The sequence below is a fragment of the Pelobates fuscus genome, chromosome 3 (genome assembly GCF_036172605.1).
Source record: "Pelobates fuscus isolate aPelFus1 chromosome 3, aPelFus1.pri, whole genome shotgun sequence".
In the NCBI taxonomy this organism is placed as follows: Eukaryota; Metazoa; Chordata; class Amphibia; order Anura; family Pelobatidae; genus Pelobates; species Pelobates fuscus.
Window position 1 is genome coordinate 272112224 of NC_086319.1, and position 72089 is coordinate 272184312.

The 72089-nt window shown below is 43.2% G+C and overlaps 1 protein-coding gene across 1 annotated transcript; it reads left to right on the forward strand.

Annotated features, from left to right (window-relative positions):
- Positions 1 to 4017: 4017 nt before the first annotated feature.
- LOC134601114 (peptidyl-prolyl cis-trans isomerase-like) lies at positions 4018 to 35694 on the forward strand. Its single transcript, XM_063445547.1, has 5 exons — positions 4018 to 4262; positions 29573 to 29603; positions 31675 to 31763; positions 33609 to 33781; positions 34205 to 35694. The coding sequence occupies exons 1-5, from the start codon at positions 4194 to 4196 to the stop codon at positions 34353 to 34355; spliced, it is 513 nt and encodes a 170-aa protein (XP_063301617.1). The 5' UTR covers positions 4018 to 4193; the 3' UTR covers positions 34356 to 35694.
- Positions 35695 to 72089: the final 36395 nt, after the last annotated feature.

The window sequence follows — 72089 nt, forward strand, 5'->3', positions numbered from 1 at the left end:
CCTCGGCTAGTATTTCGACTATTCTCTTATATGTTAAGTACGGCCATTCTAAGGTCCGTTTAGACGTTGTCATGATTCCTCAATTTGATAGTTATACTGCTTGTTGTATCAATTGTAATCCTGACAAGACCATTGGCTTCTTTCTAAGAATTATCCATTTTGCTATAACTCCAGTTCACTGACCCTGGCTCTTACTGTTTACGGCTTCTACATACTGCCTCTTTGGACTGATAATTAGTTACCCACCTTTGCTATTGGAAAAATTATTCTCACTCAGATACTCACTCATACATTACAGTAAGTTTTTTTAAGTAATATACACATTTACAATTCACCATAACAAATTACTTAAAGTTTTTAAGTGGTCTCATTTAAAATGGTTTAGTGTACCACAATACACATCTCCCATCCACTCTCTCCCTGCCCTCCTCTCAATTAAATGCCACCCACTTCATTCCTGTATACATGAGCAGTTCTAGAACTTAAAATTTGGGGGAATAGCAAAGGTTGTCAAAAAGTTGAATGGTGGTTGACGCTACTGTGTTAGTCTTACTTATGCTTCTTTACCTCAACTTCATTTTTAGTTTTGAAATAAAGTATTCAGTATTAATTTGTGTTGTCTATTTGTATGTATTATGGTAGTAGGCGTGCATGCAGTGTGGTATTTGTATGGGGTGTGTGGGTATAAATGCATTTTACAACCCCTCCTTATCTCTACACCCTTTGTTTTATCTCACTCCCCTTCCTTTTTACATATCTGCCTTCATCCCTCCCCCTCCCCCCCCCTCTTTCCCATCTCCTTCCCATCAATCCCAGCATGGCAGAGTTTAGCTCATTGGCAAAAAGCTAAGTTCCTATCAGGACCTTCAGGCTCTAACTATCGGCTAAGAGGAGGTAGGGAGCAACTCCTGGAATTCAGTAAGAAGTCAAACCTTTTGTTGCAAAATGGATGGACTAATAACATTGGGAGATCGCCAAGGCACTCCTATCATCACAACAGTTACAGCAGTTAGTGTTTATGGTGCTTGGACTATTCCTTTTAATATAAATAATACTTAGAATTTATTAATGTGTCAATATGTATCATAGTACATCAGCGGGTAGTCCCCACAAACCTGACTTAACACATTTTGTGCCTCAAGAGTGCTTATTCATAAGCATTTGGCTGATATTTTGCAGGATCCTTCCTATGTAAGCTGTGTACTGGGTGATACATTATTAAAACAACCCCACAACGTGCCATGAAAGTGTAAATGCCCACTTTAAAAATATATAACTATGTTAAAATCTTGCAGCTTTTTCAAGTACTGGAAAATAGTTTGATTCTCAAAAATTGGTAAAAGGCACATTAAATCCATAACTTCTGATCTGGAATTGTTCAACTTGTCATTTACAAATGTGACTATTCCAAATAATGCTGAATCATCATGTTCAAAATGTGAACTCAATTTTTGCCCATATCCTACTATCAGCAAAATTGGTGAAAGTACGTAGATTATGCTACAAACACCCCATTATAAGAAGAAGTGCTATTGATTTTGGCCCAGACAAAATCAATAGAACACATGGCCTACTCACTGCATGACTCTATACAAATATTTGAAAAGATGTGGCAATGTTCTCCTGCTCAACTATTGAATGTTATTGAGTACATTTTCTCCTTGACTTCCTCATGCTATTCTTTTCTTTTCAACACAATAATGTATCTTGTTGAGTTTTACATACGCACACTGCTGTTTGTTGAATTAAATATATATATTCTATGTTCTTATGCAGTTTCACCCATGCATTTAATGTTAATATGTAATTTGAGTACACTTGAGTAACTGTGTATCATTATATTTTATCCTGTCACATTATTTTGAATGCCATATAATGACAAAAGTAGAACAACGTGATGTCTTTTACATAATGGAAAAGCAAAGGAATGTGCAGCAAGATTCTCACATTCAAGTTCATCAAGTACTTTGTAGTGTACAGAGTTTTCAATTCAATTTTTACAAGTCCCTTACTTAAATGGGCAATTTAGGGACTATCACAACTTCATCTAAATTAAATTTTTATGATGCCGAGAGGCCCCAGGGCACACTCTTACCTCAAGTGGTTAAACTGTTCTTGAAGTTGGCTCCAGCGCTGATCTCAGCTCCCCCAGGGTGGTACCCAACTTTTTAAATTTCAGTTTCAGGAAGTGTGGTGTGCCGCCGGGTAGGGACGCTGCCGATTGGCTGAGAGCAGTCAGTTGACTACTTCAGCTAATCAGTGACTACCCATTCACAAAACTTGTGGCTTGGATAGAAGCATACCTTTTGCAAGCCAGTTTTGTAATTGGGGGGGCCACAGATTGGCTGAGTTTGTCAGCTGACTGCTCTCAGTCAATCAGCGGTGCCCCTGCCGGGTGGCACTCCTCACTTCCTCAAACAAAAATTTCAGAAGCCAGATGCTGCTTGTGGGGAGCTAAGATCAATGCTATAGGCAACTTTGGGGTTAAGCAGTTCACAAACGGTTAAACCCCCTGAGGTAAAAGTGCGCCCGAAGGCTTTCTGGCACAATGACAACTTAATTTTGATAACGTTGTTATGGTGCCTGGTATGTTCTTTTAAAGTGAACCTGTTGGGAAATGAACGTATCCTTAATCGCTCCCATATACATTGAATACACCTTATATCACAATGTTACATGGTGTATTCAATGGAATATATAAATATTTACTCACTTCATTTTCATGCTTTGTGGGTGTTACTCTTCGTGTAACACCCACCTCTGGTCCTTCTCTGCTCTGCCTCTGTTCTTTGTTTATTTGCACTGCTTGGCACACATCTCCAAGTAGGACAAATCTTGTCAGTGACATTGGCATGCTGGCTTCAGAATGGCATGCTGGCTTCAGAATGGAGTCATTTCACATCACTTCGTTCCTACTCTCCCTAGCCGGTGCTAGCAGCGCCTGCTCGGGAACACTGCAGTTGCTATGGGAGGAGAGCGCAGGGACTTCCTGGGGGAGGTCTTTCCTGCTCTCCTTTGACAGTCAGTGCCTCGGCTAGCACAATGTACTGAAAAATCTTATGCTCAATCTAATGAGCATAAATTGTAGAACAGGTGCTCCTTTCAATTGTCTAAATCTCATTTTAGGAAATAACACCGCTGAACAGGAACACTACAAGCATCATTACTATTACAGAGCAATGCCGCACCCGCTCCCCCTAGGGCCAAGAGCTCTCAGTCTGAGCTAGGCCCTGCGCTGCATGGAGTGCATTCTCTCTTTACTTTATTCCACTAGTTCATTCTCGATGAACTTGTTTTTTTATTCCACGAACATTACTTTTTTTTTTAACAAACAAACAACAAACAAGCAAACAAACCATTTTCTTGAAAGTAGTTCAAAAGTTCATAATATCAAAATAAACAATACATGCTGTCAAAAGTCACACAATTCACATTTGCTTGCTGAAAATGTAAATAAATAGGACTAATTACAAAACTTGTATAAAGGAAGGGGGATCCTGTTCACAGTTTTTGCCTGTGTATAAAATGCAAGATGCTGTGGGAGCATCGAATGCTCAGCACCCACCATGTTGCACCAGGCTAAAACATACTGTAGCCTGTATTGTGCATATGATATTTGCACAAAGTGAATAACATGTTCCTCTAATTTAGACTGCAATAGTGATTCTTGTTAAGTTTCACTATGGATTGTTACATAAGGGTTCACTATATGAATGTAAAGCATGAGATTTCAGTAGGTTCTGAGACAAGATAGCATGATATTTAACTCCAGCCCTGTTTGCATCCAAAAATTACAAAATGATTTGTTTGGACATGTCTGTCAGGAACATGGGCTGTTTAACAACACAAAGTACAGAACAATAGCCTTTGCTGCTCATTCACTGTGACTGAAATAGCATTGTGTTCATTATACAATGCTCCCCCGGCCCTAATCACACAGCATTTGGTGCTACCCACAGCATATCCAGGATTAGAGAAAGAATAATACTCTGAGCTAGTATCAAATATTCCTGGGCCCTTTGCTCTGAAAGGGGAATCTGAGTTCTCTGGAGTATCTAGTCTCCTCCACATTCTAATGAGCTATCCTGCATGATTGGCAGGACAGGCCAGGGTATGCCTATGTATATAAAGCAGAGTGATCAACGGACTCCTATCCAGCATCCCTCTGGCTATAGCAGGTCACTATCTTTACCATGGAAAATAAACGCGTCTTCTTTAACATTACAGCTGATGAAATCCCTCTCGGCCAGGTGGTTATGGAGGTAAGAAGTTTCTGCATTAAATTCCCCATTGGCTGGGATGTAAATAAACATGGTCAACTTTTTAATAAGGGACGCTTATAAAAATAATCAATTCGGGCTGCACTGCATAAAATAAGAAAAGCTTATTGCTATCTACATTTCACCTTTAACAGCCCCGGTGCATGCATTTTTATGTACAAATCTTATTATTATTACACAGAGTTTACATACTAAACATATTGTTTAATATGTAAACTCTGTGTAATAATAATAATGGAACGTGATTTTTTTTTTTTTTTTTTTTTATTCTTTATTTTTGTAGTGCAGTATTATGCAAACAGCTTCATGTAGACATTGTTAAGGGTAAAACAAGATAAAGCATTGGTGGAACATACAATATCAGGAAAAAATGCACTGTTTTTATATTAATACATGACATGGTGGATCAGCATGTGTCAAACGATTTTCAGATGAGCTAGTTACGAGTTAGTTAAGTCTAGTGACAACATTATAACAATTAATGATATGATATGGTGTCCAACAGCATTATTAATCTTAAGATTTGGTCAGGATAAGTAACTGTTGAAGTGTAAAAGTTAAGTAGAACAAGAAGAATGCATGCTGAGTAGGTCAGGATATAGTTACATGCTAGTGTTGTGCGTTGCTAACACAAAGAGCATCAGGCATGGCATTACCGGAGAACATTATAAGAGAACAATAAAATGGTGCTTGCTAGCCAGCATAACTACACCCATTTATTGTTTTGTAAGTAAAGCATTCAAGATTATAACCGTAGGGTAATAATAGAGTGGGAATAGAAACCCTAGAAGACCCAATGATAGGCAGACTGTGCAACCCCCATTTAGAATAAAGAAGTATGCTCCCCACATCATACGACAACAATGGGTGCAGTACTGTGACACCCTGCAGGATACTGCAAGTCCAAGGTTCTGTCCCAAGATCAGCCTACGCCCCGCTGTGGTATCCCAGTGTCCAGCCACAAGTGTCTCAAGATTGGGCCAGGTGTCTCATGTAGGTGAAGGCATACCGGCTTGGGAGAATCATATGGCAGGCTTAGTGTTGTCTGTTCGGTGCTCCCAGGTGGCGTCAGTGGTTTGGGATGCAGGCACTGCTGAAGCTTCAGAGCAGGTCGTGGCTGGTAGCAGGGATTTAGGTGTGTGGCTATTCGGCTGTGTTGATTCCCAACTGCATCGGGATACTGGCATGTAGCTTTGCGACCCGGAAAGTGCGGTCGTCTCCGCCGCCGTCTTTGTCGAGCTCCCTTAACCCTGAGAACCACGTGTTTGCGACGGGAGCGTGGTTGGGCTTGTGGCTCCTGGAGGGTAGCAGCTTGCTGGCGCTCACGAATCTTGCGCTCCAGCCGTCTCCAGAAAGCCGTGAAGATTGCATCCAGCTTGTCCTCCAGCTCATGATGGGTGTCTCTGGGGTCCGGGGGCCACGCGTTCGCCGCCATTTTAGGTGAGTCACAGGAGGGTCTAGTAGCTCTAGTGGCTTGTGCTCTCCCAGTTGCCTCCGAGGCTTGGACCGGGATAACCCCCGCCGGTCCAAGGGGGGGGTGACGGGGCTCTTGTGTGGGAACGGCTGCTTTGGTGCGCTGCTGGGTCGGGAGATCGGCCGCCTCTCCCGTCCCAAGCTTGCTAGGCCGCCACCGTAGGCCGCAGCCTGTCACCTGGAGTTCTCGCTTGCGGGGAACACTCGAGTCCGGTATCGGATGATTCACCAGGGCGCCCCCAGTAAGGGTAGCGCACCCCGGCATTAATTCAGGCAGGAGATCTGCTGGTATTTCCCGATAAACAGCCTGTGTGGTGGGAGCTCATCCACCATGCGACTGCTCTGCTTGCAGGTCAGGCCCCGCCCCCGGAACGTGATTTTTTAATAGCCACATTTAAAAATTGTCAAACTGAGGAATGTTTCACGCTCGAGTACTTCAGCTTAAAATTAGCAATTCACTTGTTGATTCTCCTCAATTCCATGTTAGTATGAGCTCATCCTTGGTGAAAATGTCCCAAAAAAGTATTCTAGTAGTTGACTTCCATGTCACTCCACATGTTAAAAGTCTATTTGAGATTGTTTCTCCTTATTTTTTCTTTAGAATTTTTTTTATTTTGTCTACTTTTTCCAACTATCTTCTGCCATTTCTGTGAAGTAGCATTTTAGCATTTATCACATTACCCTTCAGTCTTCCACCCTCCGATTTCAAATCATGCCCTCTTTTTTCTAGAATTTTTAGTGGAAATTCTTAAACTTTTTTTTTCCGAATCTATTTAATGTACATAATTTTTTATGTGCTAAGCATGGAATAGTTAACCCCTCTAGTGATATATATTCATTTAAAAGCCATAGCCTTGGTTACTTTCTAATTTAACGTACTGCTGGTGGAACAATTGTTGAGTAGCTGGAGTATGAGGATACAATTGTGTAAGGTGTGGAGGTAAAGGGGTCAAATGGTAAGTTTAGCTAGTGTACAGGTTGATGCTAAACAAAAATGTATTTTGTATACTTTATTAATATATCTATATATATATGTGTGTGTGTGTGTAGGAGGATCCACGCCTTGGAACTGGTATCTTTAAACAAGATTTTGAAATTAATGCAATTTCATTTGTATTAGATCGCAATGAGAAAGTAATAATTAGTAGAAATTACTTTGTACTAAAACTGAAATATACACGTTTAAATATGTATGTCAAAGTAATTAAACTTTTTCAAATTTCATTGATTCGCGAAGGTCTGCATTTTATAGAATCTGCAGGGAGAGAGGAAAAATTATTACCAGTTTTAAAGAATATCTGTAGCGTGATGGCTGCTTACTTCTTTTTTTTGTATAATTCTATATTTTCATGAATTTTCAAATTACCGGTACAATAAGTACAGTATGTACAGTAACTGTAAAAATAACAGCATATACACACACAGACAAGAATATTAGAATTTACACTTTCCGGGATAGATACTACTGTTAGCTATACAATCAAGGTAAGACCATGTGCTAGAATAATATTAGCACAAATTGTATATTGAAAAATCATTCTTTCATGTAATACAGAGTGAGGTTGAGAAAGATAATAGAGGATGCAGTCTGTAACATACACAAGTATTAAGCCTAAATGTAAAGTTAGAGAATGGCAAATATTGTTGGGAGAGGTAAAGGCACACCCCCAACTATCCTAGACTAGCCAGAACTGTCCCATTATGGTCTACTGTACTACTTCTAAGTCCATGCAAGAATGTTCCTGGAGCATTGTGCATACTGGCAGGATAGATTACAAAACCTAGGACATTCGCCTATTAGTCTACTTTGCTAAAGAGGATAGGTCTGTCTACCCCACTCACTTTATTAAAGGGGCATTACAAGCACCATAACCACTGCAGCTCATTGTAGTGGTTACAGTGCTATATGTCTATTGGCTCTATCCCCCATTTTTTTGTCAACTTGTCCTGGAGTCGTTTGACAAAAACTGAGGCTCTTCCCGGCACCCATAGCCTGTCCCCTTATTAGCCACTCTGATAATGAGGGAACTACACGTTTGCATTATCTAGTGAGTTTCTCTCTGATCTCAAGAGCACCCAGTTACAACGCCCTCAGTACAGTGGTAAACCCCAAATACAGGGTTTAATTTGGATATTATTTTAAAATTTATGCTTTTAAACATTTAGTTCTATGAGTTTTTTTTTTTTTTTTAATTCTTTATTTTGGTTGTGCATAGAATATACAGGTATGCTTGCATTGCCACAACAGTTGGTGCAGGCTTTACAGTAGACATAGGGAAACATTCATATGGCTTAGGCTTACTAACATTGCACATTTTTATGAGTTAATATAGAATTATAGAAACTAGCTATGATGAATAATGCAAAACCACTTTATTTATGTTATGGCAGTGTGAAGCAAAAACCACTGGGTGAGAAAATTAATAGTAAAACATATATAGCTTGCATCACAGTGACTGATAAGTTGCGGTGTTTTAACTGATCGTTCAGCCTACACCTGACAAATAATGTCCCATTATCCAAGACAAGTGTTCACAAGTGGCCCACTTAACTGCTCCCCACCAGCCTTGTGCCGGAGCACAGTCCCACCTAGCCGCCTCACACATCTCTCGTCAAGCCGCATACAGGACCTGATTCTGGAGTCTGCAATTAGGCGTCTTCATGTCACGCTGGGTAAGTGCCATCTGCGATTGTGAGTGGAGTATATGAGGACATCTCATGCTGGTCCGTGGCCCAGACAGATAGCAGCTCACAGGAGTACCAGCCCTTCGGCGGCAATGCTTTTTTTGAGGCACCCGACTCCGCGCTCCCACAGTCGGCACCTCATTAGAGTCTCGTCCAACATGTCTTGGCTGAATTGTGCCCTGCTGCGGGTAAATGTGGAGCGGTGCTGTGGCAACAGACCCCTGCATTCTGTTGTGGGTTCGGTCGCGTGAGGCAGGGGTCCAGAAATCTCTGCACACCTTGTCGAATCTGGCCTCGAAGCACTGCCTCCAGTCTAGGCTCTCCAGGCCGGCTTGTTGTAGTGAGGGCCTCGGTTCAGTGCCCATCTTAGGTCTGCCACGTGGTCTTAGGCCCAGCAGACTAAAGGCTATTCAGTTTGGTGGTGTGTCCAGTGGGGACCGGGATTACCCCCACCGATCCAAAGGGGTGGGGGAGGGGGGTAACGGGGCTTCTGTGGCTGCACTTCGGAATGCTTGGTCCCATGTGGGAGATCGGCCGCCTCCCCCAGCTGTCAGGTCTACAATCTCAGCAGGCCGCAGGGCCAGAAGACAGAATAGAATGGCAAAGTCACCGATTTTGGGACTCTCTGTGTCCCAGTCGGTAGAGGTGCCTGTTGTGCTAGTTTTGGAGTCTTCTGCCACTATTTTTTACTGTTTTAGTTGCTTAAAAAGTTGTGCTGGCAGGAGCTCCGAGAAAACATGTCTGTCCAGCTTGGTAGTCAGGCCCCGCCCCCTGTTCTATGAGTTTTTTGCTGAGGGACTCTATGATACAGTCATACACGATTCACATAATAAAGAATTTTATTGCTGTAAATATAGTGAATTAGGTAGAAAGGAGATGTACAAATCAAAAACCTGATTGTTTTCTTTCTTCTGCTGTCATACTCCAACAAACTTTATTCCACTATTCATTTCCTGACTTAAACTTATACAGCATTTAGGTATAAACCACATCCTGAGCCTGGTATTTTTACTTAATGCTTAATGTCTCTTTTGGGAAAAATCACAACCTTAGTGCATACATGCCAACATATTAAATGGACAAAGAAAGACACTTTAATTTTTTTTTTTTTTTTACATTTTATAATTCTTTATTTTTGGTGCAATTTGTATATTATAGACACGGTTGTCCTGTGATGGCAGAATAAGCAGTTGTAGACATAATACAGCATAACAGCATAACATTTTCAAGCATGGCATGCATTCTTTTTGCACAATTTTTTAAGTATGGCTGTCTGTTCGGTTGTAATGATATAGGTAATGTATGTGACAATGACTCCTCGCTATGCTAGCTTTAGTGGGACTGCTCGTTTAGGGGGTCTGCCCGGCCTTGTTCTCTTGGTCTCATAGGAGATTGACTAAGGCGCGGGCGCCAGCTTATAGATTATGCGTGCTACTCAGCTGGCTCAGAGGGTCGTGGTATAGGTCAGTGTAAAACTCTGTCTCCTAGTCGGCGGGCTAGGAACTGATACAGTTCCTAGCGAAGGAGTTATAGCTCCTATGTGTGTCTTTCTTTTTAAAGAAAGAAACAATTAGTAAAACATTGCAGCATGCGCTGGCTAGGTGCTGAGATCTTTTAAGGTCATAGGCCTCCTATCTCTTCTGTTCGGGAGGGAGTGCGAGGCAGACCTTAGTTTGGGGCACTTTGTGAGGAGAGACCCAGTGCTGCCAGTAGGGCAGGAATTTCCGCCGGTTCTGTAGCCTTGTACGACTTCCCCTCCTTAGTGACCCATACTGATCTTGGTGTCGCCCATCAGTAGGTCAGGCCTTCCGTTTGTAGAATTTTCGTGAGGGGTTGCATAGATTTTCTCCACAACAAGGTGGCTCTGCTAAGATCTTGGAAGAATGAGATTTGGCACAGTTCGAAGTTGTAAGAATACTGTCCCTTTAGTGCCACTAAAAGCCCCATCTTGTCTGAAATCGTTTGGCATCTCAGTATAATGTCTCGAGATGCGGAGGCTGGGGCCTGTGGGGACTTAGCGATACTGTACACCCCATCAAAGGTGAAGTATTTGGCTTGCCTCACAAGCAGGAGGGAGGTCACCAGTCTTCATATGAAGTGTGGTAACTCTTCTAGAGGGATTGTTACCCCCTGTATCTTAATATTCTTCCTCCGCCCCCTGTAGTCTAGTATGTTCACCTGTCTGCATGTTTCGGTCTGGGCTTCTTGTATTTGTTATACCTATTCTCCCAGCGCCTTCAGACCATGTTTTAGGTCGAGCACTTCTTCCTCAGTGACTTGGGTGCGCGCTGTGATGGCCTGTACCTCAGTGGTGAGTACCGCCAGGTCCGCTTCCTACATTCTCCGGAGGTTGTGCTGGAGGCCGGTGAGCATGTCCTGTATTTCTACTTTGGTTGCCTCCAATGCGCGTGGAGTCCCTCTGTTAGTCGGTGCTGGGCTCCGAGGTGAGACCCTGCCGCCAGATCGTGAGGATGGTCGTTCCCGCGAGGGTGAGGACTCCCATGAGGCCGGTGCTGGTGTCGTGGATTGCAGCATCAGGCCGATGTCGCACTGTGTCCTGACATTATTCGCCGGCTGCTTTGGAGATTTTCTGCCCATTTCACCTGCCGTTTGTAGGTTGGGCGGCCTCCTAGGTTTATGAGAGGCTGGTCCCCCACGCCGCAAGTAAAAAAGGCATCGACAGCTTCAGGGCAGTATTCTGAAGGTATATCTGCCCTTGTGTCAGCTGTTGGCGGTAGGACGCCACCGATATTTAGTAGATTGCGAGTTCGGCTGTCGGAGCTATGTAATATGGCGACTTCTTGTGCGCTGCTAGGCTCCGCCCCCGACACTTTAATTTTAGGGTTGTGAGTGGGGTGTGGCCACGGGTAGTGCACTTCTGAGAATTCTTAAGTGACTTAACAAAGCCAATTTATGCAACTAAAATATAATTTAGAACATGAACAACATATCTTATTTACACAGACTGATTTCTCATTATTGAAGTTTTAAGACACTTTACTATGAGATTACTGTGAGAATTATTGCTATGGAGCCCAAAATAGTGACTGTCCATTCTAAATAGTGACACTCAGGAAATATGTTAGCGTCACACTGGAATCAGAGTGAAACTGCAATGTTTAATTTTCTTGCTTGTAAGTCATTTTTGCACAGTGTTTAAATAAGACATAAAACAAGAATGGAGAATAATTATATCTTAACAAGTAGGATTTCATAATCACCAAGTTTAAACGACTTTTTTCACAACCAATGAGTAACTGAAAATATGTTTTCTAATTGCCTCCTAAAAGCTTAAAAAGCTACTGGTATTTGCCCATACCTGGGTACTTGGGTAACAGTGACAACTAGGTTCTAGGAAAACAACTCTGCTCTGGACATGGGATTGCAAAGATTTGCATATTCTGACAGCCCAACTAGTAAACTTTTCCCACTGTACAGATTGGTTCCCTAATTATTTGGGTACACTGGCCCCCCTTTCTTGTTTTACCCAATTTTGGTTACAGGGAAACAAAAAGTTACAAAATATACAATTTTCTCTCTAAATGCAAGGTTCCCTCCTACGAGATGAGAGCCCACTTCTTCTTCATGTTAGAGTAAAAATAAGGGGCTTGCCCTAGTAACTATGTTCTTTATTCTGCTAACCTTACATGAAAGTACAATTCTGACTAAGGTCAAGTCATGGTTCTTACATAAAAGCAGCCCACTTGGAAAAAAAAAAAAAGACATCCTACTGACAAACGCCTGTGAATTCCCTTTGGGTCACCAGAGGTTTGGTTCTCCTTATAGGTTTATCAATTGTAGCTCAAGCTATACTGGATAGACTCATGCCTGTGTGTACATATTGGGTAGTGGTAATTCCACACTGAGAAAATCCGCTGCATCCTGATCATTAGTAATCCTTCTGGAAGTATTCTGGAGTCTGTCTATTTGTTAATACATATTCTAATAAACTACATCATGGTTGACCAAAGCTCTTGAAACCCGTCCAAGTATCTTCCTACATCTTGCCAACTACCGATGGAGTTTCCTTCATTTAGCCTTAAGGCATGTCATTGTGCCCCTTATATTAAGCCAGGGTAGGAATTGTCTCAAAAGGACAACAGTGATTAACATTGCCGACCACAATATTGCTAAAGTCTATATAAGTAACAATAAAACATTGTTAATACAGCTATGAAAACAGACGAGAGGTTTTGTTGGGGCATTAAAGGTAAATAATGTGCATATGTAGGGTAATACGCAAAGATTTAGGAACACATGCCCGTTGATTAAATAGAGGGATAGAAGAATTAGGTACCAAATCTGATTAATCCCTTCCCAGCCGCTCTGGAGCCACTTTAAACTCTAGTCCCAGCTTTAAGCCCCAACCCCCACACACTTCAAATACACAGTTATGTCTACTGAAATCTCCATTCACTGGAAACAAATGGGTCAAATACTCCCCATTTCTGGGCTGTGAAGGGTGATACTTAATACGGTAGCTATGTGGAATAAACAGTTTGGTAATTTGACTAGGTTAAGGATACATCAATCAGACTTGCCCTGCAGCGTTAGAAAGAGGTAGGATGGATTGGGTATGAGGAAAATTGATCTGAAAAGAGGAAATCTGCATTATAGAGCCTCTGTGTTCACTGGGCTGTATGCTGCTAGCAATCTGTTGCTGTGTGATTGCGTGTGCGGTTGTGGAGTGTGCATTATAAACACCAATATCTAGCACTCAGAGATGCTGTTTGGAATAAGCTTGTGTGAGGAGTTGCAGGTGATGTCACAATGCGTGGGAGCAGGACACAGAACTCCAGGATGCATGCTGTGAGAATTCTAACAAAGATGGCAAATACAGAGTCAGACACCTGGCACCCTCCATTAATATCAGCTAAAATATGTAACCAATGATACTGAGAGAAAAAAAAATACTCTGAACTGTTATCGTAATGAGTCTCAGTTTCAGATTGATTATGTCCTAAGATTATTAGCTCTAGAAATCAAACGATTAACTAAACATATTAGAAAGAAGTTGATAAATAATTCAGTATATACATTATGTACTATTAATGAGGTTACAGTCATTAAAAGGGTAATCATTGATCCAAAACCAGGGACACAGTACAAGGTTCATGAAAAAAGTAATGAAGTAGGACACAGGATAATAATGAAACCGCATGAAGGACTGCTACACTGTATTTTTTTTTTAACAGATAGCGGGTTAGAGTGGTTATGGTGCCTAAATTGCTACTTTTAAATAAGCAAATTTATTTTTAACATTTAGTGACTGTTTTACTCAATGAGTGAAAAGGCAGAAAAGTGAAGAAAATCCCTCACTTACAAAATACATGTGGCCGCAACTCCTAAATAAGCATGGATATACAGGTTTTCATAATACTTATAGCAGTTCAATAGGTGCAATAACAAGGTTACCTTCTCGTTACTGGAATCCTCCCAGTAATCAAATGATTTCACACAGGACAAGTTTTTTGATCCGCACTCATAGGGAATCCCTAAAAATACATCAGGAAAAAATCATGGAAAACAAATGGCAAGATCTCTTCCTCTTGTATGCTGTATTGGTCCAATCATATAAAAGTTAAAAAAAAAATTATATGTGAACAAAGTATAAAAGGTCCAAAACATGAGCACTTGACCACCCACAGCTGCTGTACAGGGGGGGAGACCACCAAAGAAGCAGACCCTAAAGAAAGATTAGAGAAGCTCTGGACGCGTTTCACACCACTTCTGGTGCTTTCTCAACCAGGTAAAGCACCAGGAGTGTTGTGAAACAAGTCCAGGGCTTTTCTAATCTTTCTTTAGGGTCTGCTTCTTTGGTGGTCGCCCCCCTATACAGCAGCTGCTGGTGGTCCTATGCTCAGATTTTGGACTTTTTATACTTTGTTCACTCAACCTTTATTTTCATTTTCACATTCTTGGACCAATACAACATACATGAAGACTGCTGTTCTAGTTTTTTGTCATATGCATTTTCATTTTTGACTTCAATAAATGTGCATTTGTTTTCCATGATTTCTTCCTGATGTATTGTTGGGGATTCCCTACGGGTGCGGATCAACAAACTTGTCCGGTGTTACTCAATGAGTGCCAAAAACACAAAGAATGCCTCATACATGCTACTCTTATTGAAATCAGTGGTTAAAAAAAAAAAGAATATCTTCATCACATTCCCAAACTGGATTGACTATTTGATCTAATTTTACTTTGGTCAAAGACCATGTATTTGCACAACAGGTGCAAGACCTGTTCAATTGTTAGACACCATGTGGGTTTATATAGACAGAGTAATTCTGTGGCAAAGTTCTGAAAGTTGAGTAGTCACCATGGAAACCAATGGCATATATATGATGATTGCTTCAGATTTAGAACTTTCTTATCAGATATAGGGAGTCGAGGCTCGCTATTACTGAAAAGAAAATAAATGACCTCCAGGATAAGATCAGTTCTACCCAGCAACAGTCTACTGCTATCTCAAAATTAGATGAGGATACTAATCGTAGACTGATCAGTTTTGAGAAAGATCTCACTGAACGCAAAAGCAAAAAGTTCCTAAGGGATAAGCTTGATTACCAAAATGGGCAGATAAGGAACTGGCAGAGAAAACATAATTCTAGGCATACCCCTATTATTAAGGGTCAGCCCGTGTCATCAGTAAAGCGCTCCAGTTTCCACCACTCATATTCCCCTTCTAAAGGGATCCAGAGACAGAAATATAGGTCCTATGCTGATACAGTTAAAAATGACCTGAGTGCATCTACTTCCACTGGGACTAAGTTTGAATATAGGAAGAGTCACCGTCCCACGCCTTCACGCAATAAAGGCGAATCACCCAACCCGAATCATATTGTGTTGGGAAGAAATAGTCGACATTACAACACTAGGGAGGAGGGGTCTGGGAGGGGAGTTGATCAGGTTCTTGATCTAGGTGCTAAACCCAAGCAAAATTTCCCATATAGGAGCAATGGTCCCAGTACACGTGATCATTTTTTAGAGCTGGCCCCCCCTCAAACAGTAGGGGAGAGAACCTTCCCTATGTTCAGAAACATGCACAAAAAGAGGGGGGCCCCCATAGGGGAACAAGAGGAAGGAAGGAACAGTCCAGCCAAAATAAGATGTCTATGAGAGGTCTGTTCAATCTATCCTCCCATACCCTCAACCCAGGAGAAATCTCCTTGCTTAACAAAGGATTGAAATATGCCCCAGACAGATTACCTAATATCATTGATCTGTTTAAGGACCTTAACTACTTTGTCAGGAAACTGACTGTAGTTAGATCCTTCAACATCAGAGATTCTAAAGGCGTGGAGGTTTGTCCTAAAACCTTTAATACTCCACAGGATAAAATTGTCTTCTATAATTTAATTTCTCTTCTGGATGAACAGGAATGGCCATCTAGTCAATATGAGGATACAACAAACATTATAGAGGCCATCATTCCATCTGGCCTTAAACCCCCCTCTATGTATTATCCCCAGATAGATAAAGGTCCATATATCCAAATGTTCTACGATTTGGTCTTGAACGACCTGAGAACTCTCTGTAATAACCTTAAAAAGAAAAAAGATCGAGTTTGCAGTAATTTGGATAAAGCTGAATTAGCAGCTATCACCAGTTTGAAAACGAATAACAATCTCATCATTAAAGGGGCAGACAAGGGAGGGGGGATTGTTTTGTTGGATAGAGCTGCTTATCTGAAGGAATCAGAGTGAATACTCGAAAATAGAGATTATTATGAGGTCTTGGGAAGTGATCCCACTCGGCGCTTCAGGGGTGAACTGAGAGACCTCATAGAAGCAGCCTCACTGTGTGGTGCTATTGACAAAAAAGAAAGGAGCTTTTTTCTTTCAGCACAAGGAGAGATTCCCATTTTTTACTACCTGCCTAAGGTGCATAAGTCCCTCAGCAACCCCCCTGGCCGCCCTATAATATCGGGTATAAATTCATTAATCTCACCTATCTCCAAATGGGTTGATTTCCATCTGCAAAGATATGTCCCCCATTTGCCATCCTTTGTGAAAGACACAGGACATGTGTTGTCCCTGGTTAAGGAGATCGAATGGTCTGAACAATATTGTTGGCTAACGATAGACGTAGAAGCCCTCTATTCAAACATTGACCACACTTTGGGCCTAAAAGCCCTTTCCCTGTATCTAGGAGCAGATCCACTCCTTCCAGAGAAACAATCACAATTCATTATTAGTTTCACTGAATTTATGTTGAAACACAATTATTTTGAATTTAATGGAAAGTTTTTCATACAGAAGAAGGGAACTGCGATGGGGGCGAGTTTCGCTCCTTCCTACGCAAACTTGTTTATGGGCCATTGGGAACAAGAAATGATCTTTGCGGAACCACACTGGATGGAGCGGCTCGCCCTGTATCGAAGATTTATCGATGACATCCTAATTGTCTGGAGGGGGGATTGGAAAGATATTGACAACTTTATGACCTACATCAACAACAATAGATGGGGTCTTTCTTTCACGCATAAGAAACACAGGTCTACAATTGATTTTCTAGACCTAACTCTTACAGGTCTTGGGAACAGAATCATCACCAAAACTTTCCAAAAGAGTGTGGATGTAAACGGTTATTTACACGCCAATAGCTGTCATCATCCCACATGGATCCATAACATCCCTCTGGGACAATTCATCAGAATCAAACGGAACTGTTCGTTTCTGTCTGATTATGAAAGAGAATCCTTTGTTTTATGTCAACGTTTCGTTGAAAAGTCCTATCCATCGCACAAGATACTGAATGCTTATCTGAAAGGGCTTAATTATGGTGATACCCCCACCCTTGGGAATCATGTTATGGATCTTCCCAGCTCTAGACAATCCCTCGTAAGTACATATCACGAGCAAAAATTACACACAGATGAGCATTATATGATTCTCCAACTTCTGGACAATGTTCAAGTCCCGAAATGTAAGGCAGCTAAGTTTAACATCAGCACCAAGGAAGTGGGTAAGGGTACTACACCTATCTTTACTACTTCCTTTAGTAAAGCATATGATGACATCATCGAGATCTTTCATAAGTACTGGCCCATTTTGAGGAAAGATCCTTGGCTATCTTTTTGCATTTCGGATTCACCAAGAGTTACATTCAGGAAGGCACCTAGCTTGAAGAACATTCTAGCACCTTCCAAATTGCCATGCCACAAAGAGAGGAAAACGACACTGACAAAAAAGGGCTTCACAAGTAAACGTTGTGGTCACACTAAATGCTTGACATGTGGCTATATTTGGCATTCTACCCCAAGTTTTAGCCCCTTTAACAGCTCTGAATATTTTTTTGTTCAATCGGATATCAGCTGTAACACCTCCTTTGTGGTATACTTGTTAATTTGTCCCTGTGATCGGCAGTATGTGGGCCAAACAATAAGACCCTTGAAATGCAGGTTCCGTGAACACAGAACAGCTATAATTCGTAACAACTGCAAATCTTCAGTAGCTCGACACTTTTCTACTTTTCACGATAATAATCCTTCTGGCATTAGGTTATTGGGCCTAACACATATTCCCCCATTCCAAGATTTGGCTAAAAGGAAGAGGGAACTTATCAAATGCGAATCCATGTGGATCTTTAGGTTGAATACCATGACACCCAACGGCCTGAATGAGGAGTTAGATTTGTTCTAAGGGTTCTATTATTAGTTTTTCTCTGTTTATCCACATTTATATACCCTTATGTTGGTTCTGTGATTTTGGGTTCTGATTAGATGGTTTTGTGCAAATATCATGGGGTATATACCATAAGCACTTGCGATCACAGATCGCGCTCTAAACCCCTATACATAACGAATGTTTGCCCCTATATATAATTAATATGGGTTCCACATTATAGTTATTTATTGCTGTAATTTTTGGCCCCTTTTTGAAATGGTAGAAATATCTTTTAGGGGCTTATACCTTCCTTCTGTGTCTTCTATGAAGAGTCAGATTTATATTAAGGTTTTTACCATCTGGTTCGTTTATTTGTTTATACTTGCATATTTCCATGTCGGTTCTTTGGTATGGTATAGATATTTTTGTATAAATATCATGAGATATATCCCATATTATAAGTACTGGTGATTCTAGATCGCTTTTGAAGCTTATTGTCATTTATATGCACGATCAGTATCTGTCCCTTTAAGTTACATGGGTTCTGTACTATAGGTGTCTATTGGTACATTTTTGTCTTTTATGTTGTAAAATTTATGTATGTATATGGATGTTTTAGGGGTTTACCCTTTTCCTCTGTGTGCTCTATGGGTAGCTTTACTTATTATTTTCGTTGTTATCTTCATTCATCCTTATTCAATTTTATTTGTTCATTTATCTATACTTAATTGATGGGTGTATTTAAAGTTCGAACTGTGGCTGTTTCTGCATCTTGAGAAAGTCCCGTGGGCGGGACGAAACGCGTCGATGAGCCACAGCTGTTAGCTCGACACCCTGATCAGCTGTTGCAGGAAGAGGTCGGGTGCAGGAATCCCCGTGAGTATCTACTTGAAGCGTGTTCTGCTGCCGGCCGGTCTCCACACACCGCGGTCTTTTTTGAAGGCACCGACCGTGGTGCAACGCGTTCCCTGTTGGAGTGCCTTCTCTATTCACCGCGGTCTTTTTAGAAGACACCGACCGCGGTCCAGCACTACACTCCTCACACGTCGGACTTCGTCCTGCTCCCGAGTATTCCTCTGGTTTATACCTCGGTGGGGGCCCCCACCGAGGTTAGGTACTTTTATTGAGTTTTCTCATTTATATTTTTGCTTCATTTTTATATAATTGTGTGTTTTTTTTTTATATATCTAGATAGCTATATTATGTCATATATCTAATATTATATTAACCTTATCAATTGTAGATCTATCTAGCTATCTTTTTATTTATCATTGAATAATAAATACATTTATATTTGTATAAATTTTGGTTATCCTTATAGTTTATTTAGGAGCGCACATGCATTCTATATCGTGAGCTTACACTCATATTTAGTCGCTTGTATATGTATGTTGCTGCCCATTTTTATTTATTTTTTGATATTAACTACACCGTGTTCTTTGATCTGTTACTTTCCAGATTTAGAACTTTTCACCAGATTTACTCTATGCTTGGCCCCCAAGTGCTCTATGAAGACACCTAATAATAGCTAGAGCAATACCAGTTTACTTTGGAAACATCACTGTGTCGCTCAGATTGCTGAGGAGTATCTATGGGTGGAAGAAGTTAGACAAGGTTCCTGGAGTGTGTATCACAAGGCTGAAACTGCAAATCACCTCTATACATGCATTGTTTACATGAAACTTTACACTTGTACGTGTTTTTTTGTCATTTAGGATCACCTTTTAATGCAGTGCTTTCACCCTCACAACCTTCCCCTCCAAAATGAGTATTTCATAAAGATAAACTCTTTATGAAATATTTACATTGAGTTAGAGGCGTAACTAGAAACCACAGGGCCCCGGTGCGAAAATTGCCCTGCCCCTCCACGAGTCTCATTAACTCTCGCCAGCCTGTCCTTGTGTCTCATGTTTTACTCTGCTGTTTTAAAGATGTGCCTCTAGTGGCTGTCATATTGAGCAGATGTACAACAATGTTTTCAACTACAGTTGTAAGAGGGGGAATGAACCCAGACCGCTTGATTGAGATGCAGTAGTCTGGGTGCCTACAGTGTTTCTTTAATAGCTTGCCTTTTGCCAGACTGTATTTGTACACAAACTATCAAATGGCTACATTATAGTAGCCGCATTGGCAAATACAAGAGTAGATTCCTCTTCTGCTGTTACAGTGTGTACAACTTCCATGATACAGAGCTTCCTGTTAGCTAATCCTGTAATAAACCATACATTTATGACGGCAAACAGCAACTCTCTCTCTCTCTCTCTCTCTCTCTCTCTTTCTCTCTCTCTCTCTATGTATATATAAATACAACAGCAAAGGGGGTGGAGTGGGGAGCAGTCAATTAAAATGAAAGCTTCATTGACTGATCACCAGAAGTATAATCCTGCCCGCAAATGTAGTTCTCTGAGATAAGCTTCATTAATACCCCTAAAGCCGTAGCCCCGCTTTTGAATTTGTCAGGGAATTCCTGTACTGTTTTTCTATACCTGCTTATATCCGAATAATTTCTAAGTCAGAATCTGAATTAAGCACTAGGATGACAAGCGGTTGGTGGATATTATGTGCTGCTGAACAATGGTTAGTAGCTGTTCAATTCTAGTCAGTCAATTATGCCTGTAGAAATCATAGATATCCTGAAACTAAGAAGGGGGATTCATTTGCTTCTATATTCTACTGTCAATCATAAATTCTAACACTGAACACTGAATTTGAATGGCTTGCAAATGCTTACAAAAGGGGAGCAGTCATTTTCCATGGGAATGAAATAGAATGCAATCTTATCAATTAATTCCTTCAATGTATTCCACATAGAGCAAACCAAAAGGCAGCCAATAAAACAAACAGCAATTCCAGATTACCTGTATCTTGACGTCTGCTGGGCAGAGTCCTTTGGAAGCCTCCAAGCATGAAGCAATGCTTAGGCCAAAAAAAAATACTTAATAATTAATAAATAAAAAAATCTGGATATCTGCAGCACTGTTAGCTACAACATCCATCTACACAAAGATGATGCAAATAAAATAATCTATTAAAAATTGAATGAAGATACAGTGAAAGTTCAGCAGAAGTGGAAGACAGACTAAAGGTGTTTAATGCTTTTTTTGCAGCTTTCTCAATAAAAAAAAAAAAAAAAGTTCTTTATATGATAAATTAACAGCCACAATCAGGTGGACGGTGCAGGTCACATATGGATGGATTACCATGAGTAGCTAGCCATCATGTCAGGGGAGGTGTTTGTGATGTTTGTTTTCTGCTCATGCCCAAATACTAATAAGTATTTGGGGTTATTGGTTAATTATCAGATCATTTCAAATAATTTTCTTTTTCGGTGTCGATTCCTCTTCAGAATGATTTTTATAACTGAAGCTCAATTGTTAACCATAAGCTATAGGGCCCTTTTTCCTGATGCAATAATGGTAGAGTTTTTTTGTTTATCTTTATTATATTGTTTTTCTGTGCACAAAATAACATAATGACTTGCAGTGCCACAACAGCATTTCGATGAATAGTGAAAAACATATAGTTAAACAGTATATGGCATTTGGACATACCTGGGAAATTTTATACAGTAACAGAAAACATGCTAAATCAGGCCTGTCTAGCTATTCCTGGCACAAGTTGAATACGTAACATAATTGTAAGGTATAATATTGAGAGTCTAGCGAGACCTGTACGCTAGCGAGTATGTAGTTTAGGACTGACTAGGTACAAGATGATAAAGAGAAGCATGCTTGGCTATCCTTTAGCATAAACAATAATAAAACAGGCTAAGTATGCATGTATGAACAACTAAAAAATAAACATGGTGTATGCATGAATGTATTTCCATAAAGGAGACTGGCGTGCATGAGTAGATAAAAACTCGCTACACTAATAAAGAAATCTGTGACACGTGAAGAGAGACAGGTTGCAAATAACAGAGGGAACCTCAGGGGAACACAGGTCAACAACATCTAGATGGTCAACATATATGACATTCTAAAATCAAAATAAGCAAACTATCATGACATGTTTGATTGTGGCTGGAAAGGAGTGTGTAGTTGAGCAGTCCTATGCCCTAGCGTTGAATCTCTAGATCAGCCGGTGCCAACACGAGGCTGCAGGCTTGTACTTCTCTACAGGTAAGCCACCAGACTCCGTTGGTCCCATTGCCTCAAAGACCCCAAGTATAGAGGCCCAATGGCCACTGCCAACCAGCCACCGGATATGTAGGTGAGCATATACACTAATCCTTATAGACCTCACACTCCTGGTGCATGATTCCATTGCTTGAAGGTCTTGTAGGGGGTGAGTACCCACCGATTCTCCTCCAGAGAAGGTTGACGACCGGGACCTCAGAGGCTCCAACTGACCGCATGGTTCCATTGCTTGCTCAGGCTTTGCAGGCTGCTGCAGGCTATGTTGGTCTGGACTCTAATTTTGCCTAACATCCACAACATAGATGGTTAAATGCTTCCATGAAGTCCCTTACAGGTGTCTGAGGCGCTCGCTGCCTCGCGGTCACCATCTGGAGGGTTTAGTCAGCATGTAAAAGGCCTGTAGATCCCCGAGGGCCCAGAAACTGGCGTGCCAAAGGATGAGAATTGGGATGCCGGGATAACCCCCAACGGCGGGGGAGGGGGGCAGCCAGGGGTCCGGGCCGACATTTCAAAAGCTGGGTAAGAAGTAACGTATGGGGAGATCGACCACCTCTCAGGCACTCGCTTCACCAAGTAGGCCGCAACATGGCAAATGAGCAAAATTATCAGAGATACTCAGGGGTGCCCCTAGATTGATTGCACTTCAGATCCACAGGGATACTCAGGGTCCCCAAGATTTTTGAAGCCGCTGAGAGTCCAAAATATGTATAAAACGCAGGGTATCACACAGAGCTCAAGCGAAGTGCGGCCGCTCAGCATGGCAGTCAGGCCCCGCCCTCTTGTAGACATGTTTTAAAAAGTAGGTGAATATTGAGATTGTGATCAATTCAGCATTGTTATTTGCTCAATTGCAGTCAATAACATGTCAATATATATCACACGTGAGATTGTAATTGCCCCCATTTTCAGATTAAGGCCTTCGACATACTGTATTTACAATATGAAAAAATAATTCTGAAGGAAGGGTAATCGATTCACTGATGCAGCATTGATGCAGCCTGGACAGCCTGAGATAAAAGTGACACTCCTGAGCAGCAATCACATATGTAAATAGTGTATACAGTGCATATATATATATATATATATATACACCCTGTTCCAAATTATAATGCAAATTATTTTTTTAGAATTTACCTAAATAATTGATGTAAATAACAGTCAGCATAATTCTCATGTTATCAACTATTAACCCCTTCAGGACGGAGTCAATAGTGCACGTTCTGATCAAAACAAAACGTAAACAAAAACTGGAATTTGCGCTATATGTCTGTTCACCCGTAGTTCCCCTCTTTCATATTATATGCACCCACACTTATTATATATCATTTTGTTCAGGAGAAACAGGGCTTTAATTTATCATTAACTATTCATATATGGAACATAATTCATTATGAATAAAATGTAAAAAAAATTTGAGAAAATAAGATTTTTTTTTAAATTTGTATTTCCGTCTGACATTTTAGCTGTGAATGTCATAATACTGTTAGGTTTTACTGCACAAAAATGCACATATTTGTAATCAGCGATGTCTCACGAGTACAACAGTATCCCCCATTAACAGGTTTTATGGTGTTTTAGAAAGTTACAGGGTCAAATATAGAACGTTCCATTTTCAAATAGAAATTTGCCAGATTGGTAATGTTACCTTTGAGACGGTGTGGTAGCCCAGCAATGAGAATTACCCCCATAATGGCATACCATTTGAAAAAGTAGACAACCAAAGGTATTGAAAGTGGGGTATGTTTAGTCTTTTTTAGTAGCCACTTAGTCACAAACACTGGCCAAAGTTAGCGTTCATATTTGTTTTTGTGTTAAAAAAGCAAAAAACTAATATTTGGCCAGTGTTTGTGACCAAGTGGCTACTAAGAAAGACTGGACATACCCCACTTGCAATACCTTGGGTTGTCTACTTTTGCAAATGGTATGCCATCATGGGGGTAATTCTCATTCCTGGGCTACCATACGCTCTCAAAGGCAACATAACCAATCTGGCAAATTTCAATGTCAAAAAAATTAAATGCAAGCCTTATATGTGACTCTCTAACTTTCCAAAACACCATGAAACCTGTACATGGGGGGTACTGTTATTCTCGGGAGACTTCACTAAACACAAATATTAGTGTTTTAAAACAGTAAAACATACAACAATAATATAGTCCATAAAAGTGCCGTTCGTTTGTAAAAAATGCAAAAAACGTCACTTTTACTTAAAATATCATCGTTGTAATACAATTTACCAATTTGAAACACTAATATTTGAGTTCAGCGAAGTCTCCCGAGTAAAACAGTAGCCCCCATGTACAGGTTTTATGTTGTCTTGGAGAGTTACAGGGTCAAATATAGTGCTTGCGAATTAAATTCTCAGCACTTTCTCCCTGTGTTGTCAGGTATGCCAATCAAATTTTAATTAATCAAATCACCTAATTATGTTAAAAGATTACTTAAATATACACGTAGAATTTTAATATATATGCATTTATAGGTATTTAAATTCTACGTGTATACTAATGCAATCTTTTATGTAATTATATGTATTTATCTATATATATATATATTTGCGGTTATTTGCATTTTATATATAGATATATATAGAATGTGTATATATCTATATATATATAATATATGTATATTATATATATGTAACGTCATTCTAAGTGTATTTTAATACTAATATATGTACTTATATTAGTATTAAAATACACTATGTATGACGTTAAATATATATAATATACATATATATTATATATATAATATATATACATATATTATATATATAAAAATGCATTTAATTTATTTTATAACCTGTCTAATATTTTTTTTTTACACCTCCTACCAGCAGGGGGACTGTCTAATATTTTAGACAGTCCCCCTGCTGGCAGATCCACAGCCAGCTATAGGGGGCCATGTGATCGCTCTTTGAGAGCGATCACATGGCCCCTGGGGGCCTGATTTGCCGTGGGGAGGGCTGCCTGGGCTGTGAGGCAGTCCTCCCGAAGCGGAGCGCCGGTAAGGTAAGTATACCGGGCGCTCCAGGGGCTTCAGCCGTTACAGCGTGCTATGCCGTCACAACGGCTTTAAAGCCCACTTAATCCGTGACGGCATAGCACGTCGTAACGGCGTTAAGGGGTTAAGAGTACAATTTAAATTTTATTGAACAAACCTCCTAATGATAACAGTATTTTGTTTTAAACATAAAAAACTTACAATGCCCTGTTCCAAATTTTTACGCACAGTAAGTTTCAAAACACTTTATAGGTTGTAAAGAACTGAAAATTGTCATTTGTTGTGTTTGCTGCATATTTACTGAAATCAAAAGCTATTTCAATGAAACTTATAACATTTTAACTTTTTAAACATTTTAACAGGTCACCTTATATTTTAACATAGGACCCCTTATTTGATAGCAGCTTCACAAGTCTTGGATCCATTGAACTTGTGAGTTTTTATACAGTTTCTGCTTGAATTTGTTTGCAAGATGTCAGAATAGCCTCCCAGAGCTGCTGTTTGGATGTAAACTGCCCGCCCACCCTCATAGATCATTTGCTTGAGGATGATCCAAAGGTTCTCAAAAGGATTGAGGTCAGGGGAGGATGAAGGCCACACCATGACTTTCTCTCCTTTTATCCCCATAGCAGCCATTGATGCAGAGGTATTCTTTGCAGCATGAGATGGTGCATTGTCATGCATGAAGATGATTTTATTACGGAAAGCATAGTTCTTCCTTCTGTACCAGGGAAGAAAGTGGTCAGTCAGAAACTCCACATAGTTTGCAGAGGTCATCTTTACACCTTCAGGAACCCTAAAGGGGCCGAACAGCTCTCTTCCCATGATTCCGGCCCAAAACATGACTCCACCACTGCCTTGCTGACGTCGCAGCCTTGTTGGAACAGGGTGGCCGTCCACCAACCATCCACTACTCCATCCATGTGGACCATACAGGGTTGCACGGCACTCATCAGTGAACAGGACTGTTTGAAAATTAGTCTTCATGTAGCAGCCGTTTCTGTTAGTGGTGGGCGAATAGAAGGTTTATGCACAGTTGCAAGACTCTGGAGGACTCTACACCTTGATGTCCGTGGGACTCCAGAGGCACCAGCAGCTTCAAATGTCTGTTTGCTGCTATGTAATGGTATTTTAGCAGCTGCTCTCTTGAACTGATGCATGGATCTGGCAGAAATCTTCCTCAATGTGCCTTTATCTGCACAAACCTGTCTGTGCTCTGAATCAGCAGCAAATCTCTTAAATAGTGCGATGATCGCGCTTAAGTTTTTGTGAAATATCTAATGTTTTTATACCTTGTCCAAGGCATTGAACTATTTCACTCTTTTCGGCAGCAGAGAGATCCTTTTTCTTCCCCATATTGCATGAAAATGGTGCTCTGCTTAATAATGTGGAACACCCTCCTTTAGTAGTTTTTCCTTAAATTGGGCTCACCTGACAATCTAATTATCACAGGTGTCCGAGATTGTTTCAGTGATCAAAAGAGCCCTGAGACGGGGGGCGTGGCCAGCTGAGCAGCCGACTAGACGTGCCTGTGCAGAGCTCCTGCTACCCAGACCACAAAAACGATAAAAAAGCCACGAAAACGAGCAAAATCGAAGACAAATTGTCGCCTCTACCTCCAACATAAGGATGGGGCGCAAACACCGTAGGCTATCCCACACACAGGGGGCATTTGCCAGACCGATATTCGACGGTCCTTTGATGGGCCGCGGCCCCAGGCCCAGACCAAGATGGCCCCTGCTACAGCACGAGGCTCCAGTAACTCGGAAGACTCCATGGAGGAAGGTGATATAGAGGCCCCGAAAACATTGAGTGGAGTACATCAGAGGGCAGACTCTGATACAGATGCCTCCCTGTCCACTAAGGGGGATATTAAACAACTTTTATTAGACCTACGGGCGGTGTGGAAAGCGGACCTCGCGGGGGTTCAGACTGAAATCACTACTCTGACCCACCGCGTCGATGAGGTGGAATCCAGAGGGAAGGAAAGAGACGGCTTAATAGCAGAGTCCCAAACCCAAATACAGGCCATGTCCCTGCAGATCCAGAGACTTACCAACACGGTCACGTCTCTGGAGGCCAGACACCGCAAGAGAAACATCAGGCTCTGAGGCATTCCAGAGTCCGTGAACCAGGAGGCCCTGATGAACTTGCTACCAAAGTAGCCAGAGCATTGGGGGTGCAGGCGGTAAACGGAGCACAGCCCCTGATATCGGCGTTTCGCATCGGAAAGCCCCTACTGCCCCTGCAGACGCCCCAAGAGACACCATCGTGATCACACGAGATATCTCGGTCAAGACAGCCCTCCTGTCCCGCTCCAGAAACCAGGACACGGTGGCAGTGGAAAACAGTCATGTAAGACTTTTTGATGACTTACCATTCTCGGTGTTAGCGGAGCGACGCAGATTTCAACCAATCACCAGGGCCCTCAGAGACCACGGAATCCGGTACATATGGGGAGCGTCCGGAACACTGGTAATACCCCACGGCGATTCTGTATTGGCCCTGTCAGCAGGGGAAGACCCAACCAAGGTTTTTAACACGCTGGGACTGCCCGTCACAACGCTGCAACCAAAAGGAATGACGGCAGGGACGACCAACCTAGTACCCGGCCAGAACGGACCACCCCAGAGCAGAGTCCAAAACCCGCCTTAACTTACCGGCAGACCGCGGTGGCCACACCGGTTATCCATCGGGCGGTACCACATTACCACTGAACGACTGCTTGAACCACACTGAACAACTAGAGACTGCTTCCCAATAACCTGGAGCATAGCCTCTCAGCCAGTGTAATAGCTCATTACTAGCCAATTCCGCAGTTCAGTTTATCAGGTATCCTCTAATGAGACTGACCTTTAAATTGCATATACGTTACTTGATTTTACATTCTAATTTTTAATGTCTATAATGTTATTTACCGTATTATCAGAGTGTCAGACCAGGTTATATAGCCTGCCAACTAGCATGTGATTAACACGACAACTTCTATTTATGCTGGGTCCTATAATTTAATTCTGATCTCTAACACACGTGATACCATACCTGTTGATTCACTTAGGGTACATATTACCATCTTATGTCTTTAATTGCCGATATACCGCACATGCACTGTTCTATTATGCCAGCTGCAAAACAAAAACAAGGCTACCTTTTGCAGGAGTTTATTTCCCTCGATTGCATTCGGGGCTCATGTGAAATCCCACTGTCATACTCTGTTACACACTGTTTAAATGCCTGTATGTCTAAGAAAGTGAGTACAGCAGATTAAGAAGGTCACCACGCAACTGTCCTGCTAGTACAAATTAGTGTAGCTATATTGGTGATGGTATATTAAGCATTAAGTATTGGTTAACGTTGACGCTTACAAACAGCCTTGTCTCCCCCACTACACACCCTCTAGACCGAACACCTATATGCTATTTACATAAAGCTACATAAAGCTACGTAGCATCCTGTCCTTAGCGGTTTACCATAAAGGTAACAGACACAATAGCAAAAGAAGAAGGAGGCAGAACCCCTCACGCATTACTATGCTTATACCCAGGGGAGCTAAAATTGTACAACCCTTATACTTAAGCATCCTGTTAAGTTAAACTAATAGGCAGCCACTCACCACAGCAGGCCACAGAGGTCCTTGCCCTAGCATACCACTAGTGTACTCAACGAGCCACAAGTGTCCTCGTACCTCAGACCCATGCTAGGCTCACCCTAATCGGCCTACGCCGCACGTCCCTAGGGTCAAACTGGACAATCCAACATATTTACCCACAGCTAACCTATATCTTTACCATGGTTTTTATATTTGAAACATATGCATCTAACCAACAACCTCCTAAGCTTGACCATCACCTCAAACAGATGTGATGTCTCCCCTCCTGCCCAGATAGTGGAAGCCTAACGCCGTCATTGTGGGATGTTACGTCATGCAAACTGAGATACGTAATTACTCTGTTCATAAATGTTATATACGTTACTTTACTTATAAAATAACAGTGCAGTATGCTTTAACTCTTTGTACGTACCAACACTGACTAATGTATATTCGTGATGTACCTTATTCTTGTCACTGCCAAATGATGTAAGTACTACTGCACTGCCAAAAATAAAGAATAAAAAAAAAAAAGAGCCCTGAGACACAATGCCATCCATGAGTTAAACTGAAAAAAAAAATGTAATCTTTGTGACACTTAAATAGAATTTGCATAATCATTTGGAACAGGGTATATATATATATGCATATTAAATAGTTATTTTGTATGTCGATATACCATATTGTATATATACTACTTTATGTACTTTAAGTACATATAGATCTTCTGGTTCTGTGTCTATATATTTGGTGTTAATAAGATTTCTGTTTTTTCTTTTCTATTTCTAGCTCCGGTTTGATGTTGTCCCCAAGACTGCAGGTAGAGTGGTTTCTTTGGAATAACAAAGGCTCCTGTCTCTCTTTCTCTTTCAAATTCTATTTCCTCTTACATATCTTTAAATATGAATTTTGTTAACTACCTGATAAACACAAACAAGCATGTGAGTTCTCTCATGCCTCGTTTCCACTGAGCGGAACAGTTCAGGTCGGTACAGTTTGGAAGGGTTAGAATGGTCCAGCCTTTGTCATTTGTCGTGTAATTTGTTGTGAGCATTGACGTTTCCTGTCCGCCAATCAATGGATTGTATAGTGTGACGCCAGTAGCTCCGCCCTAACCGTACCGTACCATTTCCTATGGACCTTCATCTGAAGGGGGACCAGGAATGGTGCGGTTTGGTTGTATGGGCCACTTTCATAATGGAAACACTCCAAATAGCATACCATACAGAACCGACCAGAACCGTTCCGCTCAGTGTAAACGAGGCATGACAGTACCAATCTCAAAATGCACAACTACTCCAGCATTTATGGAAATAGGGCAATCTGAGGATCTCACTAAAACTAACAAAGTGGTATAATGCAACATAATAAGCCTATAATGGTCTATCCAGACAGAGTTATGAGATATGCTATATATTTATCATAGTAACCAAGTACCGCACAAAATGCACCAAACAATAAATAACATGCAAGAAAATGACACCAAAAAAATAGCAAATTGTCTTGCATATATTTGTCAGTGTGATATAAATATCAGTAGCAATTAAATAAATAATAATTATATATATATATATATATATTTTTTTAAACAATTCAATATACTTACCATATCAAACAAACACTACAGCAAACGTGAACCATACAATCAATAAAGGGCAAAGATTTTTAAAGTGCTACAAACAGCATATGACAAAGCAAGAATTAAAGTAAAATCACCGTTGTGGTTGAAATGTCTCTGCTTTTTAAAATGAAATAAAATCTTTAAGATGATATACATGCAAAGGTAGGTTGTATAAACTTAGATAACTATTACTAAAGGTCAGAAGGGTTTGAGACATGGAAAATAAGAGGTCAAATGTATGGACTATAGATATGGAATATATGTTATGGGAGAATAATAAATAGGGCACCCAGAGTGCTCTTTCAATCAACATTTAAGAATATGGAGATAGTGTTTCTGATGAAGCTACAAACCTGTAGATTAATTTCTGCTTAATTTTCTCTAATGGGATGCTCTCATATATTTACATGAAACTATGACTGGAGGGCTGAACACATAAATAAATAAGATATGTATACACACAACGGCAACACAATAGTGTAATAACCATATATTTATATACACTTCTATCACAATTTCATATTTGTTCCCAATATCCAAATTTCATCTACTTCCATCCCATTCCCATTTTACGAGTTCCTTCATCCCATCATTACACATTTCTTCAGTTCATATACTAATTTTTTTCCTCTTGCCGCATATGTGTATTTCTATATTTCCTAACTAGTTTAACATGTAAAAGTGATTCATGGCATGGAAATCCTTTAAGTGCAAATCAGTCAGTCCTTCCCAGAAGGCCGCACTGTGCACATAATATTGGAAGGGTTTGTTAGTGCAATTCAAGAAAAGATAGGCTATCAACTGCTACCATTAACTAAAAATGACAGAATTGGTTCTAATCATGGTGATATATAGGAGGATTGCATATAGAGTAAGGTTGCCAAGTGTACTGTCGGGGAGAATTAGTGAGTTAGTAAGTTACTGCCAAATCCAATAGATTGCATAAAAAACATAATTTATGGCTCTTAAGTTGTAGCTCTGTTATAAACTATTTTTGCAACGGAGAGTAGAGATAAAAAATCCTGATAAGGTGATTTGTGATATTATAAAGAAGAGAAATAGAGTCTAGACTAGAGCTTATTTACACCAATTTCTGATGTATGTTTATACATCATTTTCACAACCATTGTATTCTACACATTTTCCATGTTTTGTTCTACTGTTAATCTTCTAATGCTTTCTGTTTACTATACATTCTGCTAATACATATTTTTGCTGACTTTCCCTGTGTTTCACTCAACCACAAACTAACCATTTTCTTCTTCAACAGAGAACTTTCTCAAGCTGTGTACAGGAGAGGTTGGCTACGGATACAAGGGTTGCACTTTCCATCGTATAATCCCCAGTTTCATGTGTCAGGTAAGAGTGCATTGCTACTTTTTTTGTCTATTACTAACTGTACAGCGTCTGTCTCTATAAATTCCCAATCCCAATCTTACATTTTCCCAATTTTCAATTTTCACCAATCATCATGCGTTCATAATGGTACTTCCTCACATATCACACCTTTATCATTTTTATTCCTATCCCCTCATATTTGGCTTTCTACTCTCTTCCTTTTTGAAACTCCCACATTTTATACAGTCTTTTATTTCTCCTTAATTAAAGACAAATTTTACCCCTCGTTCAGTGCTGTACGTCCCTTTAAATCTTAACTTCATCGGGGGCGGGGCCGGGCGGCCATGCCAGCAGGCTGCATATCGCAAGGGCTCCCCGAGGAATCGACGAAACACAGGGTATATACCCACTTTACCCGGGCTTCTACTGACCAGGGGGTCCATGAAAAGAAGCCCTGGAGTGTCCCGGTGTAGCTGGGGCGCCCGAAGCAGGGTGGCTCTAGGTCCTGGTGAGAGACTCTGGGGCTCGGAGATTGAGGCCTACCCGGGAGGGGAGAGGGGCTGACGGCCGCTGCCTCGCTCTCCGCCCCGACAGCAACTATTATTTGCCTGGCGCACTCCTGGTCCCGTTACCCCCCCCTGTGGGCCGGGGGGGTCATCCCGGCCCCCACCGGGCGAGCTACCGCCTTTGCTTATCACCTGGGCGGCCCGAAGCCGGAGGAGAGGCTACCATGCGGTCTCACCAAAATGGCCGACGGCTGCACAGCAACTTTGCTGACTGGGACTGTAATCCCTCTGAGACAAACACACAACCTGAGTTGTCAACACTGGAGGTCCTTACGGGCTCTTGTGCCCCCATACAACAACACCGGCATATGTATGCTGACAGGCGAAAACCACCACAGCCAGCACTTCTTCCACGTACCTGTGTTAAAGCGGCAATACCCGAAGCACACCCAGGGCAACAGCAGACCGAGCAAGCCCTATCCACGATCAGTGCTGGAAGAATAACCCGAAAGCAGCCACAACCATGGACACACACCAAGGCTAGCAAGGCACGGCATTCAAACAAGCCCAACAACTGGGAAGCTATGGCGGGACTATAGGATCTCTTAGTGTAACCCCCACACCTGGGCATGGACTATGACCCCGATGTCTCACGCTTTGCGCTCAGTTGGAGCTGGCGGTGACCCCAGCCGTGCACCATAGGAAGCATAATGTACAGTATATGTTGACTAACACACACAACCTCTGCATATAATCTTGTATATAGTTAATTTTGTTTAAGCTTACAACGTACTGAGGGAGATAGCGGAATGTGTGATGCTCTGCCCGGTGGTACCCTGCTTTAATGAAAGTATCAGCTAAGTGGGAAACCGAAATATAACTGCATACTTCTCTTTAGTTAGCACTGCGTAATCTATCATAACCTGTAACGTTAATTTAATGTCTTACCTACTACATGTAATGTTATGCTGTTACTGAACAAGAAGTATGTACCTCGTTTAAGCATAGTCATGCCAAACCGTGCCAATGACACTAAAGCGGTGACACTAACGAAAATCAACCGTAAGCTACTGTTACTAAATCGACAAATAATTCACAATGACAGACGTAGTTACCCAGCTTGTATTTAACTTGTATTATTAACCAAAAAACTGTGCGTTTTCTCTGATGTTATCCAGCAGTTAGCGAATAAGTGCTTGTAATCTGTTTGGGAATGCTGTTGTGGCATCACTGGTATACGATTGTTAAACCATGCACAGAAAAAAATAAAGAATTTAAAAAAAAAAAAAAAAAAAAAATCTTAACTTCATCACCTTTCCATTTTTCAATTCCTCAACTTGTTCCCCTATTTCTTCTTAAGGGAGGCGATTTTACAAATCACAATGGCACTGGAGGTAAATCCATATTTGGTGGTAAGTTCGAAGATGAAAATTTTATCCTGAAGCATAGTACGCCCGGAGTCCTCTCCATGGCTAACGCCGGACCCAACAGCAACGGCTCACAGTTCTTTATCTCAACCATCAAGGCTGACTGGTGAGAGCATTACATGGGGATATGTGGGACAACAAAATGAGTGAGATATACTGAAGTATAAGAAGACACCAAAGACAATCTAGAAATACAGTAATCTGTTTTATGTGATTTAGCTATAGGGTTGGCAAGTCAGGGAAAGATAAAGAAAGATACTCTTGCAGAATAGTGTGTTATCGAACTGAAGCAAGAAAAACTTAGGGAGCATTATAGAAAGGATAAAGCTAGTCATTAGTATCTGAAAATAATCATATAATTATTTCTCTCATATAAACTCCCTTGCCAATCTCTTCACCCCTCCTCTTTTGTTTTGTATGTTCGAGCTAGGACATACATATTTCTAGATACTTTTTTCCGATCTATCTCTCCTCTGAACGTGCCATCTTCCTTCTCTTACTGTACTCTATTGTATTCTCTCCATGCCAGGTTGAACGGGAAACACGTGGTGTTCGGCAGTGTGGTAGAAGGAATGGAAGTAATAAAAAAGATGGAAAGTTATGGTTCCAACAGTGGAAAAACCAGCAAGAAGATTGTTATTGACGATTGTGGAGTTCTAGATGAAACACCTAGTGCTTGATGACTTTTTCCAACACACTTACAGCCTGACCATAATCAAGCTATTATCTGACCATGTCAAGTAAATTGTAAGTCATCAACATAACCCAAAGTGATTGCATTATGTTCAATCACTGCATTCTTAACAGCTCCCGCAGTATTCTGGCATTTCCTGAGTAATAATGTCATAAAGCAAAGCATTGCTCACACCCAAACCAGCTGCTTATAAAAACCACCAATCAAATTTGTGATCATGTTTACTTTGTGGTCAGTACAAAGTAGGTGATCATGTGTCTAGCTCCATCTACTTAATGACAGCTTCATCAGATCACAAACCAAGCAACATACTTTATATTCTCTGCAAAAAAAAAAAAAAGGTTTGTTATTGTCCTCAAATTATTATTATTTGTATTTAATCTTATTATTAAGGAAAGAGACACTGGATATTTTCAGGATCTCTACACATGAACAAAGACGATTCTTGTACTTCCACTGTTGAGGGTTCCCAAAAATGAAAACACTAGTAATCTGCTATTAAAGTGCACACTTGTGATTTCATATAAACATTATGAGGCCTCATTTTCCTGTATATTTATTTATTTGTGTAGAAATTAGACTTTGTCCTTTGTGCATGAAAATCTACATTCTGAAAAAAAAATATGTCTCGTACCTGTTGTCTAAATAACTAACCACTCCAATTTCCTAACAGAGTTTAAATTTAATGCACTGGGATTAAGATGCAAAGTTTAGGAGTGCCCAGCTGCCACAGCTCAGATCTAAAATGAAAACATATTTTCCGTTAATTCCTCCATTGCCTTCTTTTAGTCATTGCGATTAAAATGGCATTATACATGGGAGCCTTGACCTTCCTTATATAATGAATCATTTGTATTGGATGTATACCTAACAAAGCACTGATTAAATCTCCCCATTATACACTGCCTCGATTATTTGCTAAAGCAAGTTGGTATTTCAATTCTTAGGCCTAGAAACAAATTTCAGCTATGTTTTCTATATTATATATTTTGTCCCAAAATTTGAAATTCACTTGCTTCATATTGCAATACTTGCTTTATCTTGTAGACGTCAGTTTAGGTGAAATGCTAAGTATAACCCCCATTCTAAAGGTTCACGTTGGGCAATTAGTATTGGAAACTGTGGAGTTACAACAGCTGGAAAGTCAAACTCTACTCTGGTCTGCAGATTGTAAGCTCCTTTGAGCAGGGAGGGTGCCTACCTTATTTTTGTACGGTTCTGTATGTTTACATTTTGTATTTGTTAAGCCTCAGTAAATACTCTCACCTCTGTACTGAGCTGCTAATTATGTTGATGCTTTATGAATAAAAAATAATTATACATGTCATTTTTATCGGTACTTTTGCCAACCGCAGGTATCAGTAGGAGACAACAGAGGGGGCTGTAGCCACAAGAACATGGTCAGTGCAACTTTCAGTCAACGATCTAGCATACTTCACTGGTACTAGTCTATTATGGATGGGGTGCTTTTTAAAGGTTAAACTGCCCTATATTTGGCCAAGGTCAGTTCACTAAGGGTCGTGGTAGACGAGACTAAAATATCAAATATATATTATTTACACAAGTATTTAATTATATAAAAATATATTAACAGGCAGAACAACATTATAACATTATAACACACATTGACTTGCACAGTTAACATAATAATAGTTATAAAATAACGTGTAAATGCACGAGAATACATAATCACTACAAAGAAATAAAAAATAAAAAATTTAAGAAAGTTAAACTGTTTATTAGCAGTTAGCCATTCATTAAAGATGTCATTAGTTTACTTCACAAACACGATTGCACACAGTAAAATATGTGCTTCAGTGAGTAGATTATAAAGTCATCAGTTTATGTCCCTATTATTGACATATTTCCAAATTGTAGTAACTTCATTGACAAGTATTGCAGGTTTACCACAAAAACAATTTACTAAAAAGTCAGTGAGCATCCAATCTCCAATCAGCACCAAGACTTGACTCAAAGCAAAATTGGCTGCTGGCAGCCATACTGTTAAACAATACAGAAATATATAAATCTCATAAAACTCCCAATCAATGGAGAGTCAGCAGAGCAAATGTCTCCCCCCCATCCCCCACACCATATGCAGCAGTGAGGGGGATGAAGAATGTCACTTGTCTCTGACACAGTGAATGGTTACACCTGTTACCTTACTGCTTGATTGGCAGGGTGTGGGTTAATGTCAATGAACAAACATACCCCATAAAGACAACAGTTCAGTAAAATATTCAGTTCATAAAAAGTTCAGTTCCAACATATGCTGCCACTTCAAACATCTCATTTTAGAATACAAAAAACACATTTTTATTTTTTTGCGCCATTTCAATATGTGTTTGAAATGCTAATTTGCAGGGTGATGCCGAAGCATTGCCTATTAACCCCTTAAGGACACAACTTCTGGAATAAAAGGGAATCATGACGGAATATATCCGTCATCTGTCCTTAAGGGGTTAACCAGAGGGGTGCTCTCAATTAGATGGATAAAATGAAGGCCTTGTCAAGACTTCCCTGGTGGCAAACTGTAAATGAAAGGTAACTATACTTATCACTTTTTGCACTATCACAGACATTCATACACTCCCATTACATACAGGCAACCCACACATTCTTGACTGCTAATCCAAAAACCCACCTCCCGTTGCCCTCATAAATAATAACACCATACAATAGTTATGGGTAAGGGCAACGGCCACAGCTTTATTAATTTTAACACAGACCAGCTTTCCATCCAACTGCCAGCTGTTGAGAGACTTCTCCTAACAGGCAGATACCACTTCTTTGTCCATGAGTTCATATCAGCCTGCTTACCGCCATCAGCCCTCGGCAGGCTGCGACTCCCCAAGTTGACTCATCAATTTCTTTCAATTACCAATGCGCTGGCCAGGAACACCGCTGCAGTTGTGGCAACGAGAAGAAAGAACAAACCAGAACCAAGAAACATACCAGAAAAAGCGCAATACACAGTCAAAACACTACAGGGAGGGTGGGCGGGAAATTAGCACTATCTCACTCCAAACTTTACTGAGAAACTGATATTGCCCCTCCTCTGAACTGCTTTATATTTTATTTTGCAACAAAGTATACAACATAGCCACCCCCTTACTGCTGGCCTGCAGTCATGCCCACCCTTCCTTTTCAGTCCAGGGAGATACTTGACTGCTGATCCAAAAACCCACCTCCCGTTGCCCTACATAAACCACACAAAAGTTATGGGTAAGGGCAACGGCCACAGCTTTATTAATTTTTTTTTTTTTTTTTAAATATAATTTTTATTGTCAAACGGGTCAAAATGAGACTCGCAGGTCTCCATTTGCATATAAAACATTCGTTTAGGACACAACATGTGTCTGAGCATGAGAAAGTATAGGGTATTGCATCAAACTTATGAGGTTGGGCGCGCAGGCCCGTAACAGCATCGGACTCGCAGGTCCTTAACCATATTAAGTGGTCCTGTCTAGGGGACCGGGTTCTGATGAAGACTTCCAATTACAACTGTGTCAGGAATTAGGACGGGTTCTAACCTGTAACATACATTTCGGGTCTTATGGACCCCGAAAGGTCCAGGAGTGTCACACGAGAATAGTCACACTCTTTTGTAGCCTCACCCTGTCCCTGTCGGGTAACCGGCCTACTTAGGCCTTCAGTACATGGTTAGGGTTCCGCACCTTCCTGGTCGGTGCGTATCAACTGGGACGGGAGTCGGGGAAGGGGGGAGTGGGTTGGATAGGGAAGGAGGTATAGGGTTAGTATGTCGTCTCTGTGTCTGTCGGTCTTGGGCCTGTAGGTGCTAGGGTCGTCAGTATCGTCTGGAATTCTGGTTTCGCTGTCGTCAGTATCCACTGCGTCCAGATGTCTAGGTATGTTTGTTGTTGCGGACCAGCCGCGTACATAGTGAGTTCCTCTATGGCTCTGAGGTCTTCCATTTGAGCAAACCAGAGGGGTAAGGACGGGGTCTCCTTCGTCTTCCAGTACCTTGGGATCGTCTGCTTAGCCATATTTATGATCCGGATCGTAAGTGATTTTTTATATTTGGATGTGGGGACATTTGTGTGGTGGAGCAGCATAGCTGCTGGTTCATATGGTGGGGGATTGTCCGAAAAGCGGGCAATGATAGCGTGAATTGTGTGCCAGAAGGGTTGTATCAGATCGCAGTCCCACCAGAGATGTCTAAGTGTGCCTATTTCCTTTTCGCACCTCCAGCAGAGGCGAGATGCATTTGTGTCTATGTGGTGTGCTGTGGCCGGTGTGCGATACCAGCGTGTGAGCAGTTTATAGGCAGTCTCTTGGCTCTTACTGAATATGGAGCAGTGGTGTATGATATTGCACATCTTCTCCCATTCCGGGGCGCTAAAGGTGCGTTCCAGGGATTCCTCCCATTTGCCCATGAAGTTCGGAGGTGTAGTTGGTGTGTGCGACTGGAGAAGGGAGTACAGGTGCGATACCCCGTGTGGTAAGGGGTCCGGGTCAGAGCATAGTCGTTCAAAGACCGTGAGATCTCTGCCGAGTGCCTGGCCTTGTGGGAGTAACTTTACGAAATTACGCAACTGTTCATATTTGAAACGCGTTAGGAAGGGTTGGGAAGTCTCCCCACACATTTCTGTCAGGCTTTTCATCCCTCTTCTAGTGCAAATGTGTCGTAGGCGGGGCATGGGGTCGTTCACTAGTGCCCTGAAGGCCCTCGGGTCTAAGCCCGGTTGGAAGTCTGGGTTATGAACTAGGGGTAGTAGTGGGGATGGGTATGTGGAGAGGGCATGTCGTCCGACACTGCCTCGCCACACCGTCAGTGTCGCTTTAGTGTAAACCGAGTATCGTGTTTCCTTCCCTGACCCCCTTGCGGGGAGCCACGGAAGGAGGGCGGCTGGTATGCTCGCGTCGCATTCCTCTGCTATTTTCCAGAGTTTGTGAACCCCTGGTTTGGACCACTCTACCACACGTTGTAGGTGACACGCTCTGTAGTATAGGGCAAAGTCTGGTAGAGCAAGTCCGCCCTTGTCTTTGGGTTGTGTCAGTAGGGTATATTTAAGTCTGGGTCTCCTCCCGTCCCAAACGTAGGTCCCTAGTGCCCCTCGGAGTGCCGTGAAAAAGGAGGTGGGGATCACTATAGGTAGTGCCTGGATAAGGTAAAGCAGTCTCGGTAAGAAGTTCATCTTTACTACTTGCACCCTACCTAGCCAGGATATATGGGGGTAGGCCCACTCTCTCATCTCCTTCCGAAACTGGGTCAGCAGGGGGGCGAAGTTGGCAGCGTATAAATTTGTCGTGTGCACTGTCAGCCAGGTGCCTAGGTAACGTATCCTGTCTGAAGCCCATTGGAAGTTATGACTCCTACGCAGGTGGTCAGCTCTATGCGCGGGTACATTGATATTTAGTACATACGATTTGGAAAAGTTAATTTTCAAGCCCGAGAGGAGCCCATATGCCCGGAACGCCTGCACTAGGTTGGGTAGGGAGACCTCAGGGTTGGTAATAAAGAATAGCAGGTCGTCCGCATATGCGGCTATTTTGTGGTGTGTATCTCCTGTATGGAGGCCGGTGATGTCAGGGTGGCATCTGATGGTGTTTAAGAATGGCTCCAGGGCCAGCACAAATAGTAACGGGGAGAGGGGGCAGCCCTGGCGTGTGCCATTGTGTATCGGAAAGGCCTCTGTGAGTGCCCCGTTGACCAACACGTGCGCGGCTGGCTTGGAGTAAAGGGCTCCAATCCATCCCCGGAGGTGCGGTCCCAGGCCCATATGTGTCAGCGTCCGGAACATATAGTCCCAGTTGACCCTGTCAAAGGCCTTCTCCGCGTCTGTAGAGAGTAGGAGAAGGCCCGAGTCCGTTCCAGATGTCCTGTGCATAAGCGTGAGGGCCCTAATGGTGTTATCCCGGGCCTCCCGACCCAGCACGAACCCCACCTGGTCCGCGTGTACCAGATTGGGCACATGTGTTTGGAGCCTGGTCGCCAGGACCTTTGCGAGAAGTTTAAGATCTGTGTTGATAAGGGAGATAGGCCGGTAGCTCCCGCAGTGCTCCCGGTCCTTTCCCTCCTTAGGGATGATGGTGATGTGTGCGGTGAGTGCCTGCTCGGGGAGATCGTGTCCCTCTCTGATTGCATTAAACATGTCCACTAACGGGGGGTACAGTATGTCTGCGAATCTCTTATAGTATTTTAGGGGCAAGCCATCGGGGCCTGGGCTCCTCCCGGGCTTAGAGCTCTTGATCGCAAGCGCAAGTTCCTCAGGGGTAATGGGTTCGTCCAGCTGATCCGTTATGTCTGTTGGTAGGGTGGGGATTGTATGGGCCGAGAGGTATTCGTCTATAGAGTCCCTGAGTCTGTGGGAGTGTGAGTCCGTGTGCGGTCGCGGAATCGCGTAAAGTTCCTGGTAGTATGCCCTAATGATCTCCTGTATCTTAGCGGGGTGCCTGTGTAGGGTTCCCCCCTTGTCCCGGATGCGGTCTATGTAAGTGTCTTGTCTCTTTTTATTGAGCATGCGTGCTAACAGTTTCCCACTTTTGTTGCCATTTACGTGGAAGAAAGCCCTGTTGCGCAATGCATCCCTGTGGTATTGGGAGTGTAGGAGTGTTGTCAGTTCTCTCCGTAAAGTAAGCAGTGTTGCCTGGTGCGTGGGGAGTTGTAGACGTTTATTGAGTGTATCCAGGTGGTGTATGTCCGCTAGTATTGAGGCCATGCGGGCCTCCCTCTGTCTCTTGAGAAGTGTGCCTTTTTGTATGAAATGTCCCCTAACAACGCTTTTGTGTGCCTCCCAACGTATGGTGGGGGACGTTTGATTTCCATTGTGTGTGAAGTATTCTTGCAGTGTAGTTTCTATGTCGGCCGTTAGTTCTGGCTTGGCTTGTAGGGCCTCATTCAACCTCCATTTGGAGATCGTGGGTCTGAATAGCGGGGACTTCAGGGTGACCGACACCGGTGCATGGTCTGACCATGTAGCAGTGCCCTGGTCAGCCCGAAGTGCCAGCGGTAGGTAGTATTGTGGCATGAAGAGGTAGTCGATTCGGGTGTAGGAGTTATGGGGATGTGAGTAAAAAGTGTAATCCCTTTCATCGGGATGCAGGGCTCTCCAGCAGTCCACGAGCCTTTCTCTCGCCAAAAGGGCTCTGATTGCTGTGAGATGTTGGGTGGGGACGTGAGAGCGGCCCAGGGAGGAGTCCCATTTGGGATCCAGAGCCACGTTAAGGTCTCCCCCCAGCACCTGTACTCCCTCTGTGAAACTCCTAAGGGTGCGGAGTGTCCGGGCCAAGAAGCGATATTGTCTACAATTTGGGGCGTAGATGTTGGCAAAAGTGTACATGGAGCCTGCTATCTCCCCCTTTATAAAAGTGTATCGTCCCTCTGGGTCGGTCAACACCCCCTTTTCTTTAAACGGAATGCGTTTGTGGAGCAGTATTGCCGTCCCCCTTGATTTCCCACCTTGGAAGTCACTGTAGTATCCGATGGGGTAGTGCTGGTTGGTCAGTGTTGGTCGTGATCCCAGTCTGAAATGTGTCTCTTGTAGAAACACTATGGATGCCTTATGGGAGAGGAAATCTCTCAGGGCTCCCGATCTTTTCTCGGGTTTGTTTAAACCTCTAGCATTGAGGGAGAGAACCGTTATGGGGGCTGGGGCAGTGGACATGGTCGATCCCTGTCAGTCAGGTATAGATATGTAGTCTCGTCCGTCCGGCGGTCAAGTACTTGGACGGGGTAAGGGGGGTATAGGGAAGTGTAGGGTAGTAGGGGTGGGAGGGGTCAGGGGTAGAATATATACAGTCGCTGTAAACAGCGGCGTTGGAAAAGAGCGTCGGGGGGCTGGGGCCCCTCCGGCCGTTAACGGGCGGAGGGGAACCGCTCACCTGATTTTTGTCGCTCACTCCAGTAGGGCAGTCGAAGGAGTCCCGGAATTCCCAAGTGGGCCGGGCCCAGGGGACCAAGTGCGCTCGCTAATCGGTCGTCGCTGACCACTATGGCCTCTCGGGGCTCCACCCAGTCAGGACCTTCCGTCTCCCCGGCTTACGGCACTATCTATTAAGGAATGAAACATAGTTATCAACCTCACCTTAAAAGAACAGTAATAACTTCAACAAGGATATCAGCCATAGGAAATAAACAATTCAACAATTTAACATGGGTCCCATTTGTACCTTCACCGTGTAGGTCACCTAGTGGCCTGGCACGGGACCCTCCCCCCACCCACATCTCCATTCCCTCCCAATCTCTCATCACCCTAATGGCAATTCCCACCCTCTCTCCGCTTTCCCTCACCCCTGTGGGTGAGATCCGGTCTCGGTGGCGTGAGTCTGGAAGTTGGTGTTGTGGGGTCCAACCATCGGGCGGTAGGGGCACATTTATTCTCCACATGGGCATAAGGCCCCTCATGCGACTCTCGCCCACGATAATAAAGCTGGTTAATAGTATCCCCCCCTCCCCCCCCCCGGGTTAGTCCCCCCATACTCTTAGGTGTTCCCTAGTATGCCCTCCCTCCCCCTTATCTGGAGCCGCAGCTCTAGCAATACTTGCTGTGTCGAAAAGTCACGGCAGTGTCCATTTAGTGGTGGGGCCTCAGGGGTACCCCAGTGTAAAGTCTAGAGTTCGTGACATGCCTATGGTATCAGGGTAACAGTTCCAAGGTCTAGACTTCGAGCAGGCATGGCAGCTTTCAGTTGGGCATCCCCACTGGTCTAATCGTCTGTGTGCGAGGTGGCCTCAGTCTCTGGGGTCGGGGACCCAGACCTTGCGGTCGGGGGGTGAAGGTGTAAAAGTTCAGCGGGTTCGGCCAGGGTATTGTCTCCGGTGGCAGGTGCAGCTCCTTCTGGAGAGCCTGGGTATCTTCTTCCCCTAGGACCATGAAGGGGCCGTTAGGAGTCGCAACTTGCAGTCCTGTGGGAAAACACCAGCGGTACCGCAGCTGGGCGGTTTGTAGCTGCCTGGTTAGGGGCTTCATTGCTCTTCTGTATGCCAGGGTTGCTGGAGATAGATCGGGGAACAGGTGGATCTCCGAACCTTCTAACAGAATTTTTTCTGCGGTTCTGGCTTTGCGAAGGATCTCCTCTTTCAGGGGAAAGCTCTCCAGACAGCAGATGATGTCGCGGGAAGGGCCTTCAGGGGGTCCCTGGGGCCTAAGTGCGCGGTGTGCACGTACAAAGCCTATGGGCGTTTGAAGCGGACGGGCCAGCAGTCTGTTAAATAGATCCGACAAGGTGGCTTGGATAGGGGTGTTCTTGTCCAACCCCTCAGGCACCCCCCTGATGCGGATGTTCTGTCTCCTACCCCTGTTGTCTAAGTCCTCAATATGCAGTGCCATTTGCTGTAGTACCTTCGTATGAGATTGCAGCATGTCAGTGTTTGCTGCCTGAGATGCAGACATGTGGTCACTGTCTGCCTCGAGCTGGGCCACTCTCTGGCTGAGGCCCTGTATCTCCTCTCGCAGTGCATGGAGCTCTGTAGTGATGGAGGTGTGGAGTTCAGCATTAGCCTGTTTCAGATCTGCTTTCGTGGGTAATTGCTGGAGTATGGACATCAGTTCAGGGGTGAAGGATTGTTGGTGTATGTTCTCCCTGTGGGGACCGTGGGCGGGGAGAGCCCGAGGCCGTGGAGTCAGTTGAGGCCTGGTGGTCCGGGTCCGCCCGTGCCACGAGGTATTGCTTCATGGAGGGGTTCGGAGCACTTTTCAGGGTGTCCGCGGGTCTTTGGGCATTCGATGTGCGGTGAGTCTTCCCCATTACGAGCGTTTGGCTGTGCGGTCGGTGAGGTTTAGTGCTAGGCCGGCGGGGAGCTCACGGTTTAGGCAGCCATGTTCGCGGACCTCCAAGCCACGCCACAGCTTTATTAATTTTAACACAGACCAGCTTTCCATCCAACTGACAACTGTTGAGAGACTTCTCCCAACAGGCAGATACCACTTCTTTGTCCATGAGTTCATATCAGCCTGCCTACCGCCATCAGCCCTCGGCAGGCTGCGACTCCCCAAGTTGACTCATCAATTTCTTTCAATTACCAATGCGCTGGCCAGGAACACCGCCACCGCGATGTCGACCCTGTCCAGTCCCTCCTGTCGGCATCGCGCCCCCCGCAGCCAGCGCCAACTCCACTCCAGACTGTAGTCCCAAATTAAAAATATCAAGCCCAATGCTAGTTAGGTGGACACCATCCCTCCGCATCAAGTTCCTGTTATCCCCTTACAGCTCCACGTGGTGAATCACTAAGCCCCTGAGACTTCAAACAAACCTGGCAACCGTTCATGTTCAATTTTTGCAAAGCCCGCTCAATCCCGCAGGCGTGCGTCAATGCAAATAAGCGTGAGGTCTCGGAAGGGCGCCATGCATCGGGCCAAATCCTGTTTCATCATGTAGATGAGATCCACTGTCCTAACCCTACCGAAATCATTGCCTCCCGCGTGAACCACTAACGTAACAGGCCCAGAAACAAACCTCCGTAACTGAACACATTCTGTGAAAAACTGGCCCCAGGAGAGACCACGAACACATCGCCACCCAACCCTGACCACTTCAAAGGGAAAGCCTAAGTTCCTCCCGTAAGACCTTTCCTCAGCTCTGCGCGCTGCCCAATAAAATATGAGTGACTCAGAATCCAGACAAAATGAGGGGAACCTACAAGGAAGAAAAATTACAAAAGATGCGTATATAACTTGAAGCGACCTGACTCCCACCTGCCCAACCGCTTAATGGAGGCCTCCGAGAATCCTAACATGCCTGGCTGAGTAGCGGCCCCAATCCGAAAGGAGTGGGCCGAGTATCCCGAACCGTCCACACCGACCGCCAATAAAACCGCCTTAGGCCTAGCGGAGAACTGATATCGAGTTAACGGGGACCCATCAGCATGAACCAATAAGGAGCCCACTCCGCCTGGATGAACTGCTAAGTACGATTCCAACAATCGCACTGGGCAGAAGGGGCAACTAGCAGCACCAATTCGAACCCAGGCACCTCGACCAAAACGGTCGGTTTTCGACCGACGAACCCGCAGATCCAGAGCCGATGCCAACAGATGCACGTCCGACAACAACATAGGAGATAATGACAGTAAGTTAGGAGCCACCAGCTCCCCCACCCTGAATTCCCCGAAAAAACATAAGGAAAAGGCTACCCGAAAAAGCAACACCTCAAAGTCAGAAGCACATACCTTGGTACCGGAGGTCCTTTAACAAAAGCTCCAGCAGGTCCGCTGATATCGGCCTCCGACGATCCTTACCCTTTTGATGTCTCCAACCCTTCAACACTCACTGAATAAGGAATTCTTTGGAAAGATCCCTCCAACCCAGAAACTGAAAGCAAAAGGACAAGGCAGACATAGCACGCACCGCCACCGTACTGGACTTACCTTGAGACTCCAATAAGGCCAGGAGAAGCAGAGTGGCCTTAAACCGGTCCTCCTCCGATAAAACCCCTTTAGTCCTGTTAGCCAAGGACAGCCAGCGAGACCATACCACCCGATAGGCCCGCCATGACCCATGGGATAGCGAATCTGTCAACAATCGTCTGAGGCCTCCAAAGCCAGGTCCCATAAAGATGGAGGACAGGAACGACCCACGCGGTCTGCTCCAGGCGCCGCCTCTCGAAACCGGTCCCACTGCAACCGAGAAAGAGAGTCAGCCACCACATTACATACCCCAGGAACATGACACGCCCTAACCCATACATTGAAGCGTAAGCTCAACAGAACTAAGCGCCGGAGCAAGGCCAACACCGGAGGGGAGGCAGAAGTAGCCCGCGTAATAACGTGAACCACGCTCATGTTGTCAGTATGAAAAATGACAACATGACCTCGCAAATCTACACCCCAGAGTTCCAATGACACCACAATCTGAAAAAGCTCCAAAAAGGTGAGGTTGCGCATGGTATCCCTACCTTTCCAGCCCACAGGCCATGACTCCGCATACCACTGACCACGAAAGAAAGCCCCAAATTCGACGGAGCCGTAAGCATCCGTAAATAGATCCAGACCCGTAAATCCTCCCCCATGCGGTTGTTTACCCTGATGAAATGATGCGGTTCCTGAATACCAACCGTGGCCAATGACAGTCGACGACAGAATGCCCGACCCATGGGCAGAACCCGACACGCAAAGGTCAGGTGACCCAAAAGGACCTGCATCTGACGCAATTGAACCTTCTTAGCTCCTTTGACCCGGTCCACTAATTCCAGAAGAACCGTGAGCTTATCCTCCGGCAACCGAAAAATCATATTAACCATATCGATTTCAATACCGAGGAACGATAGCACAGTCACCGGCCCACTGTCCTTTTTTTCGGCGACCGGAACCCTAAACCCCTTAGCTATAGCCCGAAAGGAAGCCAGCAAGTTCAAACATACTTGGGACCCTGCAGGACCCACAAACAGGAAGTCATCCAAGTAGTGCGTAACTGAGTTCCAACCTGATTGCTGAACAGTAACCCATTCGAGAAAGGATGAAAACATCTTGAAGTAGGAGCAAGAAATCGCGCCCCCTATGGGCAGGCACATGTCGTAATAATAACTACCACAAAAGTGGCAACCCAGGAGGTGGAAGCACTCGGGGTGTACTGGTAACAACCGAAAAGCAGACTCAGTGTCTGACTTGGCTTGCAGGGCACCCGCTCCAGCTGCCCGCACCAGTTCCAATGCCCTATCAAAGGACGCGCATCGAACTCGACACACCGATGTCATCGTTCACCGATCCTCCAGCCGGGTAGGATAGGTGATGAATCAATCGGAAAGAGCCGGGCTCTTTTTTGGGGACTAAACACAGCGGCGACAAGCGGAGATTGTGAAAAGGAGGGAACACAAAGGGGCCGGATATCCGCCCAGTCTAATCTCCCTATCCAATTTGTCCTGTAACCTATCCTCCATCCCGCGGACTGATTTTAAGTTCTCCGCAAAACAAAAGGACTCAGACAAGACAAATGGAATCCAAAACCCCTTCAAAAATCCCCCTAACAGAACCGCCGTGGCACGTCTATTGGGATACCGGTCGAGCCACGGCCGCATCCTTGTGACGCTCACTGGAGTCCTCACTTCTAGGTACTTCGTCCCTGCCAGCTCCCTTCCTCGTGGCCTGTCTCCCCTTTTTAAAGCAGCGCATAGCGGGGTGCGCTCCTCCACAATGAGAGCATTCATGTCGGAAACGACAGGAACTGAACCATTTACACTGGCTTTCATTGAACAGCCAGCAGACTTCTCTCTTGTGGCCCGCCGGCAGGCCCGGGAAAGGGAGATGGCCTACACGGCGTCATCAGAAGTAGCCATAGGCTACCATCCTGCATACTGAAATCCATATCCGGGCATGCTGCCATTTTTTGCCTAAATTGTTGGTCGTAGCGAAACCAACATTGACCCCCATAAATCTTATAAGCCCCCCAGATTAAATCCAGATACCCAAATAGAGAGCTAGCCTTCTCTGGAAAACGATGGACTAGGATACTTGCATAAATATTAAACCTCTGAAGCCAGTTACCGAACGTGCGAGGAATCTGCTTAGACTTGTCGCCCTCATGAGGTTCCCCCCTACGGGGCCAGTCCACAGATTCCCTGTCAGGGGGAACCAATGACAAGAAGTCAACGTACTCACCATTACATAACCTTTCCTGCGTCTCCGCGGGGATATGGACTCCCAGGGGGGATATGATACACCCAGGCAGACATGGTCTAAACCCCCCTTGAACCCCACAAGCTACCTGCGCTCTATTGCGCTGCGCCTGTGACCCCCCCAGGCAACTTCTCTAATACTGCGCGCAGTAAACTCAAGACCTCCCTAGAGCTACCCTGATCCCCAGGCAACTCACACCAGATGCTAGGGCAAGTCAACTCACCCCTGTAGAGTGGTACAGGCGGCTCCTGTACTGTAGGTATGACAGCTTCTTCCTCTTCCTCTGTCCAAGAGTCTGAATCTGACTCTCCCCGAGCAGCACTGATTCTCCTTGCACTCCTGCTGTCTTCCAGCAGAGTTGAGCATCTTCTAGCTTCTCTCCCTGGGTGTCTGGCACTCCTGCCTGCTTCTGGCAGAGTTGCAGGGCTTCTGACATCTCTTCCACGATGTCTGGCACTCCTGCCGGCTTCCAGCAGAGTTGCTGGGCTCCTGAGGATTGATCCGGGGTCTCCGACCCGCCGTAGAGGAAGGGGAGGCGGGGCCTGTGACGTGGCAGCATCCGGCAGTGCCCGCGTCACGTACACGCCCCACGGGGATGCGTCCAACATTATTCTTCTGCGTCCATGCGTCTGACGCGATTAGGTCACTTCTGCTCTTACTGGAAGAGATGGCGGACTCCGGGAACGAACCGCCATGCCGGTGCCATTTTGGGCCCTTGCCCCCGACACAATGGCAGAACGCCCACGCCTAATATTCACCTGGGGGGCCTCCTCCAAGCCATCCACACCGGAACTCCTTGCAGCAACCCTCCGATCTCCACACCTGGTACCGGTTCTTCTTACAGGACTGGGGGATAAACACGTTGGAGGCCTTGTCCTCTTGGCCCTCCGACCGACTGCAGGGGGGTCTTCCGCCATTCTCTCCAAAACAGCTGCACCTTCAGCCGTCCTCTCCAGCACAGCAGCACCCGAACTTCCAGCAACGCCGGCCATAACTTCATCAAGGGCGCCTGAGCCATGAGACTCCAGGTAAGCCCGCAGCATGCCAACCAGTGCCTCCTGGGATACTGTTGTTGTAGTAGATGACATCTTGAATTATAGAAACTACTGAACACTAGATCTAAATTGCAAGGCCCTAATCTCCTGTAAAATTAGCACGATCTCACTCCTAACTTTACTGAGAAACTATCGCCCCTCCTCTGAACTGCTTTATATTTCATTTTGCAACAAAGTATACAACATAGCCACCCCCTTACTGCTGGCCTCCAGTCATGCCCTCCCTTCCTTTTCAGTCCAGGGAGATACTTTCTTTGCCCTCTCCCTACCTTTTGCCGCTAGTTTGTTGAGAAGATATAGCTGATCTGCCTGACATGAATACCTGTAAACCATGGACTTCTGTGAACTCATTGTGAGGTCAGTGCATGATGCCACTATTGCTGATACTTTTCAAAAGTGAAACATGGTTTTCAAAAAACATGCTGTGAGTAATGTGGTTTATAAGTCAGTATGTGTTGTCAATCCAAAGTGTTTTTTGTATTTAACCCCAACATACACAAATAAGCAATATAACAGATAACCTATATATGTTGAGCAGCTATTCCATATCTTTTTGACCAGTTCTGTCACACAGATATGTCTACAAAGGTCTGACTTTTCAACTAACTTTCAAATTAGAAAAAACACAAAAAGAAAATCACATGGAATGGGGCCATACTGCCATGCAATAGCTGTTTTTTTATGAGAGCTTCTTATAGATTTGGAAATAAATTCCAGTTATTAACTCAACAATTTTGGCCACCTGAATTACTCTAGCTGGCACCAGCTATTTGTAACTGGACTTTAATCTTCTAGTAAATACCTGTTTTTGTGTGATATCTGGCTCTTTGATGCGGCGGCCTAGTGCACCGTGATGAAGAGACACAGGAGTTCTCCCAATCTTAAGCAACCTGTGCCGAAGTGGCTATTATCTGGTGGCCCATTCCCCCCCTTCTGGACCACTGGGAGTTATCCCGGTCAACAATGGAGTAGATTCTAAATGACCTTGCTACGGCATTTATCTTTTGCTTCCCACTGGAGATTGGTGACTGGCAACTAAGATGGTCGTGGTCTTCATGTCCGCACTGAGCCTGCTGCACCCACAAGCAAATGTCATATTTATAAGTTGCACTTGTTAGTTATTTTTTGGTTTGTCTGTTTTGCTTTATTCTGCTGATCCAATCAACATCTTCTCATATGCCGATCTAGTGCGTTTACATATAAGTATCTATGCTAGAGTCTATATGTGTTTGTATTGAAAACTGCATTTTACTGATAAGCATCATTTAACTTAAATCTAGTGTACACATCTTGACATCTATCTCATGTATTCTTGGACACTTCTTTTATATTTTAGGATGATAGATCTATACCTGTTTGTGACATTGGCATTAGACTACAAAAATAAAAAATTGGGGAGGGGGGGGGGGAGATACACTCACACTTGATAAAATTATATTTTAATTTATTTAAACCCTCCCCCCCCACCCCCAAAATAAAGTCATATAAGGTTGGCTTAAGGCACTCATAATTAAAGCTGACAGGCTGCCAGCTATTGCACCTTGACAACCCATTTCATGAAACAAAATGTATGCTTACCAAAAAATTAATTTTAATCTGTATGATCATGGTCCGCATGGCTTGAGGTGTATTGTGGTATATTGCTTCCCCAAATATGTAGGTAGAACCAAACCCACAAAAACCATCTAGACACATCCTCTTCCCTACTCTTCCCAAGAGATATTACTCAGTTAGACATTTAGCAAAGCAGAGAAGGAAACCAACAGAAAAAAAGAAGCACACAGGAAATGGGCATGAGACAATGCAACAGGCCCCAGCACCCTAAGGAGATAAAACCAGAGAAGGGCCTTGCAGTCTATGACCACACAAATAAAACAGAATATATCAGTAAGTATAAATGTAACTTTTCATCTCAATTTGGTCAAGGTCCATGAGAATCCATTACTTGTAGGTTAAGGTATGCCCAAGCAGTATAATTATGGGCCAGAAAAACATGGTAGCGCCAATCCTAGCAAGATTGGCTTAGTGACAGCAATTGTAACAGCCACCATGCAGGGTACACAATAGACTCAATTATCTCCTCTACATATATTAACGAGGACAAGCTGGCATTTACACCCTGAGGACAGTCACCTGACAATCTAGATGCATTGTGGATCTAATTTAGGATGCTCACGTTATACAACTTACATCCCTTTTCTTTCCCTGGATGCAAAAAGGTATTTGACAGACTGACCGGTCCTTTTTTCAGACTCATACTGATCATTTTCCCCCCACCTTCCAAAATGCACTTGCTGCTCTATATCGTAGCTCTATGCTCTGATTCTATACCGGGTGGACAAACCAATAGATTTTATATATAGGTAAAATGGTACTTGCCAGCTCTCACCCTACTATTTGCATTTTGTTCTTTCCATAGAACCCCTTCTAGTCACCATTTGAGCACACGAGATACATAGTATTCCCATACAACCAACCGGTTATAAGGTAGCTGCATAAGCTCACAATGTTTTCCTCACATTTATTAAGCCTGACACATTTTTTCCACACATATGTTGTCTCCTCCATCAAAACGCTGTTATCTACAGCTATAAAATTCATGAAAATAAATCTTCTGCCTTGCCAATTCATTTACAGAATTCAACTATCAAATTCCTCCATATTAATTTTAATCTCTCTATCTTCCTCAACTGATTACATATTTAGGTAATTACACAATCACCTCTTGTTGGAACCAACTGTATGCTCTCATCTACACTTTATTGATATATGCCCCTCCAAGCAGAGGTAGTCTGACCTTACCTCATCTTTGACACTGCTACACTTCTGCCCAACTTACCCAAATTAACTGACATGCCCCTAACATAAAAAAAGACAGGGCAGATATTGAAAATTATAGAATGTCTCCAGATATTATTATAATTAAGTGTTCTTGCATAGCAAGACCACTTAATGTTATCTCACATATATATTATTATTATTATTATAGCCAAATTTACCACCCTAACTCCTCCCACAGTTTTTACACTACATAGACAAAAATATACCAAAACGTGCGGATTGTTCCCGATTGGTGTGCTATTCCTTTGTGGAACGTTTCGCCGAATGGTTCACGGAATATCGTCATTCTCGAGGCAAAATTGGTCCCATAGGAATGAATGGCAAAATGTTCAAAGCTAGAGTGGGAGCTGGCAAAAGCTGAAAAATCTAAACTGCCACCACTCCCTCATTTTCAAGCCCACCTACAAAAAATCTTATATCAAAACGTTCTATCCCTGCTGCCACTAAAAATGTCCACGGCTAAGCCATAGTTCTGATAGTTTTCACAATATGACCATTTGTTTGCAACTCACGCCGTCCATTGACATTCATTGAAACTCCACTTTAGCCAGTTCAAATTTGAAGGGCAATTTCTAAACTGCGACGGTGCGTTCATTGTTAATACATCAGAGACATGCTATGCATCACAATGTAGGTCTGGGTCTTGTGATTCTCACAATATAAAGCTCTTTGCTATAGGATGTATAGTTTTTAAAATACGACCTTTTGAAGATGGCAACCGCCAAAATACTCTGACCTGTGCCAGGCTGGAGCAGCACGTGATGTCATAGACAGGGACTTTTGTACCCCTGCTAATGTTTTTATAAATGTATGCGTTAATGTAACTGTGAAGCACTTTGGGCAACAACGTTGCAGTTAAATGTGCTATATAAATAATAACAGTTACTCCACCCACTCCAGTTGTAGACTACTGGTGGAGGCAAGAACACTTCACACAATTTCCCCACAAATTGTAGCTTTTCAGTTATTATTGGTATTTATATAGCGTCAACTTATTCCACAGCACTTAACAATATTATGAAAGGGGGAAATTTAACAATAATATTGATAATTACAACAGGACATAGGAACAGTAGGTAGATGAAGACCCTGCTCAGACAAGCTTACAATATAGAGGCATAGAGTATAAGGACACAATAGGGAGGGTATCAAGGGGGACAATAAACAAACAAGGTGGGAGAGTAACAGAACTAGAGGCGAGGGTGGAGTGTGGCTCTTTAGTAGAGAACCAGACACAAAATTGTGACATAGAAGTTACTCTGTGAGGCCATAAGCATTTCAATACAGATCGGTTTTGAGGGATTTCTTGAATGGTTGAAAACTAGTGGATAGTCTGATGGGGTTAGGCAGGCTGTTCCAAAGGAAAGGAGCTGCACGTGAAAGTCCTGCAACCCTGAGTTAGCAGTGAGGGTGCAAAGAGTGGACAAGAGGTGATAACCGACAGAGGGGAGAGACCAAGAAGTAGACATGTGCAATTTGTTTCGCTCCGAATGGTAATTCGGACGAATTTCGGGCAATTCGGACATTCTTATACATCCGAATAGCCGAACTGCAGAATGTCCGAAGTGTCGAAGTTCCGAAGCACAGTATTGCCCAAGTACTAATATACCCAGTGGAAGAATGAAGAATGTTACACTGTATACAAGTTTAAATAAAAAGTATACAAACAGCCAGGATTCAGCAGTAAGCATTTGCAACAATTACAACAATCAAGTAACATACATTCATATAAAATGTTAGTTACTTAGCCTGTCAATGGAATGACAGGAATGAATAAGTAGATAACTCCCTAATTCCCACGGTATTAGGGAGCTATCTACTAAAAGGCTGAAAGACCTAAATTGGTCTTTCAGACAAATTTACTAATACCAAGTAAAGATTACTTAGTAAATTATGCAAAGAATATAAATAGAAAGGTGCTCTACCTTTATTTGTAATATTTGCACTAATATTTTACACGTTAGCGCCTATATTGCTTGTTTGTTTGTTATTAGTAAACTATGCACCTACTCGCTATACCGCGAGTAGGGGCATGTCTATTAAACAGTGAGCAGCCATAAAAAAAAAATAACGGCGGGTGGAGGCTCTAAAGAAGAATAAGGGGGGGACCTATTGTCCTCCCCCTGGGCCCCCACCCTTGAGCGGTGTGTGGGGGCCCTAAATTAGAATAAGGGGGGGAACCGTATTGTCCTCTCCTCCAGCCCCCACCCCTGTGCGGTGAGTGGGGGCCCTAAATTAGAATAAGGGGGGGGACCTATTGTCCTCCCCTCTGGCCCCCACCCCTGAGGGGTGCGTGGGGCCCTAAATACCAAAAGGGAGGGGGACCTATTGTCCTCCCTCCTCGCCCCACCCCTGAGCGGCGGATGGGGGCTCTAAATATCAATAAAGGGGTGGGACCTATTGTCCTAACCCCTGGCCCCCACCCCTGAGCGGTGGGTGGGGGCCATTGGCGGATCCAGGGGGGGGGCAACGGGGCAATTGCCCCCCCCGAGAAAATATTGCTGCCTGAGGCTCTCCCCTGCCGGCCCACGTAGGGCTGGTGCTATCCAAGCACCAGCCCTGCTGATTGCCTGCACGGACCGGAGATCAGTGATCTCCCTCCCCGGCCCACACAGGCAGATTGCTGGGCGGCCGGCAGGGGAGGGAGTGAGAGAGAGAACCCGGGGGAGCTCTTACCTGCAGCTCCGCCGGGTTCTCCTCTCGCGAGCACGGAGCGTTACCATGGCAACGCTCCGTTCTCGCGAGAGTGAACTCTAGCCTGAGCTGCAGGTTAGAGTTCACTCCCCCACTAGAACCACCAGGGAATGGAAGAGAAAGCAATGTCTCCCCCTCCCTCAGCAAAGGTAAGAAGGGAGGGGGGACATTAGCTTTATTTATTTAATTATTTAATAATGAAAACAAAAAAATATATATTTTATCTGCCCCCGTATCCCCTCACACACTGCACCACACAGCCCCCCTTACCTGCACAGCCCCCCCTTACATACACAGCCCCCCCTTACCTACACAGCCCCCCCTTACATACACAGCCCCCCCTTACATACACAGCCCCCCCTTACCTACACAACCCCCCTCTTACCTACACAGCCCCCCCTTACATACACAGCCCCCCCTTACCTACACAGCCCCCCCTTACCTACACAGCCCCCCCTTACCTACACAGCCCCCCCTTACCTACACAGCCCCCCCTTACCTACACAGCCCCCCCCCTTACCTACACAGCCCCCCTCTTACATACACAGCCCCCCTCTTACATACACAGCCCCCCCTTACATAAACAGTCCCCCCTTACATAAACAGTCCCCCCCCTTACCCACACCCCCCTTACATACACAGCCCCCCCTTACACACACAGCCCCCCCTTACACACACAGCCCCCCCATACACACACAGCCCCCTCTTACACACACAGCCCCCCCTCTTACACACACAGCCCCCCCTTACATACATAGCCCCCCTTACACACATAGCCCCCCTTACACACACACACAGCCCCCCTTACACACACACACACAGCCCCCCTTACACACACACACACAGCCCCCCTTACACACACACACACAGCCCCCCTTACACATAGCCCCCAATACACTCACTGCCCCCCATACACACACACAGCACCCCTCACACAAAAACACACTGCACCACTCACGCACAAACACACTGCTCCCAATACACACACTGCACCATTTACACACAAACACACTGCTCCCAATATACATATTGCTACCCCATACATACACTGCACCCCTCTCACACACGCACTACCCCTTCATACACATACTGCGACCCTCACACACACTGCACCCCTCACACACATACACACTACAACCCCTATCCCGGCAGACATGGGTAAGTTATCAAACATTTTTTTAAACAGTTTGACTACTTACTCTGGGAGGGCGCCACAGCAACTCCTGGCACCAAAACCACTACAGAGAGCTGTAGTGGTTATTGTGCCTGGATTGTTTCTTAAAATAATCTGCCAGTGCCCCTCCCGAGATTAGCTTCTGGATCCGCCACTGGTGGGGGCCCTAAATTAGAATAAGGGGGGATGACCTATTGTCCTCCCCTCTGGCCCCCACCTCTGAGCGATGGGTGGGGGCCCTAAATAAAAATGTAAACCCCCCCCAAGGTGACTAGGGGTCCCCAAACCCCTAGTCACCCCCTTCCCCCCAAAAAAATAACCCCTACCTACCCCACTCACCCTAAAAATAATGAGGGGGGAACATAAACTAGATATCTTTAAAAAAAAAATCTTATTTTTTCAGCCTCAAAAAAGGCCAAATAAAAATCCATAATAACCAACGCATTTTGAATTTTTTTTTTTGAATCCGTGAAGGTCCATCCACCAATCAGAATGTTGTTATGAGTCAAATTACACAGCGTGGGAAAATTCAAAAGAAAAGCGGTCGCAGGAAGGACCAGCTCCAGCAAACCCAGATCTAAAAAGCCTGCAAACCGAGACTTTTCATAAATTAAAGGACCATCAAATGCGACCCTTGGTGTGCCAGGGCCGCCGGAGCCGAGGAGAGGCTTGCTCCTGGAGTTTTAGCCCCTCGGGGGTGAGATCTCAGCTGTATCAGGCGGGACCTTGCCCGGCGGTGAGTGGAGTGGATGGCCGCCGCTCCACTATCCTGCCCAATGGAGCCCGACAGACAAGCTGAACCTCTGCGGACCCGGTCCTGATTCCCCTCCCCCCCCTCTGGACCGGGGGGGGGGGGTGATCCCGGTCCTCGCCCCATAACAGCACACAGAGGCACTGTCATGCCACTACATAAGCCTAAGGCCCAAATCAAGATGGCCGCCAGACCTAGGCCTGCTTCTTTGAAGGCCTGCACACAGCCTACACTCACAAAAAGCCGGAAATCTTTGCGAGTAATTTTGGACAAAGCTCCAAACAAACAGACAACCTCCTGTCCATCAGTACCAACCTGCCGAAGAACGAAGCATGTAGCGGCCCCTACTGTGTGTCCCTCGGATGATACCGCTGAGGTGCAGACGCAGACGGACGTCGCAATCTCAGCACCAGCTTCGACGGCACAACCTCCAAGCAAGCTGCCTGTTACCCAAACCGCAAACTGCCCAGGAGGACCCTAGTCTGCAATGACACGAACCAGAAAGCCCACACGCCACAGATCAAACGACCGGTCAGGACTGGCCTCACAGAGGCACTGCACTCAGGCTACAGCTAGGGCTCGATGGAGCGACCTGCTCAAGCATGCTGGACTTAGGTTTCTAGGTGGCCATGCCGTACTCTCAAAGGGCAGTGGCTGGGAGAGCTAAAGGCAATCTCTACAGTGACATATGCCCTAATATTTCTTGTGTCATAGCCTGTAAACCAACTCATATGCCTCGTTAGCTGTAGTCCTAGCAATTAACCCCTGAGGCACTAATAGCCTGAAACCTCACTCGTTCTCTACAAGCCTCTGAGTGTAAATATGGCTGTACCCCCACCGGTGCATAGGATGAGCTTTAGGTCACTAGTAGTTATATGCGCTGAGTAATAATCATATGTAAGTCTCATCTTCACCACCAGCCATTATTAATAGTTGCTATGCCTAGCTATCTACCACTATAATTATAAAATTGTGCAGTTTATCAGACAGGCATAAAGTACCCCTGTTAACAATCTCAACACCTTAAAATTATGCATGTTTCTGCAAATGTCACGCTACTATAAAAGTATAAAATTGTGCTTATACACTCATGTACCTCAATTGTTTAGCACACTGCCGAACCTGTGGATTGCCTCTTGGGGTACCGCAGGTCTGTATGTACTATCCTTATGCACAGCAAAAAAATAAAAAAAATTAAATGACACAGAGCACTCTGAATAACTGGATTTTAAGCCAACCAATCAGAGTGCTGTGACAGGTAAATGTAGAGACTTACCTGTCAGTCCCTTCATTTACCTGTCAGAGCACTCTGATTGGATGGCTTAAACCCACCAACCAGAGTGCTCTGAGCCTAATTGCAGGGCGGGTCAAGGCTTTATAAGCCTTCCCCCGCCCTGCAGAGCTCAGTCGGAGCCCTCCATGGGTGAAGAAGGATTATTTTATTTGAGCTCTGTTTTTTTTTTTTTTTTTAGTGCGTCAGTTATTATGGATTTTTATTTGCCCTTTTTTGGGGCTGAAAAAAGAAGATTTTAGAAGAAAGAAGACATCAAATGGTAAGTTTTAAAAAAAATGTATTTTTAGGTATCTAGCTTATGATCCCCCCTCATTATTTGTAGCGTGAGGGGGGTAAGTAGGGGTTATTTTTAGGGGAGGAGAGGGGTGACTAGGGGTTTGGGGACCCCTAGTCACCTTGCGGGGGGGTTTACATTTTTATTTAGGGCCCCCACCTTATTCTAATTTAGGGGCCAGGGAGAGGACAATAGGTCCCCCCTTATTCAACAGGGGTGGGGGCCAGGGAGAGGACAATAGGTCCCCCCCTTATTCTAATTTAGGGCCCCCACCCACCGCTCAGGGGTGGGGGCCGGGGGGAGGATAATAGGTCCCCCCCTTATTGATATTTAGGGCCCCCACCCAACGCTCAGGAGTTTGGGCCGGGGGGGAGGACAATAGGTCCCCCCCTTATTCTAACTTAGGGCCCACACCCACCGCTCAGGGATGAGGGCCAGGGGGGAGGACAATAGGTCCCCCCCTTATTGATATTTAGGGCCCCCACCCGCCGCTCTCAGGGGTGGGGCCCCTAAATATCAATAAGGGGGGAGGACCTATTGTCCTCCCCCTTATTGATATTTAGTGCCCCCCACCCGCCGCTTATGGGTGGGGGCCAGGGGGAGGACAATAACAGTGCTTTTAACAGTGAGCAGCCACAGGCCAATTTAGGTATTTTAGCCTTTTGGTAGATAACTCCCTAATACCGTGGGAATTAGGGAGTTATCTACTAAGCGGCTGCAAAAAAAAGGCCCGAAGTGCCGAAATTCCGAAATGCTGAAATTCCGGAGTGCCGAAGTTCCGAATGGAACCGAAGTGCCGAATTCCCGAAGTTCAGAATGGCTGAAGTCCCGAATTTCTGAATGCCGAACCGAACCGAAAATTTTCCCCATGCACATCCCTACCAAGAAGGGGCATATGTTTGAATCAGTGAAAAAATTTAACATGTAGAGCTTTTTGGTGAGGGTTTGCATTTTGAATTGGCAACTATAGAACACAGGAAGCCAGTGTAAGGACAGAGGGGTGAGATATGAGAGGAGCGACAGGAGAGAAAGATCAGCCTGGCAGCAGCATTCATTGTAGATTGAAGCAGGACAGTACAGCTTCTAGGAAGACCAGTTAGGAGAGAATTACAGTAATCCAAGCAAGAAATTACCAGAGCTTCTTGAACAAGATTCTTGGCAGTAGACATGTGCAATTTGTTTAGTTCCGAATGTAAATTTGGTTGAATTTCTGCAATTTGGACATTCAGGATGCTTCGAATTGCAGATTTTCTGAAGTGCAGAATTTCTGAAGTAACGAACAGAGGTGCCAAATTGCCGAACTACCAAAGTGCCGAAGTGCCGAATTTCGGAAGTTCCGAACCGAACCAAAGTGCCGAATTTCGGAAGTGCCAAAGTGCTTCGGATTTCTGAAAAGTGGCAAAACAAGAGAGGGAGGGAAAATTACGTGAATGATGACAGGAATCTAACCCTAACTCTACCCCTAGCTGTATAAGTGGTTGTGGTGGCTAGGGTCAAGGGTAGGGTTAAGGGTTGGGTTAGGGTTAGTGGTTGGAGTAGGGGTAGGGTTAGGTTTAGGGGTAGGGTTAAACACTCCTCACAATTTATTGAGATGGAGAGTTCTGAACTTGTCTCAGATGGCGCGAATAATCTACCACCGCGCAAAAGAGCCACTAACTGGGCAAAATCGGCTAGACTTTGGAAGAGGGCAAAAGCCCAATTAGATTCTGAGTCCGAACTCAGTGACATTGAAGAGGAGTGTTACAGGGATGATTCAGATTACCTTTCTGATCCAGGCTCTGATGCCTATGATGAGGAGAATGACCCCTCTCAGGATTCTATTCCCATAAAGCCTTCTAAGGTGGTGACGGATAATAGGGCCCCAGGGGATGCCGATAGGATCTTGGACCATCAAGGTGAACACCTATTCGACGCTGACGACCTACGCCACCCACAGTTGGCGGAATAGTCCCCATCAGACCATGTGGAAAAATATATTACATCTATGATACACAAATCTTTAGACAAGGCAACAAGAAATAAATCACAGGCTGTATGCCCATGCCCAACAGTTCCAGATGACGCCTGCAAGACGCCCTCAGTGGACCCCAAAATTATCCAATTCTTGGGTAAGATTGGTTGGAAGCCTAATAAAGGCTTAGACTTTTCACTTTGTAACTGCCAGGATAAGATCCTGGACATCTTGGGCCCAGCAGCCAAGATATTTGATATGGTTGAAGATGACCGAGAATTAGAACGTGCCACCATACATGGCTGGATACAGAGGATTATATGCTTAGTTGGCAATGCCAACACTGTGATGGCCAGGGAGCGTTGCAAATCGATTCTGTTCAAAATTGAGCCTAAACTAGTTAACATGGCTCTGAATGAGCCGGGCGCACATGCTACAGGAGATAATATCTTTGGAGATAATTTTGTAAAGGAACTGGGCTCATTTGTACATACCTTTACCGCCCTTAATAAGGCGCAGCTAAACATGCGCAAAGTGTTCAACCCCTGTGTGTTTGGTGGAGCCGGAAGAGCCAGGAGCCGTCTGTCCAGCCAGGTAAAAAGACGTTCTTTTACACAGAACAGGGGCTCCTACACTGGACGAATCAGCTTCTTTGAGCAGCGAAATGCACTAACATTCTTCCCACAATGTGGTCGGCTCTGGGTTGCTCGTGGCACACGAGGTGCTCCTTCAGGACGACGACCTTATGGTAATCTTACCTTATGGTAATCTCCATTCTTCCCTTCTCCAACCATCGGATTGTATGCCAAATTAGGTCTGCAAGATGCTTATCTTACAGTGCCTATCGCACACCACCACCAAGATTTCCTACAGTTCACTTGGCAAGGTCGGAAATGGAGATTAAATTGCCTCCCATTTAGACTTTCCTCAGCCCCATGGTGCTTCACCAAGCTCATGAAGCTGATGGTCGCTCTGCTAAGAAGTCATGGAATATAATATACCTAGATGACATTCTCATTATGGCTCAGTGTCAGGGTTTCTTTGCTGTTTTAAACAGCAACCCTTTCTGTTTCAGTGATTGAGTTTTCAGCTGCAATTACTATGAGCTGCTTCTGCTTGTTGCCACGGTTACTCACCTGTGAGTAGTAATCAACCCTGCTGCTAATCAGTTCTGCCTATTTAAGCAGCTAAGCCCAGAACCTCCTTGCCCTTGCGTGGTTTCCTGTTCCCCAGAAGTCTCCTTGTTCCTGTGTTTCCTGTTTGCTCCTGGTTCCTGACTCCGGCCTTGTTCCTGACTCCGCTGCTCTCCGTGCTCCTGATCCTGGCTTGTCTGACTACCCGCTCTGGTGACTGACCCCTGCTTGATTCCTGGACTTTGCTTTTTGTTATTTATTTGTTATTTATTAATAAAGGTGTGTTTGCATCTACTTCTGTCTCTGTCTGGTTCCTGGTCCCTGACACTCAGTCCGTTTATCTCATCAAATCACACTTATCCTGGACTGTGACTCTATTACAGAACCTGGGTTTCCTAATTAATTGGAAGAAATTCATCATCGTCCACACACAATGCATAGAATTTCTGGGTCTTGTCGTAGATTCTACCCTTCAGACCCTTCACCTGCCTCAGGAAAAACTAACCAATATCAGGGAGGAGATCAGGCGCACACTTGCTGCTCCTGAACTCTTGCTCAAACAACTAGCGAGAGTGATAGGCCTCCTTGCGGCTTCTATACAGGCCATCTTTCCGGGTCCTCTACATTATCGAGCACTGCTTCTCACCTGAAGGGCGGCGCATCATACATGGATATGGTCACTCTAGACTCAGAAGTGAAGGATGAACTACAATGGTGGCTTCTCCACATGGAAGCTTGGAACGGTCGTGTCATTTTTGGCACAACTCCAGATTTGATAATAGAGAACGACGCAAGCTTACACGGTTGGGGAGCTCGCTGTGGAGATATTTCTACGAGTGGCAGATGGTCAGATCTGGAATCTAACCTCCACATCAATTGCTTGGAACTTCTAGCCGGCTTATTTGTAATCTGCAGTTTTTCACCAACTTTATCTCAATGCTCTATTCTCCTGAAGATGGACAACATTTTAGCTGTCCGGTACATCAACCACCTGGGAGGCACAAAATCTAAAGTTCTAGCGAACATGGCATTGGACTTTTGACAATTCTGCCTGGTTTAAGGCATCTCAGTTACAGCGGAATACATCCCTGGCCTCTCAAACACCACGGCGGACTGGTATTCCCGACATTGCAAAGATTCGAGCGACTGGCAGTTGGATTCCAGTGTCTTCCAAGACATCCAGTTCCTATGGGGCCCATTGGATATAGATCTTTTCACCTCACGTCTGAATACGCAACTACCCCGCTTTATCAGTTGGAGACCAGATCAGACAGCACAAGCTTCAAATGCAAAAGCTTCAAAAGCTTCAGTTTGGAAAAACGGCGCCTTAGAGGGGATTTGATAACATTATACAAATATATTCGGGGCCAGTACAAACCATTATCTGGAAATCTATTCATAAACAGGGCTATACATAGGACACGAGGTCACACATTTAGGCTTGAAGAAAGGAGATTTCATCTAAGGCAAAGAAAAGGTTTTTTTTACAGTAAGAGCAATAAGGATATTTGAGAATTTGCTTAGGAAGGCGGAATCACACGCGTTATGACGTGCTGACGTGCGGACGTGCCCACGTGCGGTATCGTCGTGACGGAGGAGGAGGGGCAACCGCCGGCGAGGGGGATGGCGGGTGATGGCGGGCTTTGAAGCGGCCGCTCTCTGATGAGGCGTCTGCACTCCTGCCGGCATCCTCGCGTCAGCTTTGATGGTTCATCCTAGGAGGCTCATACACCGCTCCCCCCCCCCTCAACATAGCCCTTAACTCAGCATATAATAACGGCAGTTCGCTTTTGCTGTGGCTCTGCCTCGGGTGAGACTTCTCTCCTCTCAAGTGAAGGTACTTTTCATTTTCTACGTGGCTGCTTTCTTTTTTGTTTTGCCATAAAACTGCCACAATTCTGATATAACAAAAAGACTATTGGAAGGAACTGGGTTGTTTAGCCCCCAAGGACCAACATGGGTATTACCCTGCTCATTTCCTGAGACAGAAATCTGGATATATTTTTTTTTTTTAACTGTGATTTTTTTTTTTTTTTCAGTTTTTTCTCTTTTTGGGGTGTTGGATGTTTGGAACATTTGGTAGAATCAGTTTCAACTAATCTAACTTTCCTCACCTGTGGTCTATGAGGTTGTTTTTTTTTTTTTTTTTTCCTGTCAAGAACCTGGTTTACTTCTTAGAGTGACAGGGGTTGTGGTTTCTTAACCTTAAGAATCTGTCCAAACGAAAAGTTGAGAGCTCTCCTAAACGTTTTCAGCCTAGCATTGCTGCCTAAGGCTGCAAGTATTCAAAATAACCATGTGGGAGAACTTATGTTTCTTTTCTGAATATCGCAGCTGAATAACGCAGCTGGGGCTCTCGACACTGTTAAAGTTTTGATGTGCACATTATAATATTATACTTTGCAATTATATATATCCTCTGCCTATATATCACATAATATAATATATATACTTTGCAATTATATATATCCTCTGCCTATATATCACATAATATAAGTGGCAATACAATACAACTGAATATGGCTTCAAAGAAATCCACTGAGAATAAATCCTCATCAAGAAAGGATAAGAGAGAGGTCTCACAGGACAAGTCATTAAATGCCTATTTCTCCCCTCAACATCACAAAAACCCGAAGTTGAAAGATAATGCTAATGACTCTACTCTTGATGCATGTGAACCCGAGGGGTTAACTACTATGGAAAAGGATCTAATTACCCCTACTTTATTACGCACTACTTTAAGATCGCATTTGGAAGAAATTAAGAATGAATTGGCGGTGACCGCGGCAGAAATAAAAATAGAATTTAAACAAGAGATAAATCTCCTTGCGGTCAATATCCAAAGGATGGAGGACCAATTTAAAGCAATTGACTTCCAAGTTAAATCTCTTACAGATGAGAATAAGAAGGCCCAAAGCAAGATCTTGGCCCTTGAAAATAAATTAATTGATTTGGAAGATCGCAGTCGTCGTAAGAATTTACGTTTTAGGAATATCCCGGAGAAAGATAGACAAGAAGACACCAAACAAATTCTGCTGGACTTTGTTGTAACATTGGGAATTCAGTTTGACCCACATGATCAAATAATAGAAAGGTGCCACAGGATATTCAAACCCCAATCTATGCAGAAAGATCTACCAAGGGACATTATTGCGTGTTTTTTTTCTTATGAATTCAAAGAATCAATTCTAAACTCTGTCAGAACTGGGCAAAGTAATTCTGGACGTTTCCAAAACATTCAGGTCTTTCGGGATCTATCGTATGAAACTCGTCAAAACAGGAAATTATTCAGCTCAGTAACCCAAATTCTCAGAGCTCATAACATAAGATATAGGTGGCTATATCCCCTAAAGCTGTCTCTGACACATGAAGAAAAAAGAGAGACTTTTGATTCAAATTCTGATTTACTTGAATGGTTGAGGGGCAAGAAATTACTATAGCAGATCCAGAGTGCTCTCTGGGGCTAGGGGGAGGGGGGGGAGGGTGAATCAGGATGATTAATAGATAGGGCAGTTGTTTAACTATCTGACTTAGCTGTGTTTTTTTTTTTTTTTTTTTTTTTTCTCACGGTTTAGGTGTGTTAGGTTATTAATATGATTAGATAACAGGATTTTTGGAGTGGTGGTTGCTTAGTCTCCTGATATGTAGAGATGATAAGGGTATAATAATCGTATAATAAGTATAATAAGCGTAAAAAGTAATAGCACTACTACAGAATAATTTAACCAACTATTGCGGTCAACGCAAGGGTGCAAATAATAGATATAAAGTAAATTGGTTGTTTGCTGCAATGTTTTGGGAATTTTGGACACTAATTGCCACACACTGTATAATGTCTACTAGCCTAATTGTACCACTATAACACTATCTTTTTTTTTTTTTTTTTTTTTTTAGGCCTATGCACAGATAGGTCGAAATAATATAATAGCACGATTCATTAATACAGGTATTGCAATTAATATTTCTCTATGGGGTTGAGTATGGGATAATATATGTAATAGCACTTATACAGAACAATTTAGCTAATTTGGATGACCCAAATGAGGTGATAAATAATAATAATGTATGTAATAGGTTTGATGCAGGCTAGATAGATGCTAATTGAGAGACACTATATAATGACTATAACGTCAATTTAACACTACTATAAAGAATTCGGGTCTGGTTTGTGTGTAGATATCCGGACACGAAGTAACACAAATGACCCTTTTTTTTTTTTTTTTTTTTTTTTTGTATATTGTCTACATTTCTGTAAGATGTTAAATATTATACAAGGTGTGTAATGGTGTCACCATAGAATAATTTAATTATTATGGTTGACCTATTGACGGTGGCGCACAATGTTTAGACTGTGCTTTCGACGAGGATAAGTGGCTTCCCATAAATATTTTGATATAATCGAACATAACTACACAATGAGATGCTATGATCCTATAGATCTATAATAATGGATACTGTTCCGTGGTGATGATCACAACATAGTGTATCTAACAGCACTTTTATAGAATAATCAGATCTATGGTTACGGCCTAAAGTTGGGAATAAACCATTTAAGGATATCTGGCCTATCCATAGATAACACCATGCAATATAAGGACATAGGGTTTTGATATAAATGAAAATTTTCTATCACTACTCACTATGCTTAAGTAGTGTAAGGCTTGGCCTAACCACTACCGAGTGGCAGGGGCACACGGACAATCCTGTATCAGGAGTCCGTATGCTATGCCACTCGGATGTATAGTGGTATACAATAAAGGCTGATACGTAATGCGTTTATTACGTTTGAAATTAACTGAAATAATTGGAATCTTGTCTATTCGTTACTAGAAGAGGTCACTGTTTTATTCTCTATCTATTGGAAATAGCATGATCCTACGAGGCTGCCTTTTTCCTTTTTTCCTTCCCCTTGCCTTTCGATGGGTTGCCCCTCTTGGTGTAGTACTACTACACTGTTTCCGTTGATTTCTATTTCAATCAGAAATCTACGGGTTAAAAAAGAGAAAAAAGAACTATGTTCTTTTTAAGTCTGTTTTATGTTGTGTATTGACGCTGAATCTACTACGAATTTATTCGGCGAGATTAGGTGCAATATGTTTGTTGTTGTGTTTTTCTATGGGTGTTTTTTTTCTGTCCTTTTTCTTTAGAGCAAACGATACCCTTGACAAAGATATCTTATCTAATGATACTAAAGCTTTCTTGCCTCCAGACATCGGGGCGTCGATTAGTTTAATAGATGCGCAATTTTCAATAACTCCAGATGCTTAGGTTTTTATCACTGAATGTTCAGGGCATGAATACTAATAAAAAAAGGAGAAGACTATTCAATACTCTTAATGAGCACAATGTACAGGTGGCATTCTTACAAGAAACTCATTGGCTCAAGGATATCAAACAAAGATGGGGAGGGCATAAATATTCTAATATTGTCCACGCCTCACTAACAGAGAACAAAAAAAGAGGAGTTGCAGTTGTGTTTAATTGTAATATAGAGTTGGAAATTAAATATATTGAATTGGATCCAGAAGCGAGATCCATAATTATTGTTTGCATTATTGATAAAGTGACCTACACTCTTGTCAATGTCTATCTGCCGAATGTTGATCCTATGACTAAATTTGCTACCATAATGGACCGAGTCGATAAAGTATCAAAGGGACATTTAATCATAGCGGGGGATTTTAATTGCGTATGGGATCCTAAAATGGACAAGACGCATATTTCAAAAAAAATTTGTGATAAAAGAACTATTAAGCAGGCTAAAAGACTTTACAATATTTCTAAACAATATAATATCCATGATATATGGAGACTATTACATCCCACTGATAAAGATTACTCTCATCAATCATGTGTGCACGGTACGTATGCTCGCATTGATTTCTGTCTCCTTGACGCAAATTCGATATCTCTGTGCAACTCAATTGAAATCAGAGAGAGTCTATGGTCAGACCATAGCCTCATATTAATGGATCTTGGAAATAAATCCCCTATGGCCCGTACTACATGGAGATTAGACGATGCTCTTCTTAATGATGCAGACAATAAAAAGGAATTAATTCAATTATTAAATAATTTTTGGCTAGAAAATAGTTCCTCTGATACAACACCGGCAAATAATTGGTGTACACACAAAGCCGTTATGCGTGGTTACTTAATCAAATTAGCCCATAAAATGAGGGTTCTTAATGGTAAGACCCTGACCGATTTATACATTGAGTTTTATAATATATCGAAACTTAACAAACAGAAGCCATCTATAGAATTAAAAATTAAGCTAAATACTTTAAAAAAACAGATCAATTTGAAGGTTGAGCAAAAAATCTAATTAAATATTCACAAACTAAAATTAAACAATTATTATACGGGAAACAGGGCAAATAAAAATTTGACAAAAAGACTGCAAAACCACTATGCCAAAAATAGAGTCGAAAAATTGACAGATGGACATAGGATCTATTCGACACCGTCTGCAATTGGGGAGAGATTTAATCAATTTTATGAGGACCTGTACAATCTCAAACTGTCCCCTAATTTAAACGATACTCAAAATTATCTAGCCTGTACCCAGATTCCTAAAGTTACACCGCAAGACCTAATAATTTTAAATAGGCCCATTTCGGAGGATGAAGTCAAATTGCAAATAAATAGACTTCCTATTAACAAAACTCCGGGACCAGATGGCTTTACGAATATGTATTATAGACAGATGCAGCCTCTATTAAGTAATCCTTTAACAGAAATGTTTAATCAAATAGCCCTAAATAAATCTTTTCCATTTGAATTGTTGCAGGCGAATATTATTCCAATACTGAAACAAAATAAATTAAGCTCTGACCCCAGTAATTATAGACCCATAGCGTTAATCATTACAGACATGAAGCTATACGCGGCAATAATTGCCGATAGAATTAAGAAAATTATTTCGTCACTGATTCACCCTGATCAAATTGGATTTGTCCCAGGCAGGTTAGCATCCAACAACACCAGGAGAATAATCGACATTATAGATTGGGCCAATAGAAATGAGCTTCCCCTCCTGACCCTGTCATTAGATGCTGAGAAAGCATTTGACAGGGTCGGGTGGGGCTATCTTAGTGAAGCCCTTAAGGCTTTTGGACTCATGGGCTGGATACACAATGCCATCATGGCTCTCTATTCTTCTCCCTCCGCCAGAACTGTGGGTCCGAACATCACAGCAGGGTGGTTTTCACTCAAAAACGGTACGCGACAGGGATGCCCTCTTTCTCCTCTGTTGTATATTTTGTCTATAGAGCCATTGGCTATTAACATTAGGAACAATGCATTAATAAAAGGTGTACAAACCAATTCGTTGAACGCTAAAATATCTCTCTATGCGGATGATGCGCTACTTACGTTGACTACCCCTGAGTCGTCTTTAAAATCTTTAATGTTTGAGATCGATAGATACTCTGCTATCTCAAATTTCAAGCTAAATATAAATAAATCTACGGCAATGTTTATGAACTTGAATAATGAGATAGTAAATAGTTTAGTCTTAAGCTATAAATTTATATGGACCGATTCACAGATAAACTACCTGGGATTAGTTATAACATCTAAAGTGTCAGAAATAATGGAGCGGAATATCTCGATTCTTATGAGAAATATGAACCTCAAACTTAGAAAATGGAGAAATCTAGAAAACTCCTGGCAAGGAAAAATAAACATCATTAATTCATATATTTTGCCTAAATGGCTATATTTGTTTTCCATGATTCCGCTTGGGGTTTCCAGACCTTGGTTGGCGATGATCCAAACATATTTCAACAATTTTATCTGGAATAACAAAAAACCAAGAATTGCCCAAAAGATCTTAACCAAAAAATTGACAAATGGAGGCCTACATTTCCCTAGTATTCTTTATAGTTATCATGCTAACATTATTAGGCATATATATTTCCTTCAGGACCCTAAACAGGTCTTGGAACCATGGTATATTATGGAGGCGAACGTGGCCCATGTAGATAAATTACAATATTTGATGTGGACAGCTACAAGTAAAAATTTAGTAAATTCGCCTATAAATAACTCAGCGATACTATCGCAAATATTAGAAGAGTGGATACTAATTAAAAAAAAATTAGGCCTAATAAATATGATACCTAAGACATGTCCCTTGGATATATTCCAACTACTTATACAAGACTTTTCGTTAAAGAATTGGGTCTGCGCGGATAGAATAAGAATTGCAGAAATTATGCAGGGAGACAATATCCTACCCTTCCAGAATATTATTGATTCTCTGCATATTCCTCGCAGATAAATTTTTACTTATCTCCGCATAAAAAACTTTATTCACAAAAACGTGATTAAATCATCTTCCATTTTTGCTAAAAAGTTAGAGGTCATATTTAATTTCCAATCTATTAATAAGATTATGTCTGCTGCAGCATCAATGTTGGAAGCTCTTAAGGAGTCTCCCCACAGCTTGATTAAGACGTGGGAACAAGAACTAGAACTGCAGATTTCTCTGGACGATTGGAATGTCTCTTTGAGCCTGGTGAATAAATATATTCACTGTTTGAATCTGTCTGAATGCCACTTTAAAGTCCTCCACAGATGGTACTATACTCCGGCAAGATTGGCGAGAATGTTCCATAATTCCGATCCAACTTGCTGGAGATGTGGTTCTCATCCAGGTACTTACATACATATTTGGTGGGCCTGTCCAGCTGTCAAATATATATGGTCTTGGGCCTTTTATATTTTTACAACTGTGACTACTAATAGAATTACGGAGAATGCCGCTTCTGCTCTTTTACATCTAAACCTGTCATTTGATGCAAAAAAAGACATTTGTTTTGCTATTCATTGTTTAGTTGCTGTTAAAATTATTATAGCGAGACATTGGAAATCATCTAAGCCGTATAATAAACGGTTATTGATTGATCAGGTCCTGTTCCAAATATCTATGGAACACGAGATGATCAACAATGATAACTCGAAGAAAAAACAATGGTATGGTGATTGGCTGTATAAATATAAGATATTATTTTGCTCCTCCAATAGCCCTTCTTGATTATATTATTATTCGAAATTTAGCAGTTGACATATGGAAAGCGAGGAATATAGATAAGTGATAATAAAATACATATAAGCGAGTATTGAAACTAATCGATCAGGTTGCTCTAGATTTGGTGTGGGGCTTTTATTGTTTGTGTTTTTGTTTCTCTTTTGTGATTGTAGACTATGTCCGTATATATACTGTGCTATAATTGAATACAAGACAAATCTTGATGATATATAATTTAATAGAATGCTATGTGATTCTGTATTTGTCTGCTAAACAAAATATGAGACCAGTATATTGTTGTATATGTAAAGGAAAAAATTTTCTAATAAAAAACTATATTAAAAAAAAAAAGAGCAATAAGGATATGGAATTCATTGCCTGAAGAGGTGGTTTTGTCAGAGTCTATACAGATGTTTAAACTGCAATTCGATAAATACTTGCAAAAACATAACATACAGGGATATAATTTCTAATTAGTGGGGTAATAGCTGCTCGATCCAAGGAGACATCTGACTGCTATTTTGGGGTCAAGAAGGAATTTTTTCCTAGTTTGTTGCAAAATTGGAAGTTCTTCAGACTGGGTTTTTTGCCTTCTTTTGGATCAACAGCAAAAACATATGTGAGGAAGGCTGAACTTGATGGACGCAAGTCTCTTTTCAGCTATGTAACTATGTAACTATGTAAAATGCTTTCACACAGGATTGGTCATCAGCAAGGAATTACGCTTTTCTTCCCTTCGCACTAATTTCCTGTTCCCTCCTGCACCTATGATGCCAAGCTGGATCCCTGGTGATTGTGACCCCCCCACTTTGGCCAGCGCAGCCATGGTTTCCACCCCTCTGAGAGATGGTTCACGACTTATCTCTCCTCCTCCCACCCCTCGATCATCTCCTTTTGGATCCAGACGCCCTGTTTCACCCCCTGGTTCTTCAAGGAAACTTACATCTCATGGTATGGTTGAGTTTGTATCTGGCCTCTCCTATGCCCGGTCACATGCCTACATGAATATGAACGTCGTACCGCTACCTTGCGGAATCCATCAATACCTGAACTTTTCATCTCGTTCCAAAAGTATCATCTCATTTCTACACCCACATTGGCTCGATGGGTCAAATGTAGTTAGCCGGTATTGATACATCTATGTTCCTGGCCCATTTAGTTCGGGGAGCAATCGATTCCAAAGCCTCTTTAGTTGGTTGGCGCTTAGAAGATATCTTGAAAGCGACCGATTGGTCTTCAGAGTCCACTTTCCATGATTTTTATTTTTGGCCTATTCAACACTTCGCGGGAAATGTGATTTCCCAGCTTTAAACCAGCATAATAGGAGCCTTCGTGTCTTAATAAAATTCACAGATTTTACTATTAACATGACATAAAGTCATGATTTTTAAAAATAAATAAATATTTTTTTGCAGTGCATATAATGATTACAAACTGGCTCCAGGTACCCCAACGGCATTCCTCAAGCTGCTTGGCATATATAACTGATAGGGTAGTTGCTAGGCAGTGCACATTTTTTGGTATAATAGGTACAGGATAAGGCTACATGCACGTATTATGCTCTGTTTATTATTCGCTGAACACATGCTTTAGATGTGAGAGGTAAACATGTCACCCTTTGGGCCCTTATAGCTACACATGAGTAAAGTGAGTAAGGCTGGTGCATTGTGACAGGTAACATTTCGATATTACCATGTTTACACTAAGACAAGTTACGATTAGTGAGGTCGTTTTCAGAGAGTCCCCTTGTGTCTCTGTTTAGCTTATGCCCTCTGTGGGATCAGCACGTTCCTGCTGCTGTCTGTCGGTCTGCCTGTGTTGCGACTCCCGCGGGGTTGGTTGGCAGGTGCTGCACGACTGTCTGGGAGTGGTATGCGGCATCTGTCTCGATGGACCCGGCCTGGAGAGCGGCGTGTCACGGGGTAAAAGGGCTGATGGCCTCT

Bases quoted from the DNA above. Each gene is read 5' to 3' on its own strand.
- LOC134601114 (XM_063445547.1), top strand. From the start codon at position 4,194: ATGGAAAATAAACGCGTCTTCTTTAACATTACAGCTGATGAAATCCCT. The intron at 29,604-31,674 runs GTAGAGTGGTTT...CTTCTTCAACAG, and splicing joins TGTTGTCCCCAAGACTGCAG to AGAACTTTCTCAAGCTGTGT. The intron at 33,782-34,204 runs GTGAGAGCATTA...TCTCCATGCCAG, and splicing joins TCAACCATCAAGGCTGACTG to GTTGAACGGGAAACACGTGG.